General features: G+C 38.7%; 1 pseudogene; it reads left to right on the forward strand.

Moving 5' to 3' along the window:
- The first annotated feature begins 20,131 nt into the window (after positions 1-20,131).
- LOC101038008 (calponin-2 pseudogene) lies at positions 20,132-25,886 on the forward strand (annotated as a pseudogene).
- The last annotated feature ends 46,203 nt before the right edge of the window (positions 25,887-72,089 follow it).

Consider the following 72,089-nt stretch of genomic DNA (forward strand, 5'->3'; position numbering starts at 1 on the left):
TTATATCTCCAGTGCCTGGAACCTATGGCCAGATCAGGGAGGCTGGGGTATTGGGAGAGATGACAAGTCACTTCCCAGAGACATTGTATTTTGAAGGGTAGAGGGGCCAAAAACACCCAGAGAGAAACAGTTGGGCATTCAGGGAGCTCTAAACCTGTCCTGCATCACCAGGGATTCCTGAGATTCTTGGAGAAAGCCAGAACATACAGCACAGGGCAGACGATTCTCAGTTATCTCTCACCTTAACTGTGTAACTAGTTCTATAAAAGGTATTTTAGATGGTTGCTCAAGGCTCATCTTCATATGTGGCTAGAAAATTTATGAGGGCTTTTCTAAGTTTTCTTTATTTGCATTTTGTTCTTTCATGATTCATTATCATGTATAAATTAACTGCATGATTTAATTGATTGTCAAAATGCAAAAGTGCTAAATTTTATGTAGAAATAATTACTGACACAGGCAAACACTTGTTACTTTAGAACAAACAGCCAGTAGCTAATTTTGCTCACAATTACCTAATTGTAGGTTTAGCAACTTTTGAATTTGTTTTGTATTAAAAAGAGATTCCATTTTTTAAAATTACATTTTCTTTTCTAAATTTTAAAGAAGAGTACGTATAAGCAAAAGGTTAAAACATGATTTTGTGAAACACAGAGCACAATACTATATAGAGTAAAACATAATTAGAATACTATTTAATGATGAAGTTTAGGACTGTGTTTATTGTTGCAGTTAACAGGTTCTATAGTACTGACAAATTTCAATGGGAGAAGATGGAAAACATTTATGAAAAGCAAAAAACAGAAAAAAAAGTGAAGTAAATGAATGCATTCTCCAATGATTTTATATATCATGAAGGCACAAATGAGGAAGGACCAAAACAAAGACAGGCTAGCAAAGGGAGCTAAGCAAAACTGTGGAACTGAAGTGCGAATTTGGAAGGCCTGGATGCAATGCTGAGGGAAATAAAACATCTTGATTCTCTGTGTTATAATTACACATTGAATGACATTCTGTCAGAAACCCAGTCAGTCCTTGGAAAACAGTATGGACACATGAGAGCACAGCCTTTGTCACAGCTACCTTCTTCCTGATCAAAATCTTCAAAGGAGGGGAATATCCTACACATAAAGCTACTTGTTATAGTTTTACATACCATATGAATGATTCTGGGAATGAATAGAGCATAGTAAAGTGGAAATTATAAAATAGATGACTTTATGGAGATTTTAACAAATGAGGACAATTAAAAGGATGCCTCATTCACAAAAACGTTTGTGGTGTTTTCAGAAAGCAGTTAAAAGCCAATTTACAAGTTTATGTCATTTTCCATGATGAATTTTCTACTTTGGTATAAGAGGAACAAGAGTTATTAAACATTTTGGTTGGAGAAAAGACATATTTTTGGCAGTTTTTTGGTCATGGTGATTTTGCTGCTTATGGTCAATAAACTTGTTAATCAGCATTCTTTCAGCAACATAGTTTGAAATATTTTGAATGAAATTAAACTAAATGTATTTGTTACTATTTTATTTTTAAGATAGCATACAGGTGATCCTTTTAAATTCTACTGTATCTCAGACAAATCATATATTTGGGGCACAGCTTACCTGCTAATGGTCCAAATTTTTTAAAAGCTATATATACATTATCTATATCTATTAGCAACTGAAAAGCAGCTATATCACTATCAATAAATTTGTGCTCTTGCATTATTTACTGAATATTTGTGAAGCTGAGTCCCTTTCTTCTCCACTAAATAATAATAATAATTGTTGTTGTTATTATTTGAGACAGTGTCTTGCTCTATCTCCCAGGCTAGAGTGCAGTGGCGTGATCTCAGCTTACTGCAACCTCCACCTCTTGGGTTCAAGCCATTGTCTCTCAGCCTCCTGAGTAGCTGGAATTACAGGCACCCACCACCATGCCCAGCTAATTTTTTTTATTTTTAGTAGAGATGGGGTTTCACCATGTTGACCAGGTTGCTCTTGAACTCCTGACCTCAAGTGATCCGCCCACCTTGGGCTCCCAAAGTAATGGGATTACAAGCGTGAGCCACTGCACCCGGCCTCCACTAAATTATTCTTTTTTTTTTATTGCATTTTAGGTTTTGGGGTACATGTGATGAACATGCAAGATTGTTGCATAGGTACACACATGGCAGTGTGGTTTGCTGCCTTCCGTCCCCTCACCTGTATCTGTCATTTCTCCCCATGCTATCTCTTCCCACCTCCCCACCCCCCCGGCCCCTCCCCCATTTCCCCCCAACGGACCCCAGTGTGTAGTGCTCCCCTCCCTGTGTCCATGTGTTCTCATTGTTCAACACCTGCCTATGAGCGAGAATATACGGTGTTTGATTTTCTGCTCTTGTGTCAGTTTGCTGAGAATGATGGTTTCCAGGTTCATTCATGTCCCTACAAAGGACGTGAACTCATCGTTTTTGATGGCTGTGTAATATTCCATGGTGTATATGTACCACATTTTCCCTATCCAGTCTATCATCGTTGGGCATTTGGGTTGGTTCCAGGTCTTTGCTATTGTAAACAGTGCTGCAATGAACATTCGTGTGCACGTGTCCTTGTAGTAGAATGATTTATAATCCTTTGGATATATACCCAGTAATGGGATTGCTGGGTCAAATGGGATTTCTATTTTTAGGTCCTTGAGGAATCGCCACACTGTCTTCCACAATGGTTGAATTAATTTACATTCCCACCAACAGTGTAAAAGTGTTCCTATTTCTTCACATCCTCTCCAGCATCTGTTGTTTCCTGATTTTTTAATGATCGCCATTCTTACTGGTGTGAGATGGTATCTCAATGTGGTTTTGATTTGCATTTCTCTGATGACCAGGGATGATGAGCATTTTTTCATATGTTTGTTGGCCTCCTGTATGTCTTCTTTTGTAAAGTATCTGTTCATATCCTTTGCCCATGTTTGAATGGGCTTGTTTTTTTCTTGTAGATCTGCTTTAGTTCTTTGTAAATTGTGGATATCAACCCCTTGTCAGATGGGTAGGCTGCAAAAATTTTTTCCCGTTCTGTTGGTTGCCGATTCACTCTACTGACTGTTTGTTTTGCTGTGCAGAAGCTGTGGAGTTTGATTAGGTCCCATTTGTCTATTTTGGCTTTTGTTGCCATTGCTTTTGGCGTTTTGGTCATGAAGTCCTTGCCTACACCTATGTCCTGAATAGTTTTGCCTAGATTTTCTTCTAAGGTTTTTATGGTATTAGGTCTGATATTTAAGTTTTTAATCCATCTGGAGTTAATTTTGGTGTAAGGTGTCAGGAAGGGGTCCTGTTTCTGCTTTCTGCACATGGCTAGCCAGTTTTCCCAACACCATTTATTAAACAGGGAGTCCTTTCCCCATTGCTTGTTTTTGTCAGGTTTGTCGAAGATCAGATGGTTGTGGGTATGTTGTATTTCCTCTGAGGCCTCTGTTCTGTTCCATTGGTCTATATCTCTGTTTTGGTACCAGTACCATGCTGTTTTGATTACTGTAGCCTTGTAGTATAGTTTGAAGTCCGGTAGTGTGATGCCTCCTGCTTTGTTCTTTTTGCTTAGAATTGACTTGGCTATGTGGGCTCTCTTTTTGTTCCATATGAAGTTTAAGGTGTTTTTTTCCAGTTCTGTGAAGAAGGTCATTGGTAGCTTGATGGGAATAGCATTGAATCTGTAAATTACTTTGGGCAGCATGGCCATTTTCACGATGTTGATTCTTCCTAACCATGAACATGGAATGTTTCTCCATCTGTTTGTACCCTCTCTTATTTCATTGAGCAATGGCTTGTAGTTCTCCTTGAAGAGGTCCTTTACGTTCCTTGTTAGTTGTATTCCTAGGTACTTTATTCTCTTTGTAGCAATTGTGAATCGCAGTTCGTTCTTGATTTGGCTCTCTTGAAGTCTGTTACTGGTGTATAGGAATGCTTGTGATTTTTGCACGTTGATTTTGTATCCTGAGACTTTGCTGAAGTTGTTTATCAGTTTCAGGAGATTTTGGGCTGAGATGATGGGATCTTCCAGATATACAATCATGTCATCTGCAAATAGAGACAATTTGATTTCCTCCTTTCCAATTTGGATACCCTTTATTTCTTTTTCTTGCCTGATTGCTCTGGCTAGAACTTCCAGTACTATATTGAATAGGAGTGGTGAGAGAGGGCATCCTTGTCTAGTGCCAGATTTCAAAGGGAATGCTTCCAGTTTTTGCCCATTCAGTATGATATTGGCTGTTGGTTTGTCGTAAATAGCTTTTATTGTTTTGAGATACGTTCCGTCAATACCTAGTTTATTGAGGGTTTTTAGCATAAACGGTTGTTGAATTTTGTCAAAAGCCTTCTCTGCATCAATTGAGATAATCATGTGGTTTTTGTCTTTGGTTCTGTTTATGTGGTGAATTACGTTTATGGACTTGCGTATGTTGAACCAGCCTTGCATCCCCGGGATGAATCCTACTTGATCATGGTGGATGAGCTTGTTGATATGCTGTTGCAATCTGCTTGCCAGTATTTTATTGAAGATTTTTGCATCTATGTTCATCATGGATATTGGCCTGAAATTTACTTTTCTTGTTGAGTCTCTGCCGGGTTTTGGTATCAGGATGATGTTTGTCTCGTAAAATGATTTGGGAAGGATTCCCTCTTTTTGGATTGTCTGGAATAGTTTCAGAAGGAATGGTATCAGCTCCTCTTTGTATGTCTGGTAGAATTCAGCTGTGACCCCATCTGGACCTGGGCTTTTTTTGGGTGGTAGGCTCTTTATTAATGCCTCGACTTCAGACCATGTTATTGGTCTATTCAGGGTTTCGGCTTCTTCCAGGTTTAGGCTTGGGAGGATGCAGGTGTCCAGGAATTTATCCATTTCTTCCAGGTTTACTAGTTTATGTGCATAGAGTTGTTTGTAATAATCTCTGATGATGGTTTGGATTTCTGTGGAATCTGTGGTGATATCCCCTTTATCGTTTTTTATTGCATCAATTTGGTTATTCTCTCTTTTCTTTTTTATTAATCTGGCTAGTGGTCTGTCTATTTTGTTGATCTTTTCAAAAAACCAGCTCCTGGATTTATTGATTTTTTGAAGAGTTTTTTGTGTCTCTATTCCCTTCAGTTCTGCTCTGATCTTAGTTATTTCCTGTCTTCTGCTAGGTTTTGCGTTTTTTTTTTTTTTTTATCTTACTCCTCTAGCTCTTTCAATTTTGATGATAGCATGTCAATTTTAGATCACTCCTTTCTTCTCATGTGGGCACTCATTGCTATATATTTTCCTCTAGAGACTGCTTTAAATGTGTCCCAGAGATTCTGGTATGTTGTGTCTTCGTTCTCATTGGTTTCGAAGAACATCTTTATTTCTGCCTTCATTTCATTGTTTATCCAGTCAACATTCAAGAGCAAGTTGTTCAGTTTCCATGAAGCTGTGCGGTTCTGAGTTAGTTTCTGCATTCTGAGTTCTAACTCAATTGCACTGTGGTCTGAGAGACTGTTTTTTATTATTTCTGTTCTTTTGCATTTGCTGAGGAGTGATTTATTGCCAATTATGTGGTCAATTTTAGAGTAGGTGTGATGTGGTGCTGAGAAGAATGTATATTCTGTGGATTTGGGGTGGAGAGTTCTGTAAATGTGTATTAGGTTTGCTTGTTCCAGGTCTGTATTCAGGTCCTGGATATCCTTGTTGATTTTCTGTCTGGTTGATCTGTCTAATATCGACAATGGGGTGTTAAAGTCTCCCACTATTATTGTGTGGGAGTCTAAGTCTCTTTGTAAGTCATTAAGAACTTGCCTTATGTATCTGGCTGCTCCTGTATTGGGTGTGTATATATTTAGGATCGTTAGCTCTTCTTGTTGCAGTGATCCTTTGACCATTATGTAATGTCCTTCTTTGTCTCTTTTGATCTTTGTTGCTTTAAAGTCTATTTTATCAGAGATGAGAATTGCAACTCCTGCCTTTTTTTGCTCTCCATTTGCTTGGTAGATCTTCCTCCATCCCTTTATTTTGAGCTTTTGTGTATCCTTGCATGTGAGATGGGTTTCCTGGATACAGCACACTGATGGGTTTTGGCTTTTTATCCAATTTGCCAGTCTGTGTCTTTTGATTGGGGCATTTAGTCCATTGGCATTTAGGGATAGTACTGTTATGTGTGAATTTGATGCTGTCATTTTGATGCTACCTGGCTGTTTTGTTGGTTAGTTGATGCAGATTCTTGATTGTGTTGATGCTCTTTTACCATTTGGTGTGTTTTTGGAGTGGCTGGTACTGGTTGTTCCTTTATATGTGTAGAGCCTCTTTCAGGAGTTCTTGTAGAGTAGGTTTGGTGGTGATGAAATCTCTGAGTGCTTGCTTGTTCACAAAGGATTTTATTTTTCCTTCACTTATGAAGCTTAGTTTGGCTGGATAGGAGATTCTGGGTTGAAAGTTCTTTTCTTTAAGGATGTTGAATATTGGCCCCCAATCTCTTCTGGCTTGTAGGGTTTCTGCTGAGAGATCTGCTGTGAGTCTAATGGGCTTCCCTTTGTGGGTAACCTGAGCTTTCTCTCTGGCTGCCCTTAGCATTTTCTCTTTCATTTCAACCCTGGTGAATCTGACGATTATGTGCCTTGGGGTTGCTCTTCTTGAGGAATATCTTTGTGGTGTTCTCTGTATTTCCTGGATTTGAATATTGGTCTGCCTTGCTAGGTTGGGGAAGTTTTCCTGGATAATATCCTGAAGAGTATTTTCCAGCTTGGATTCATTCTCTTCATCACATTCAGGTACACGTATCAGACGTAGATTAGGTCTTTTCACATAGTCCCACATTTCTTGAAGATTTTGTTCATTCCTTTTTACGCTTTTTTCTCTGTTCCTGCCTTCTCTTTTTATTTCATTGAGTTGATCTTCAACCTCTGATATCCTTTCTTCTGCTTGGTCAATTCGGCTGTTGAAGCTTGTGCATGCTTCACGAAGTTCTTGTGTTGCGTTTTTCAGCTCCATCAATTCACTTATACTCCTCCCTATGCTGTCCATTCTCATCAGCAGTTCGTCCAATCTTTTTTCAAGGTTCCTATTTTCTTTGCGTTCGGTTAAAACATGTTCTTTTAGCTCACTGTAGTTTCTTACTACCCACCTTCTGAAGTCTGATTCTGTCATTTCATCACCCTCCTTCTGCATCCGGTCTGGTTCCCTTGCTGGTGAGGAGTTGTGATCCCTTTTAGGAGGAGAGGTGTTCTGGTTTCGGGAGTTTTCATCCTTTTTCCGCTGGTTTCTTCCCATTTTTGTGGGTTTATCCACCTGTTGTCTGTCTCTGTCCCAGGGAGTTGGAGCTTTATGAGTTTCCGTTGCACTACTGCCTTTTTTGATTTTTCTTTCAGGTCTGACCCGCCCAGCTAGCAGCAGGCCTAGCCACTGCCTGCCCACAGGGGCTTTGCTGAGCTGCTGTGGGGAGCCCAGCTGCCCTGAGCTCTTCCCTGTAGTCCTTTGTATATGGGCATACTTAGAACTCTCTTGGCAATGGTGGCCCCGCCTCTGTTATGGCGGACTATCTCTGTTGTGGCGGGTTGCCTGGCAACGGCAGCCTGCCTCCATAGCGGTGGAGAGTCTCAGTAATGGCGGAAGCCCCTCCCCCACCGAGCCGGACCTTCCCGGTTCAGCTGTGCTTGGTTTGAAGGGCTCAACCCAGAGGGTTTCCAATTACTGTTTTTGTTTTCGTTGTTGTTGGGGGTGGAGGGGTGGGACCAACCAAGCCTGATCACCTGGCTCCCTGACTCAGAGTCTTTTCTTTTAAGTTGAACAACCCCGCGTTCTGGTCGCTTGTTGAAAAGGCGCCGGGATCTCCCGTGCTGCGACTCACGGAGTCGGCTCGAACTGCGGCACCAGCTCCTGGCGGATTTTTTGCCAGGAATCTCCTGGCCTGACTCGCTATTTCAGATGAATGGGCAACTCTGCCGTCTCAGGGCTCTGCTCACCAGCTAAGAGGGCTCCCAGACCAGTGGCTTTTGTACGGAGAACCGCAGCAACAGGGAGCGGTCACAGCAGCCGCGCGGGCGAAATCAGCCCCGCGGGGGCTAAAACAGCCGCACCGGCTGGGACTGCGACGCTGGCGACCCCTCTGCCTGGGTATCTCCTGGTCTGTGGGCAATAAGAGTTCGTCTGGAAATGCGGCGTCCACTCACCCTCTGCACTTTCACTGGGAGATGAAGTCCTGAGCTGTTCTTAGGCGGCCATCTTCCCAGCATTCCCGCTCCCACTAAATTATTCTTAACCAGAGGCATTAAGCTACTGTCATACTTCTCAGTTTACTTCTATAAAAACACTTTGAATATCTACTATACACAAAACAATATATTTTATCAGCAGCATTTCATCAGAAATACTTCAATGCAACATTTCAGAGCTATTTGATGAAAGAAGGTCATGGTTTGGGTTGGGGAAGTTGATGTTTACACATTAATCAAATGAAATGCACCAGTTTTTTTCTTTTCTGGTGGTTTTTTTTTTTTTTTTTTTTTTTTTTTTTTTCCTTTTTTGAGAGAGAGAGAGGCTCTCACTCTGTCGCACAGGGTGATATGCAATGGCATGATCATGGCTCACTGCAGCCTTGTCCTCCTAGGCTCAGGTGATCCTCCCACTTCAGCCTCCTAAGTAGCTGGGACTACAGGTTTGTGCCACCACGCCAGGCTAATTTTTGTACTTTTTGCAGAGGTGGGGTTTCTTCATGTTGCCCAGGCTGTTCTCAAACTCCTGGGCTCAAATGATTTGCCAGCTTCGGCCTCCCAAAGTGCTGAGATTACAGAGGCAAGCCACTGCCCCTGACCAAAATGTGCCATTCTTTAACTATTTTTTTTTCTACCTTCCAGTTTTGAGTCAGGATAAGCTTTATTTATTTATTTTTATTTTATTTTATTTTATTTTTGAAATGGAGTTTTACTCTTGTCACCTGGTCTGGAGTGCAATGGCATGATCTTGGCTCACCTCTGCCTCCTGGGTTCAAGTGATTCTTCTGCCTCATCCTCCTGAGTAGCTGGTATTACAGGCACTCACCACCATGGGCGGCTAATTTTTGTAATTTTAGTAGAAACAGGGTTTCACCATGTTGGCCAGTCTGGTCTTGAACTCCATACCTCAGGTAATCTGCCTACCTTGGCCTCCTAAAATGCTGGGATTACAGGTGTGAGCCACTGCTTCCGGCCTATTTATTCATTTTTAAAAGGGGGTCTCATTCTGCCTCCCAGGTTGGAGTGTAGTGGCACAATCACAGAAAGAAGCTTTTGTAAAAAGGAGGGAGCATGATTGCTTTCAGATTATTGATATAACTGTGTTCTTTCTGTGTCTGTATCTCAGCTTCATTTAAATTACACTCAAGCTTTACCTCCTCAATTAAACCCTGACTCATTATGCCTAGCCCTGATTTTTGCCCTTCTCTGGCTACCTTTAATATCAATCCTTTGCTGTCTATCTTTTTTGTATTGAATTATCTATTTGTGGTTATAAACATTCTCTAAGACTTACTTCTCCAGCCAGATTGTAATTTTGCAAGACATGGGGACAAGGCCTGCTATTTTTCAATGCTATCTTACTGTTGGGCATGCTGTGAGAATTTGCTTGATAATGCTGCAGTATAATCTGCAAATAAATTCTAGGCAATTGATGCACATATTAACTCCCCAAAAATTTGGAAAACCTATAATCAGTTGTTCAGAAATGTAGTCAAGTCTCAGAAATCCTAGAAGAGGCTAAGAGTTGTTCTATGACATTCAGAAGTTAAGTTTAAAGAGTATTTCAAAAGAGAGGCATTTTCGTTATTTCCATCCAATGAAATACTTTCGTTATTTCATTTACCAACACATATGAAGATGGGAAAACACTTACCAGATGTCTGTGCCAAGGAAAAGTTGGGAATAATATGCAAATAGGATGATACTCACCTGGAAGGATGAGGTAAATTTACCTTAGGACCAGGTCTCCTTGGTTGTGTTCACCTGTTTCTTGCTTACCCCACTTCCTTAAACTCATTCACATACATTACTTAGTAAATGTCACCTTCTAGTTCCCAAATGTGAAACTTCAGTCTTTCTCAACCTGATTTATCATTAATTCTGAATGTTAAAATTAAGAATCTGTAATGTTTTACCGTGGAGAAAACTCATGGCTGGTCAAGCCAAAACAAAAAATCTCCTGGGGAGCTTGACTTAGTGGTTCTCCCCTGAAGGAAAAGGATGAAGCCCTGCCTAATATCAACCTCAGGGAAAGCCTTCAAAACCAGGAAGAAGGATTTACAAATTCTTAAAACTGCTCTTTGTTTATACTTTAATTTTGAAGACTCAACAATTAGTTTAAATTCTGGTCAGTGCCTTAACCAGAGTATTTCCATATTGAAAGCATTAAGTGGAATGACTTCTGGCTGGAAAACACAAACAAATTTTAGTTATCTCAATCACTAAGAACCAGAGAGCAAGGCCCACTCTGCCTGGCAAACAAGGAATTAGCTTCTTGGCTTTTGGTGCTAGGAGAAAATAAGTTAATGAACTTGCTAATATTCACTGTCTTCTGAGTAATTTTGTGACTCCTGAAGCCCCACATCTATACTGTGAGGGGTGGAAACTCTCAGTGATATTGTTTCAGTATTTCTGAACCCCTCCAGTAACAAATTACTTAATGATCTACCAGACAATGAATATCCAATATTAACATGCATCTCAAAAGCTATAAGCTGCCCTGTGCACGCAAGCAATAAGGCCCTAAAAACAGTGCCTTAACAAAAATATTCAAGACAACAAAAATGTTCGAGCATGATTTCCTAAAACTTCCTGGCTTTACACTGAATGGGATGCAATCAGCTTTGCCTTACAAAAAAAATGGAGGTTTGTGTCCTGCACTTACCGGAATGCACTATTTATTTTCACCTAATACTTGAAAATGAGTTAATATGCAACATTGTACTGGGGGACTGGATAATGTTTAGCGTCAGGCACAAGAGTAGAAAATGATTCCTTTTGAATGTTTTCAAATTATATACTTTCCTACTGATGTGGTAAAATAAACTCTAATTTAGACGGCCCCTCTGGATAATGTTGCATGTTGGTTTGTTGTTGAACATCCACGTATCTCTTTCAACTCGAATTATTTGTTTATTTGAACTAGGCTTAGCTCTGATCAATGGTAAGATGTGAAGGGTTAATTTCAGCAGATGTTTGAAGCCAGCTCTGCCAAAGGTCTGCAGGGATCTTCTACATAAGAGCCCTGTGTAGGGTGAGGGGGAAGGGGCCAGATGTCAAGGTCATAGGCAAATCAGTGCCAGCTTCCAAGGAATGAAAGTAGAAGCAAATCAGAGACCTGGAAGGATCTCATTCTGGGAAATGAGAAAGAAAGATGTTATATGGGGAGTTACAAGGTTGGAATAGAACACAGAGGGAGAAGATGATGCAGGAAGGTAAAGACTGGGTAGCTGAAGGCAAAGAGATGCTAAAACGACAGTTTACAGAATGGAAGGGCCAGAGCAGGACTAGATCAAGCCTGGTGATTAATTAGTTGGTGACTTCTATAAGAATAAGGTGCAGGAAATAGAATGTGCGTACTATTTCTCTGCCAGTTATTGCTGCCCAGACACTGTCAACCTACCATTTTGGAAATGTGTCTCCTTAATCACAAAAAGAACTTAGGGAGAGAATATGCAAGGTTGAATTACCTCCTTCCATCCACATGACTAGATAGACAGCACCTACTGCCTATGATTCAGCAGCAATTTGATGTATGAAGGACCTTTTGAACATTCATTTCCATTCTCATCTCCTGTGGAACAACTCAAAAAGGACCCTTGCCCCTTTGTTCATTTCAAAATAGATTAATCTGCATCTGGGAGAAGTCTCTATCGAATGGGAACAGATGATCCATCAGTTGATTTGTGAGCTATTAAGGCAGCCAGTACCACATGAATATGAAGACTATTCAAATGAAAGTAACCTTTCTGTACAAAAAGGTCCCTACCAATTAAAACGTGAAAGTTGTCTTTGCCCCCATGTGGAATAGTATGGTTGTTAAGTAGGTGCTATTCCATTATGTTGAAGTTTAAATTGAATATTCAAAATATTTACATAATACCTCTTCAAACTAGATTGAAAATTTCAAAACCATATATATTTAAATTACATTCTCATTGTGTGAAATTAGGGGATATGGACAAAATGTTATTTTCGTTAGAGAGTAAGTGACCCTTTCATTAGAAGTTAGTAATTTCAAAGGATCAGTTAATCAACAGAGAGGTCTCTGGAGTTATCATTTGTGCTTTTTACCAATATTATGCCAGCATTGTATTGGCAACTGTGTGAAGAGTATACATTGTGCTTTTTGAAAACAGAGACTGATAGGAATTATTTTCCTTATAAATAATGCATGAGAAAGAAAACAAAGCCTTTTTCACTAATATTTTTCAAGTACTTTATTCTAATCATTTTGGAACAATTGAAGATACATCATCTTGTCTCTTTTATGATTATAAAAGCAATACATACTTATTGTAGAAAAACAAAAAGTTTGAAAAACAAGTTTAAAAATCTCATTAAGCAGAGATAATCATCAATACGGTCTTGGCATATTCCCTTTTATTTATATTTGTTTTACATGATTCAGACCATATTGTGCATACAATTTTATCATCTGATTTTAGAAGTTACCATTAGAATAAAGTTCTTCATGTTATTAAATAAAATTCTACAACCTGATTTTAATGGCTGCATAATAACAAGTTGTATGGAGATTCAACAATTTATGTTAAAATATCTCTACTATTATACATTTAGGTTGTTTCTGCATATTCTCTCAAATGCAGATTAATCTATTTTGAAATGAACAAAGGGGCAAGGGTCCTTTTTGAGTTGTTCCACAAGAGATGAGAATGGAAATGAATGCTCAAAGACCCTTCATACGTCAAATTGCTGCTGAATCGTAGGCAGTAGGTGCTGTTTGTCCAGCCATGTGGATGGAAGGAGGTAATTCAACCTTGCGTATTCTCTCCCTACATTCCTTTTGTGATTGAGAATGATGTGCTAACCATTTTTGTGCATAAAACTATTGCTTTAGAATAGTGTCAAAAAATGGCATGCATAATACTATTTCTTTAGAGTCAAAAAAATTGAATTATTAGGTCAAGAATAGTCTTACGGTCCTTAATACACATTGCCAAATAGTTTAACTGAAGATGGCTAAAACAATTACTTTTCAAATTAAAAAGCAGGTGATTTATCTCAGCTGTCATGCATTATCTGAAAATAATGACAATAATCTGTTTGCTATATTAAAAAAAATATATGTGCTATATTTAAAAAAAAAACAGTTAAGTGCCTTCTATAGCCAATCATTTCATTAGACATTGGAATTTAATTCATGGTACAAGTCCCTATGAGCTAACTATCTACAAAATTTTTGTGGAAAAGATGCAGTCCAGTGTAGTTTTTTAATAGAAAAGAGAGTAGAATTGAAAAAGAAATTGTCAAGAAAAACTTAGAAATATTTGTAATTTTATCTGAAAAGTTCTTACTTTTTACATGCAGTAGAACAGATCACAGTTTGGGAGGAAAGAGTCACAGATTAGTTACTAATTACTATGGAAACTCAGCTGGTCTTTGAATTTCTTTGGACTTCAAATTTCCAAATCTGTAAAATAAGACATTAGGTCAGATTTCTAAAATCCTACTTCACTTAAAAATACCATATTGGGTTATATTTTCATGTGGAATTATTCAGACATCATTATGATACAAAAAACACCATTATCTCATGCCTGCTAATTAACCAGAAATACAGTCTGGGAGACCTCAATTAGATATAGGAGACACACGTTTACATATGATGAACATGATATAGTAAGAAAATGATATTGACTCACCCAAAAATAACAGGGATATTACTATGCCCATCTTACAGTTTATTTTTACATTTTAAGGATTAGACTCTCCTTTTATCTGGATTCCAAATAATCACCCAGTTGACCATATCTGTGTTGGGCACTATGATATTTATAGAATCTGAAGATAAAATATTCCAACACAAACCCCTTAAAAATGATTTTTGCTGAATAAGTTGATTGATTACATAAGTTATCCATACGAATAATTTAGAATATACGAAGACAGGAGAAAACAAACATCATTTAATAAATTCTACAACTTTTTATATTAACATTTCCAATCAAGTCAGCACATTTTGTTATGAAATGAATTTAGGATCTACTACTTCAAAATAGACAGAATGTTCCCTTTTCCCTGATATTTTAATACTGAATTCAATATGTCATAATCACTGGCTTGAAAAATATCACCTTCACTTGACTTGTAATGTTTTCCTCGGAATCAATCATACACAAAAATTCTAAAGTAATGTTGAATTCTTCACTTTCAGCAATATGTAAGAATTACATCATCCTTCCCCCAAAGAAGCTTTTTTGTAGCTAATAAAATAGCTGAAATAGAAGAAACAGGACAGTATTAAAATCTAACTTTGAGAGTGTCTGTAAATGAGTACAAAAATAAGATTAGAGACCAAAAAGACCTCAGACTTTTCAGTTTCATAACCACATCAATTTTGACATATGTATTGATATATCCAAAGGTGGATATGGAGATCATTTTATTTTTATAACCAGAGAGTGCAGTGCTCTGAATACAGTCTAATTGGCATATTCTAAGGTACTGGATTTATTATTTGGATGCTGGGTCTCTCTATGGCTCTGGCAATTTTATTATTTATCTCAATTTTAAACAAATCAATTTCCATTTCTAGGTATTATTTTTCTGATTGTGCCATGAGGATAATAAAACGTGGCACTTTTCTACTTTAAAATATTACTTTTCACAATGACTAAATTCTTTCATTTTAGTTATTTTCTGACCAAGTTTTAAATGTAACTTAACTTTAAGAGGGGCCAAATTTACTTACACTGTACCTTTGGTTTTACATTTTAGTGCTAGACTAAAAGTCCCAGACTATCTGATATCAAATAGCCAATTAACTAACACTTATAAAAGTATCTCTATTAATAGAATTCTCAATGTCTCAGAGCATTGAAATATCTTGGTAAACATCTACTTACAACTCCTTTGAAAGAAGGGACTTCAGGAGCAAAGAGCATGGGACATGCCCCAGGTGACACAGGGATTTTTGGCTAAAACTAAGCTTCATGTCTACCGACTCACAACCTAGTTCACTTCTCATTGCACTATACTGACTTTCAGGGTATTTTTTTTTTAAACATTAGAAATCCCTATGATGGGATATTTTAAACTTTGATGAAGCCAGTCCATTAGAGTCACTTTTTACAGGAAACCAGAGACTTTTATTACTATTAACCAAAGATTTTATAGAACAACAGGTCTGGAACAGAAATGTAAGGATAAAAGTTTAAAAGTTAAATGTCTAGTAAAACCCCACAAGCACAGGCAACCAAGGCAAAAATGGACAAATGAGATCACATCAAGTTAAGAATATTTTGCACAGCAAGGGAAACAATCAACAAAGTGAAGATACAACCTGCATAATGGGAGAATATATTTGCAAACTACCCCTCTGAGAACAAGGGATTAATAGAATAGATAAGGAGCTCAAACAACTATAGGAAAATAATCTCATTATCCAACAAAAAATAGGCAAAATATTTTAATAAACATTTCTCAAAAGAAGACATACAAATGGCAAACAGGCACATGAAAAGGTATTCAGCATCACTGATCATCAGAAAAATGCAAATCAGAACTATAATGAGATGTCTTCTCACCCCAGCTAGAATGGCTTATCCAGAAGACAGGGAACAACAAATGTTGGTGCAGATGTAGAGAGAAGAGAACCCTCATACACTGTTGGTGGGAATGTAAGTTAGTACAACCACTATGGAGAACAGTTTGGAGGTTCCTCAAAAAACTAAAACTAGAGCTACCATATGATCCACCAATTCCACTGCAATTTCATGGACAGTGGGCCAAGAATTATGAGATATTTAAGGAAAGCTGCTTACTTGAAACACAAGACCAAAAGCAAACATAGTAACCAACAAAAAAGGAAAGTTGAATGAAATAGAGACACAGCAGGGAACAAAAGAAAACTTCCAAGAAATCTACAAATAATTTTATCAGAGACACAGGACAATATTCACGTATAAATTTGGACAAGGAGATCATAAAAAGGGGCATTTAGAATCCAAGAATAATATCTTGGACATTCAAAATAGGAAGGGAGACAGGGAGAGCCAAGATAGCCAACTAGATACAGCCAGGAAGAGTTTCTTTCACTGAGAGAGACCAAACCATCAATTAGACCAGCACACTTCAAACAAATCTTCCAAAAGAAGGCATTGAGAGTGGACCAAGGGAAGAGGCAGACCCCCAGCTGAAAGAGAAGGAAGCTGGGAACCCTGCACAGGGTTACCAAGAAGCAGTATTTAGTTCCTGGCCCTGAGGAGCTCTTAGGGAAGGGGTGAGTGAAATGGGCATGGAGTATCCCACTCTTGCCATGAACCCCTGAGATTCTTGCTGTGGGAGAAGGGTGCAGGCTGGGGTGGGAGTTGTGCCAGGCCAGGACAAGGTAGGCATCTTGGGAGGGAGGAGTCAAGGGGAACACAAGGAGGAGTGTGGGTGCTTCACTCACCTTCAAAGGGCTTCTGAACCTGGTTGAGAGGGGGCCTTTTTCTTCCTTGCCTCTTTGGTGTTGGTGGGTGGTTGTCCCTTGACAACTGGGTTAGAGACTTGTGCTTTCCTGGCCATCTTCACCACATCAGTGTCTCTCAACTATCTTCTCCAGGTCACCTGGCCTCTCTATATATAACCTTCCCAGGACAGTAACGACCTACATCCCTGAGCCTTGATTGGTCAGCAAGCCACTAAACAGCCAATGATAGGCCTGGGGCAAGGGGCTTAGACATTACAGAACACCATCAGGAGATTGTCACAGGGTAGTGGAGAGCAGGGGGAGGGACCAGGTATTGGGAAAAGGAGGGGACAAGGGGAGGAGTGAAGAGTCTTATGAGGAGGCCAGGCTGGTTGAAACAAAAGGGGGCATTTCTTTAGTGCCGCTAAAAAGCTTTCCCAAACTGACCTGGCACCCTCCTCATCTTCTCATGTCACTTCTGGTGAATCACTTGGCAAGGTTAAGGTGCGTCTTCCAAAGCCTTTCTCCATTGTCAACCCATTCAGTGGTATATTCTGTTTTCTTCGACCTTTCACCATTACCTAGTTGTTTCATGTCTTACCTACAATCTATTCATGGTAAACTTTACACTAATACATCCTGGTCATATTTAAGTGTATGTAGAGACGTCAATCATCCAATTCCCACCTACCAATAGTCTACACACACTGAAAACCATTAACTTCTTGGCTTACTGCCAAGAACCTTTTTTATTCCATGTATTTTTTTTCTAGTGTCCATGAGGCTCTCTGCAGTTTTCTGTTCTCCAGTCTCAAATCACTGCCTTCACACTATGAAGACTTCAGTGAAGGGCTGTACATGGTGGTTCATGCTTATAATCCTAGCACTTTGGGAGATTGAGACAGGAGGATGGCTTGAGCCAAGGAATTCAAGACCAGCCTTGGCAACATAGCAAGACCCTATCTCTACAAAACATAAATTAGTTGGTCATGGTAGTGCATGCCTGTAGTGCTCGCTACTCGAGAGACTGAGATGGAAGGATCATTTGAACTCAGGAGGTTGAGGCTGCAGTGAGCCATGAACATGCCACTGCACTTTGGCCTAAGTGGCAGAGCAAGACCCTGTGAAAGAAAAGAGAAGAAAAGAGAGGGAGGGGGAGAGAGAGAGAGAGAGAGAGAGAGAGAGAGAGAGAGAGAGAGATTCAAGAAAGAAAAGAAAGAAAGAAAAGAAAGAGAGAGAGGCTTCCTTGAATAGACTTGCTCTTCTGGGTATCCTATTCTTGTTTCAACTTTGCTTGTCATAATAATATTCAGGCTTCAGGCTTGAGTTTTAACAGTGTTAGGGGGATGAGGCAGATGTATACTTGTGCTGGGTTTTTGCATGCAGAAAATCACAACCTCAAACTGACGGATGCATCCAGGAAGGAGCTTGGCTTAACCAGAGGCATGCACACTTAGTGGGAAAAGTTCTCAAAATGTGCCATCATCCACTTTTCTTACCTTGTTTTACTGCTTTCGCTTAACATTCTACTTCCCTTTCTTCTCCTGAGGCCTTCTGAAGAAATAGAGTTTACCTTAAGGGGAAACACTCACAGAATTATTTTTCATGAAAGGTTATAACAAGCTTCCAACTTCTTGGAGGAGACACTGTGTGATCAATTTCAGTCCATTTATCTCCCTAGGTACAAGTTCTCTCATTCAAGTTTTTGTCCCTGGAAGAAAGGGAGGATAGAGTTAACCACATGCCAAAGTGACTGTGTTAATATCATACAAAATCTGATATAATTAAGGGAAGATTATATTAATATAATATAATTAATATAATATAGTTATATGTCAATATAAGGATAATGATATATAATATAATAAAAAGGTAATCTAGACATGATGTTTCCCAACCCCCAATCTAACAACAGAAGGTAACCCATTCCTACCTAGGATTAAAGGGGAGCCCAACCAACAACAGTAGGAAGGTTAGCAGCATCAGCAAGGGGGATAATCCAAAACTCCTTTGACAATTTGTGGCTAAGAGAACTGTTCTTCTTCACCATTGTGTGTGAGATACACCCTCTCCCTAGAGAATCTAGGAGGACCAGAGCAAAAGGCAAGGGTGGCCCTGCCAATAAATGTTCCAGGAAATGGTCTCTGTCTCCCTAGGCCCAAAAACTGTTTCCTCTACCAAAAACACCAGGTGATCCAGCAGTACTGACAAGGACATACTAATACAATAAGCAAAATCAGAGAAATACTCCAATAAGTAATTACAAGTTTTCATGAAACAAATAAAAAAATAGAAAAACTTAGCAAAGAAATAGAAGTTATATAAAATGACCAAGGAAAAACTATAGAAATTAAAAATAAAACAACATAAATAAAAACCTTGCTGGATAGGCTTAATAATAGAGTGGAGATAACAGAATATAAAATCAGTGAACTTAAAAACAGATCGATTGTATTTCCTCAATCTAAATAATAAAGAGAAAATAAGCTGAAAAAAAAATTAACAGAACCTTAGAGAAAACAACAAAAGATCTAAGATTCTATCACAAGAATTCCAGAAGAAGAGAAAAAGTGGGACTAAAAGAATACCCAAAGAAATATTGGGTGAAAACTCAAAAGTGACAAAAGACATAAACCTACAGATTCAAAAACCTATGGAGAACTCCAACAAGATAAAGCTAAAAAAAAAAAATCATGCCAATACAGATCATAAAACTCAAAGAAATGCATGCCAATACACCACATAGACAGTTCTGAAAGAAATTTGAGAGAATAATTAGTGATAGTATGTGTATGTTAGTCAGTTCGCACACTGCTATAAAAAAAAAAAAAGCAACTACCTGAGACTGGATAATTTATGAAGAAAAGAGGTTTAATTGACCCACAGTTCTGCAGGCTGTACAGAAAGCATGTCTAGGAGACCTCAGGAAACTTACACTCATGGTGGAAGGTGGAGGGGAAATAAGCATGTCTTACCATGGTTGGAGCAGGAGAGATAAAGTGAAGGGAAAGTGCTACACAGTTTTGAGCAGTGAGGTCTCATAAGAAGTCACTCATTATTACAAGAACAGCAAAGGTCAAATCCACCCCCATGATTCAATCACCTTTCACCTGGTCCCTCCCCTAACATTGGGAATTACAGTTCCACTTGAGATTTGAGTGGGGACACAGACCCAAACCATATCATTCTTCTCCTGGTCCCTCCAAAATCTTATATCCTTCTCACATTTCAAAACACAATCATGCATCCTCTACAGTCTCCCAAAGTCTTAACTCATTCCATCATTAACTCAAAAGTCCAAGTCCAAAATCTTATCAGAGACAAGGCAAGTCCCTTCTGTCTATGAACCAGTAAAATAAAAAACAAGTTAGTTATTTTCAAGATACAATGAGGGTACAGGCATTGGGGTAAATTCTCCCATTGCCAAAGGGATAAATTGGCCAAAACAAAGACGCGACAGGCCCCATGCAAGTCCAAAACCCAAAAAGGTAGTTATTAAACCTTAAAGCTCCAAAATAATCTGTTTTGACTCCATGTCTCACATTCAGGCCACACTGATGCAAGGAATGGACTTCCAAGGTTTTGGGAAGCTCCACCCTTGTGGCTCTGCAGAGCTCAGCTCCCATGGCTGCTCTCAAGAGCTGGCATTAGTGCCTGAGGCTTTTCCAGGTGCATGGTGCAAGCTGTTGGTGGATCTACAACTCTGGGATCTGGAGGATGGTATCTCTCTTCTCACAACTCCACTTTGCAGTGGCCCAGTTGGGACTCTGTGAGGAGGCTCCAACTCCACATCTCTTCTCCACACTGCCCTAGTAGAGGTTCTCCATGAGGTTCTGCCTCTGCAGGAGACTTCTGCTTTGACATCCAGGTGTTTCCATACATCCTCTGAAATGTAGCTAGAGGCTCCCAAACCTCAATCCTTGCCTTCTGTGCACCCACAGGCCCAAAACCACATCGAAGCTGGCAACATTGGGAATTAAAAATCAACATGAGATTTTGGTGGGGACACAAAACCAAATCATATCAGATAGATAGATGTGAAATGAAACAAATGAAAAGCATGATGGTTATTACTGCCAGGAAAAAACCTAAGTGCAATAAGAAAGAAAACATAATCATTATATATTACGTGGCCTAACTGTGAGTAATATTTACATAGCCATAATAATTTAACTACAATGTAAATTCTAAGTACAAAGTCTTAGGGCTAGATACCAGTCTTCTAAGCATAGGGCTTCTGGGCTGTGCAGGTTCTTGGCATTTTGCATTATGATGTTTTGTCTTTTTTCTTCATTCTTCTGTTTCCTGAACATTTCCAAGTGAGTCCCTTTTGAAAAATTCCAATGTTTTTTGGATGAACTAAAAGAAAAGTGGAGATGGCAGGAAGTTAGGGGAAAATAAGTCATGAGCAAAAGAAACTATGACAATGTAGGTATCTGATGATCAAAAAATGTCCCAGTATGGAGTGCAAAGACACTTAAAAATTTCCCTAAAGTTTTCCATTTTAGCCATTGAGATTGGGAAATTTACCACTTTTTCTCATGCCATGTACACAACTAAGACTCACTTGGATTGTTTATGTTTTTCCCACTCTAAAACTTCAACTCTTACTGGAAGAAGCTTGGCTAGGAGTCAAGTTCTTGGTTCAAATCTTGATTTTGCTATTAATTTTCTCTGTGACCTTGAACACATCACTCTTTCTGGAACTCAGTTTCCCCAACTGCAAATTAAGAATAAAAATGTCTGTCTTGCTTTCTTCACAAAGGCACTCATGCATTCATTCAGTGCCTATATATATTTGCTAGCTATTCTCCATGGTAGCCTCTAAAACTGTTGCCAAGTATCCAAGAGTAAACAAGGTACAATCTCTGCCTTTAGAACAGGCGTCCCCAAACTTTTTACACAGGAGGCCAGTTCACTGTCCCTCAGACCGTTGGAGGGCCGCCACATACTGTGCTCCTCTTACTGACGACCAATGAAAGAGGTGCCCCTTCCTGAAGTGCGGCGGAGGGCCGGATAAATGGCCTCAGGGGGCCGCATGCCACTGCGGGCCGTAGTTTGGGGACGCCTGCTTTAGAAAGTTCACTGTGTATTTTGGCTTTTGTTGCCATTGCTTTTGGCATTTTGGTCATGAAGTCCTTGCCTACACCTATGTCCTGAATGGTTTTGCATAGATTTTCTTCTAAGGTTTTTATGGTATTAGGTCTGATGTTTAAGTCTTTAATCCATCTGGAGTTAATTTTGGTGTAAGGTGTCAGGAAGGGGTCCTGTTTCTGCTTTCTGCACATGGCTAGCCAGTTTTCCCAACACCATTTATTAAACAGGGAGTCCTTTCCCCATTGCTTGTTTTTGTCAGGTTTGTCGAAGATCAGATGGTTGTGGGTATGTTGTATTTCCTCTGAGGCCTCTGTTCTGTTCCATTGGTCTATATCTCTGTTTTGGTACCAGTACCATGCTGTTTTGATTACTGTAGCCTTGTAGTATAGTTTGAAGTCCGGTAGTGTGATGCCTCCCGCTTTGTTCTTTTTGCTTAGAATTGACTTGGCTATGCGGGCTCTCTTTTGGTTCCATATGAAGTTTAAGGTGTTTTTTTCCAGTTCTGTGAAGAAGGTCATTGGTAGCTTGATGGGAATAGCATTGAATCTGTAAATTACTTTGGGCAGTATGGCCATTTTCACGATGTTGATTCTTCCTAACCATGAACATGGGACCTAATCAAACTCCACAGCTTCTGCACGGCAAAAGAAACAGTCAGTAGAGTGAATCGGCAACCAACAGAATGGGAAAAAATTTTTGCAGTCTACCCATCTGACAAGGGGCTGATATCCAGAATTTACAAAGAACTAAAGCAGATCTACAAGAAAAAAACAAACAAGCCCATTCAAAAATGGGCAAAGGATATGAACAGATACTTTACAAAAGAAGACATACAGGAGGCCAACAAACATATGAAAAAATGCTCATCATCACTGGTCATCAGAGAAATGCAAATCAAAACCACATTGAGATACCATCTCACACCAGTTAGAATGGCGATCATTAAAAAATCGGGAAACAACAGATGCTGGAGAGGATGTGGAGAAATAGGAACACTTTTACACTGTTGGTGGGAATGTAAATTAATTCAACCATTGTGGAAGACAGTGTGGCGATTCCTCAAGGACCTAAAAATAGAAATCCCATTTGACCCAGCAATCCCATTACTGGGTATATATCCAAAGGATTATAAATCATTCTACTACAAGGACACGTGCACACGAATGTTCATTGCAGCACTGTTTACAATAGCAAAGACCTGGAACCAACCCAAATGCCCAACGATGATAGACTGGATAGGGAAAATGTGGTACATATACACCATGGAATATTATGCAGCCATCAAAAACGATGAGTTCACGTCCTTTATAGGGACATGGATGAACCTGGAAACCATCATTCTCAGCAAACTGACACAAGAGCAGAAAATCAAACACTGTATATTCTCGCTCATAGGCGGGTGTTGAACAATGAGAACACATGGACACAGGGAGGGGAGCACTACACACTGGGGTCTGTTGGGGGGAAATGGGGGAGGGGCGGGGGTGGGGAGGTGGGAAGAGATAGCATGGGGAGAAATGACAGATACAGGTGAGGGGACGGAAGGCAGCAAAGTACACTGCCATGTGTGTACCTATGCAACAATCTTGCATGTTCATCACATGTACCCCAAAACCTAAAATGCAATAAAAAAAAAAAAAAAAAAAAAAAAAAAGAAAGTTCACTGTGGAGGCCAGGTGCAGTGGCTGATGCCTGTAATTCCAGCACTTTGGGAGGCTGAGAAAGCAGATCACTTGCAGTCAGGAGTTTGAGATTAGCCTGGTCAACATGGTGAAACCCCATCTCTACTAAAAATATAAAAATTGGTCGGGCTTGGTGGCATGCTACTCAGGAGGCTGAGGTAGGAGAATCACTTGAACCAGGGACGGGGAGGTAGCAGTGAGCCAAGATCATGCCACTGCACTCCAGCCTGGGCAACAGAGTAAGGCCTTGTATCAAAAGAAAAGAAAAAAAAAAAAGAAAAGAAAAGAAAAGAAAGTTCAATGTAGAGATATATAACATGAGAATGACAATACTGTAACATATACATGTCCAGGAGCTAGGTAAGTAAGTCCAAAGAAAGGCACCTCACTCAACTTGGGAGTAGTTCAGGCCAGGGTGTTAAGGATCCAATAAAGATCTGAACTATAAGCTTCTAGAAGGCAGGTACTGTGTCTTTTTAATCAAAATTATGACTATTTTCATTCTAGATGCTCATTGAACAGGCATTAAAATACCATAAATCATCCAAGATACGTAAGTGTATATCCAAGAAGAAATTGGACATGAATTGACATCTAGTTTTATTCCAAGAAAATACATTGCTTATGCTTCACGGCTTCTCTCAAAAGGAGTAGCATGTTTTCCTTGACTGCTTGTCTTGCTATAAAGGAATACACGAGGCTGAGTAATTTATAAAGAAAATATAGTTTTTTTTTTTGGCTCACAGTTCTGCAGGCTGCACAAGAAACATGGTGACGGCATCTGTGTCTGGTGAGGGCCTCAGAATTCTTCTAATCATGATGGGAGGATAAATGGAGCCAGTGTGTTTAGATCACATGGTGAGAGAGGAAGCAAGAAGAGAAAAAGGGCCAGGCATGGTGGTTCATGCCTGTGATCCCAACACTTTGGGAGGCCAAGGCAGGTGGACCATTTGAGTTCAGGAATTCAAGACCAGCCTAGCCAAAATGGTGAAACCCCATCTCTACAAAACACAAAAATTAGCCAGGTGTAGTGGTGGGTACCTGTAATCCCAGCTACTCAGGAGGCTGAGGCAGGAGAATCATTTGAACCTGGGAGGCAGAGGTTGCAGTGAGCCAAGATCACGCCACTGCACTCTAGCCAGGGTGACAGAGTAAGACTCTGTCTAAAAAAAAAAAAAAAAAAAAAACGAGAGAGAGAGAAAGGAAGAGGTGCCAGTCTCTTTTTAACATCCAGTGCAATACCTGGAGGACGGTACCAAGACATTCATGAAGGATCCATCTTCCATGACCCAAACACCTCCCATTAGGCTCCACCTCCATCATAGGGGATCAAATTTCAACATAAGCGTTGGAGGGTCAAACAGCCAAACTATAGCACATGTTTCTTCCTTGAAACTAGGTTTTGTAAGTATCCCTGCCAATGTTTCACAGTGGGTATTGCTACAAAATAGGGCTCCTTCTGCCACAAAAGCTTGACCAACTTTAACAAAAATCTGGCCTACTCTAAGAAAATATGTTTGGCCACATTCTGCAGTTTTGATTTTGAGCATGAGACCATTAATGTTTTGTAACCCAAACAAGGCTTCAGCTAAGTGAATGGTGCAAATTAAACAGTGGCAGAGCCCAGAGCGTCCCAACCCCATACCTACCTGGCTGTCCTTTACCCTCCTGCCAGTCACTCCTGCCAGCCACAAGCTCCATGCAATTCAACAAGGGATCCTTGTACAGCTTTTGGCCAAGGTCAAGAACTGGCTCCTGTCCAAATGCAACGCTCAGGAGGCTGAGCTCCCCAGCTGGATTGAGGGATTCATGGGCCTCTCTATTGACCCCAACTTCCAGAAGGATCTGAAGGACGGGTTTATCTCATGCACACTCACGAACAAGCTCTAACAGCCTCAGTCCCCAAGATCAACCACTCCATCCAGAACTGGCACCAGCTAGAAAACCTCTCCAACTTCATCAAGACCATGGTTAGCTGTGGCATAAACCCTGGGGACCTGTTTAAGGCCAACAACCTGTTTGAGAGTGTGAACATGACACATATGAAGGTGTCTCTTTTAGCCCTGGCAGGGAAGGCCACGATGAAGGGGCTACAGAATGGCGTGGACATTAGCATCAAATACTCGGAGAAGCAAGAGCAGAACTTGGACGATGCCACCATAAAGGCTGACCAGTACATCATTGGGCTGCAGACAGGTACCAACAAATGTGTGAGCCAGTCCAGCATGATAGCTTACAGCATGAAGGGGCATCTCTATGACCCCAAGAACCATATCTTCCCTCCATGGACCAACTGACCATCATTCTCCAGAGGGGTACAAACAAGTATGCCAGCCAGGTGGGCATGACAGCTCCTGGGACCTGGAGACACATCTATGACAACAAGTTAGGAACCGACAAGTGTGACAACTCCATGTCCTTGCAAATGGGCTACCCACAGGGTGCCAACCAGAGCAGCCAGGTCTTTGGCCTGGGTCAACAGATATATGATCCCAAGTACTGCCTGTGAGGCCCAGTGGCTACTTCCCAGGCCCAAGGGAGGCCCCCTGGAATCCCCCCTCCTACCAGAAGGAGGCCAGCTACTGAGGCTCCCAAGCATGCTGTCTCCCGACATCATCACTCTCTCTGGGTTTAGGGGTTTTTCTGTGTTTTCATCTCTTTTTTTAATGTGTTCAGTGCTGCTAACTGAGGGTCTATGGGCAGATGCATGGGATTACACAGCAAGCTTTTTTTTTCCCCCTCCTGTCTTGGTTCCTTTACAGGATTAAGCCACCTGGATGGGGGGGAAGGGGTCAGGGCCATATCTGGATGCTTGTGGAATTGGAGTCCCTGGAAGAGACATTCAGGTTGTGAGCCAAGCTGTGTGGGGAAAAGAGACCTGGGCAGGGAGAGAAATAGGCCCTAACATGTTTCTGGTTGCCTCTCCTCTTCCCATTTGTTGGCTGATCAGTTTGTGGTTTTTGTACCCACAGAAGTTTCAAGAAGTTTTCATGAAAGAAAATTTTTTTTTCCAGGAAATGGGGGAGAAATTGGGAGAGGGCCAGGCCATAGTCCTAAAATATTTTAGGCTCGTGAGGGACTGGGTTTTCCTAGGACCCTCAGACCAACAACCCTGACCCTGTCCAGGGGCCTGGTAGGGAAACTGAAGCCCACACAAGACATGGAGTTCTGAGTCGTTGGGGCTAAGCCTTACCCACTCCCCATGCTTACTCCCCTACTGTGGCCCTCAATAGGTTTTAAGGAGCCCCCAGCTCTCCTTTTCCCCTTCCAGTCCTGACCAGCTGTACTGCTCATCTCCCCCTACCACATGCCCCACAAAGTACTGCACAGGGACCTTCACCCAGGGAATCTGCACCATGAAATACTGTGAAACATTGACTATGGACCAAACACAATAAAAACCTCTGCTTTTAGGAAGAAAAAAACAGTGGCTACTCCTTCTATTCTATTATCCTTGCTTCTTGCCTTTTTTTTTTGTCTCTGAAGATTAGTATTTTTACAAGAGGGATGATAGTGGCAACCTCTGCACTCAGAGATGAAGAAGTTGCTAAGTAGAGGAGGTTAGGCATGGTGGTTCATGTCTACAATGTCAACACCTTAGGAGGCTGAGGTGGAAGGATTGCTTGAACCCCGGAGTTAGAGATCAGCCTGGGCAACATAGTGGACCATATCTCAACAAAAATATAAATAAAAATAATAGCCAGTCATGGTAATACATGCCTGTTGTCTCAGCTACTCAGGAAGCTGCAACAGGAGGGTCATTTGAGTCCAGGAATTCAAAGCTGCAGTGAGCTGTGATCATGCCACTGCACTCCAGCCTGAGTGACAGAACAAGATTCTGTCTCTAAAAGATAAAAGAAAAGAAATGGTTGCCAGATAGAAAGATAAGAAGGCACTTCAAGGCAATCTCACATATTGTCTCCGCTTCATTTCCAAACTGAGAGCCTTATTGAAAGCACATTCCTGAAAGATATTTAGAAGCAAATACCCTTGATTTCCTTTGAATGCATTTGTAAGTAGTTCTCTCTTGATACTAGGTGCAGGTATCTTATATAGGGGTGTCGAGTTACACTCAATTTACCCCTTTAATCTTCCTCTTCCACCTTGATATAAGTCAGCAATCCACCCTTTGAACCTCTCAGGAAAGAAATGCCACCAGCTGGCAGGTAGGGAAGCAGAATCACCCCTAACTTAGAGGAGTATTTTCTCTAGTTGTTGGTCAGAAAAAGAAGGCTGATCTGTACTTCTAGCATTTTTCTCTGGAAAGAGGAAGATGTGTTGAACGCAATAGTTCTTATAGCCACCTTGTGGGAAATACTACCATTTTCAGTAAAGGTAAACTTTTCAAGATATGACGAAAGTTATCTTACATTAACTGAGAGTTCATATAGTTCAACTTGCTCATTTGACAGATGGGGAAACTGAGGACCAAAGCATAGAATGATTTGGTCTTGAAATCCTGACCTCAAGTGATCCATCCACCTCAGCCTCCCAAAGTACTGGGATTATAGGTATGAACCACCATGCTTAGCCAGACTTATTATTATTTGATATGCTTATTTTTGAACTATCCATGAAATCCCATGCCAAGAGACATGTGTTCTACTATTGAAACACAGAAATCATTGCTGACACATGAAGTTACCAATGATACATGTATGCATGGAAGCTTTTTTCATAACAGCCAAAGACTACAAACGGTCTAATGCAGTTTAATGGGTAGATGGTTAAACTGTGGAACATCCATACCATGAAACACTACTTAACAATAGAAAGGAAGGAATTATTGGTAGGTGAAACAAACTTGATGGATCTCCAAAAAATTCTGCTGAGTGAAAAAAATGCCAATTACAAAATCTTTTCATATTGTATGATTCAATTTATATAACATTCTTGAAATGACAAAGGTATAGAAATGGTGATTGCCAGGGGTTCAGGATGTGGGGTGGGGGGTGGCATAAGAATTGGAAGGAAACAATAGGAATTATTGTGGTGATGCAGCTATTCTGTTTCTTGACCTTTTCAATATCAATGTCCTGCTTGTGATATATACTATAGTTCTGCAAAATGATTCTATTGAGAAAAACTGAGTAAAGTGTACAAGGAAGATCTCTGTATTATTTCTTACAGTGGCATGTGAATCTACAGTTATCTTAAAATAAAAAGTTTAGTTTAAAAAGTTATACTGCTCATTTTCATTTATATTTAAGTTCAAAAATAGACCAAAGTTATTTATGATGTTAGGAGTCATGACAATGGTCACCTTTGAGGAAGAAACTGGGTCAGTGATAGGAAACAAAACTAAATAGTGCTTTGGCTGGTCCAGGTGTTACAGGAAAGGGGTCCTGATCCAGACCCCAAAAGAGTGCTTTTGGGTCTTGCATAAGAAAGAATTTAGAGTGAGTCTGCAGTGCAAAGTAAAAGCAAGTTTATTAAGAAAGTAAAGAAATAAAAGAATGGCTATTTTGTAGACAGAGCAACCCTGAGGGCTGCTGATTGCCTATTTTTATGGTTATTTCTTGATGATATGCTAAACAAGGGGTGGATTACTCATACCTCCCGTTTTTAGACCATATAGGGTAACTTCTTGACATTGCCCTGCATTTATAAACTGTCATGGTGCTGGTGGGCATGTAGCAGTGAGGACGACCAGAGGTCACTCTTGCTGCCATTTTGGTTTTGGTGGGTTTTGCCTGGCTCCTTTACTGTAACACATTTAATCAGCAAGGCCTTTATGATCTGTATTTTTCTCTGTCTTCCTATCTCAACCTGTGACTTAGAATGCCTTAACCATCTGGGAATGCTGTCCAATAGGTTTCAGCCTCATTTTACTCAGCTCCTGTTTAAGATGGCGTTGCTCTGCTTCACATACCTCTGACACAAGTGCAGTGGTGTTACACAACAAGTTACAGGCTTCTTTGCTCCTTCTTCACTCTTGCTGTTTCACTTGACTAGCCTAAAAAAATTAAAAATTAAAATAAGTAGTGCTTCTGGGGTGATAGTTAATCTATTTTTCATCATAGGTTCAGGATACACATGATCACTTTCTGAAACTTTCTTTGAGTTGTATCTTATGATTTGTGCATTCTTCTAAGTATGTTATAGCTGATATAGTTGAATACATTTAAATATCATATCTTATACAGAAGCAAAGAATCTCCAAATCAATACATCAGATACTGTGAAAGAAAAATAAAAACATGGGACCCCAACTGACTATGCCAAAAGAAAAAAAAAATTAAGCTGAAAGCTGAGTCATGCAAGAAACTGCCTTTCCTTTTGTTTCTCTGCAGATAGCTGCAAAAAAAAGTTTAAATATCCCCACAGGCAGCTACTATAGGTTCATCTTGTCTTATGTAAAGTGCCAATTTACTGAGTGAGTGATAAATAAATAATCGACAATTTTTCTACTTTCTCCTTTTTCTCTTGCAACATGTGCATTCAGTTATGTGACCATGCCATATATCTTTCCCCTCCAGCCTGCTTTTCCCCCTTTAAATAGTGAAACCCTCAAAATTATCTTTGGAGAAAGGCACAGACCTGTCTCTCGAGTGTGTCTTTAACGTTGGCAACATAAACTTCTAAATTCACAGAGATCTATCTGAGATGCATTCTCATTTACAAATTGGTGACCAATGGATAGGACTGTCAGTGGAGGTGGCCCTGGCCTTTGATAAATTTATGAGTACTTGGTACCAACATGGTTTATTGCTCAAACTGTTAGCAGTGGGAAATCTTATGGATCTGCAGCAAATTTGATTCTTGCCTCCTCAGAGGAGAGAGCTTGGGCAAGGGGTATAAGGCACAGTGAGAGACTGAGGCAAGTTTTAGGGCAGGAGTGAATGTTTATTAAAAAGTTTTAGAGCAGGAATGAAAGGAAGTATACTTGGAAGAGGGCCAAGCAGGCAACTTAAGAGATCCAAGTGTCCCATCTGACCCTTGACTTCCTGTTTTTATATATTGGTATGGTTTTGTTTATTTGTCCTTTATTTATTTATTTATTTATTTATTTATTGGGGGGCAGGCTGTCTGCCTGGGCAGTGCCTTTCCAGCACTTGGAAGAGGTCGCATGCACAGTGTGTTTATTGAAGTTGTGCACATGCTCACTTGAAGCATTTTTCCCTTACCAGTCAAGTGTTCCTAGAGGAAGGTCATATACCAGTTAAATTCTGCAATTTTTTCTTCTGATTGCACATGCTTGAGCCTGCTCACCCAGCTCCTGAGATCTTATTGGGAAGCTGCGGATAACCAGTTGCAGGTGTTTCTTTCTATTGGGAGACTGTCTTTCCCTGGTGCCAGCTGTGACCAATTATTAATTTAGAGCCACAATTTTAACAATTGCCTAACCATCACCTGATAGTTGTCTGTCATTCCTGGGGTGGGAGGTTTTATGAATCTACAAAATCTGCTTCTATCTGTATGTCTAATATGTCTATGTCATGTATATAATGTATCACTACCAAAAATGTATAAAATATCTCTAAAGAAAAAAATTAAAACAAGCAATTTATCAGGAAAATAGAAACTTTAGGCTCAAATGCTTTTTTAAGTTCATGTGACTTAAGTAAGTCCTTAGTAAGTAAGATGATTTTAAACTTATTGGTAAAATAAAATTAGAAACGTCTTCAGAATTGTTAAAATACATTATTATTTAGATTTATTGGTCAAGTAGTCTAATACTTAATCTCTGCTGGATAGTATAAGCTGTGAAAATTTGGCATGAGGGTTATAAAGATTGCAGCCCAAAAGAGAATTATCTTTATTTGTATAATTTTTAAGGCATTGACTATTATTTAGTTTAATGAAAATAGCTAAATCTTGAGTTATTGGCAAAATAACCAATTTATTTAACCTTAAGTTTCTTACTTACGTAAATGCCTGAAATTCACAAGCTATAAAAATAGTTAACAGGAAAATAACCTTAAATGATGACTGTCACAGTTTTCATAAGTAGTCTAGCTAAACTATTTTAAAAACATAATTAATAAGTGTAATGGAATACATGCTTATAGATAAATTTGTCATATCTAGAATCTAAAGTTATATTGTACTAAATAATAGATACTCTTTAAATGTCTGAGTCATTTCCAATTTAAAAAAAATTATAGCAAAACATTTTTCTTTAAAGTGTTCTTATTTAAAGAAAAATAATTTTTGTCCAAATTCAAAAGTTATGAAACAGGATAAAAGGAAACAGTAAATAGGAGAGATGTAAAGAAAGTTACAGGTCCAAAGCCGTATTTTTGGTAAGAAATATTAAGAGGAAAATTATTTTATATGAAAAATAATCTTGTATGATAAATTTTTGTCCTCAAATAAAATGACTGGTTATTTAAGAAAGAAGGATATCTAGGATAAAACAGGACATCCAAGCATGTTGCAAGTGGTTTGTGTTAAGTCATAGTAAGATTTGTAAAAGGAGAATTTAAAGGAAATTGTTTATAATAGTCTTTCTAGAGATTGGACTTTGATATGTAAAAACACTAATACACTAAAGAATTTGTTAGAACACCAACATTTGAAGGTACCAACTTAATAAAAATACAAGACATTTTAATTTTTTTAGCTCAAAAGTTGAACTTTCATTGCATCTCACTAGTTTCAGCTTTCTTTTCCCTTTAGGAAGGTCTGAGATAACAACTCTCTCCTTAAACTTTTTAGTCAGCTCCTGTAACATTCTTCATCATGTTCTTTTTTTTTTTTTTTTTTTTTTTTTTTTTTTTTTTTTTTTTAGATGGAGTCTCACTCTGTCTTCCAGCTTGGAGTGCAGTGGCATGATCTCAGCTCACTGCAACTTCTGCCTCCTGGGTTCAAGTAATTCTCCTGCCTCAGCCTCCTGAGCAGCTGGGACTACAGGCATGTGCGACCATGCCTGGCTAAGTTTTTGTATTTTTAGTAGAGATGGAGTTTCACTGTGTTAGCCAGGATGGTCTTAAACTCCTGACATCGTGATCTGCCTGCCTCGGCCTCCCACAGTGCTGGGATTACAGGCGTGAGCCACTGTGCCTGGCCGGAATGCAGAACTTTTAATAACAAAATCTTCAAGGAACCAGGAAGGACAATGTAGCTGTCCTGGTTCTCCATGAGTTCATGCTTAACACTGGACTTATGTCTTCTTGAATGCCAGTTGTTTCTCCAATTTTGGTACATAGCACTGATAACAGATGGGTTGTCACAGGTAATTTGCCTTAAACCATGGAGTTCAATCAAATTGAGTATCTAAACAATTTTAGGACTGGCTAATTTAGCATGAATATCTGCCAAAGTGTTTTCTTGGTATTCAATTAATTTTTGTTCTACTTGGGTTGCAGTTATATAAACCAGCCAGCCTTTATATTAAAGTTTCAGGAATTCTTAACCAGTCCAAATGATATGATTCTAACGTTGCCAGAAACCTATATTCAAGAGTGCTTTTCCAGGTGTTTTCCATCCTTTCCTGAACTTTTTAAAAGGTACCATATCCTAGGATTTTGTGTGCTTGTGAAGTTTTCAGAAACTACATCAGCATTAAGCAATTAACTGTAGAAACAACTGTAAACAGTCATAAAGACACAATTGACAAGGAAATTTGGTTATTTCTGTGGTCTACAACTTAACATAACTGTAATTATAATTGATAACACATACTTAGTCATATTTGAATTCTAGAAATCCCACACAATTTTGGAACATATATTAATATTATTCACTAAAATATAACCTGGCTGGGCACAGTGGCTCATACCTGTAATCTCAGCACTTTAGGGGGCTGAAGTGGGCAGATCACCTGAGGATGAGAGTTTGAGACCAGCCTGGCCAGCATGGTGAAACCCCATCTCTACTAAAAATACAAAAAAACAAAAAAGTAGCTGTGAATGGTGGTGCACACCTGTAATCCCAGATACTCAGAAGGCTGAGGCACAAGAATCTCTTGAACCTGGAGGTTGCAGTGAGCTGAAATTGTGCCACTGCACTCTAGCCTGGGTGACAGGGCAAGACTCTCTCTCTCTCAAATCTGAACTGCTACAGAAAAACTGAATAATACCCCTTTAAATTTAGCCAATTTAAATTTTACACAGAACTTTTTATGATTATTTTTTCACAACTCTTCCACAACTTGTTCAAACCTTCCGCTTTATCCTATCTAATTTAAAACAATACTTTAACCCTCTAAATCAGGTAAAAATTTACATTTCTATGCCTTCTTATAATTTTTTACTAAAAGCACATTTCACTTTCCTCACACACCTTGCATGTAAAAACTGTTCCATAGTCTCAATTACATGTTACAATATTAACTCTCAGTAATTTTTATTTTTGGTGAAAAATGTGGTAAGTGATTTTAATTATGTACTAGGCGTGAAGCCTAGGATACTAGACAGAGTACAGATAAAGTTTGACTTTTTCCAGCATAGCCAGGGGGTTTGGCTAACTCCACATGTTGCCAGGCCTTACCTAGAATCTAATGGCTCCAAAGCAGGCAAGTTAAACAATTTTCGAAAGTCAAAGAAGCAGTTTATTACCTTAAAGCATTTAGCAAACCTAGTATCTAACCTACCTAGTTTAGATCAAATATCTTTATTTTGAAGACATTTTATTTTACCAATAATCTTTAAAATTTTTTGTTTATGAAAGATTACTAAATTTACTTGAACTAGAAGGCATTAGTTTTAATTTTTGTGACAAAATATTTGATTTAAGCACTTATTTTAAGTCAATTAATTAGAGCTTCTTTATATAAAAACTACACACACAACACATATAAATACATAGAAGATCCAGTAGTTGTAATATTTTTCATTTGCCAGTTTTTAAGTTTCTTAATTGGATTACTGGCTTCCGGCTAGAGTTCTTTGAGGAGCAGAGCTAGGAAAACATGCAGCTTTTAGGATCTAATAAGCAGGCACAGATGGAAGGCAGAAACAGATTCCCAAAATTAAGGATGCCATTTTTATATCACATCCTGAATCCCCAAAATGTGGGAAATGCTATGGGAGAAGGTAGTGCAATGCTTTTATAATGTGTTTTATTGCAAGGCAACCCCAATCCAAACAGCCCATTTTGTAATCAGCCCATTCCCCATGGGATTTTCACCTCTCAGTTGGGAGGGGGATTTTTCCATACCTTTCAGGTGGCCAAGAGCATACTTACCTGATTCAAGCATACAAATAGCCAAGTATCCCTCCATAACTGCCCTTAGCCATCCATTAAAGTATATTTCCTGCTTAGTTAGTAAGGCACCAAGATAAAAGTTCTCCCATCATGCAAAGTAATTTCTGATACACCCCAAACGTCAAAAATGTCAGATAACACAATGCAAAGCAGAACAGAGCCTTAGATTTGAGAGGGATCTATCCACTTTCAATTTCTGTGGTTCCATGAAGAAACAGAGCATTTTTCCCAAAATGAGGTCTGTGGCACCTCCTCTTTTTTCCAGAGTCCCGGGATGTTAGAGCTTGAATATCCACTTTTAAGTAAGCTGACTTTTAACCACAGCACTGGAGAAAAATGTCCTTATAAATCTCTTATTTCTCAACAACGAAGTACCCCAGATTTGGTACAGCTTAAGACTAGCCTCACGAATCCTTTTTCTCATTAATTAAAACTTTGCAAGAGATAGTGATTTTTACCATCCCTACAACTGATTTGCACAGAGAGAGAGAAAAGGGAAGGGAGAACAGGATTGCTTGCAGCAGGGTGGGGAAGGTAAGCTCCGGGAGGCCAGAAAGACCCACCCACTGCAACAACACTGAATCAAAAGTCCAGGCAGCCGCTTGTCAGTCGCAAAGGGATCTTTTCCAGAAGTGCCATCAGTTCTCAAGTTTCTCCCTTCCGGGAGGAAAAAGCTCCTCGTGTTCTGTAATTCTGTATATGCCTAATCCTGTCACCTACAGCCATCAGCAAATAGTGCAAGGCAGATTTATCCAAAGAGAATAGCAGTTAACACCCTATAGTGCCAAATCCATTGTTAACCAAGAGGTCTTTACTGAGGGGAGGGCTTTTAACCCAATCCCATCCTTTACCCAGGTAAAATGTACCCCATTACTTACCCAAAGTTGACCAATTGGTGGTCCAATCTATTTCCTTTGGATTGGGATAGTAACTAAGCTAAAAATCTAGCAGATTTGATTTTTGTAATCAGTCACTTGAGCTTTTTATTTGCCTTTTGTAAAGTCTTTAAATAAAAATATTAAAATTTTTATAAGCTTCTGCATATCAATAGCCATCAATAGCTTTCATTTTAAAGTGCATTTCAGTGCAGTGTTATTCATTTGGAACATTCCACTGTAAGCTATCGTTAGTAAGATTTTGCCATTTCTTTAATACTTTACTGCTTCCTGGGTATAACACTTATGCATGTATAAGCCACAAGGAACTCAGTTTAGAAATTAGGGATCCCAGTTTTACCTTACATATTGGCTTTGCTCTCAGGTTCCCTTGATCAACTTAGCCAATGAATTGTTCCTACCTAGGTGCATAAGAAAAATGAAACAAAGTGGTAGAACATGAAAACCCCTGTGAATTTCCAAAAGCCAAATTTTATATCCCCTGTATTATTGCCGTTTACTTCCAGTTTCTTTCTGATCCAGTTAGATGTAAGAGGCCTCTAACCAGATTCAGTCTGATCTCAGACTCAGACCAGTTTTTGTCGCAACTTACATACCCAGTTGCGATCAGAAATTTGGAGAGCTCAAAACACAAATCAGTGGAGCTTCAGAACCCTAAAAAGAAATTACCACAATCCTCAGCTGCTCTAAGAGTTCAATTGACACAAGGGTCCAGCGGGCATCTCACTTGGTCACGCAGCACTACTGGGGGCCATTAGAAGCTCTACTTTGGATTCCACTTCTCCCATTATCTGATAAAAGAAAAACTTCAGCCAGATTAAATTTAAAGGAGTTTAACTGAGCAATGAATGAAGCGTAGATCTGGCAGCCTTCCAAGCCAGGCTCAGAGACTCCAGTGTAACCACGTGGTGGAAGAAGACTTATGGACAGAAAAAGGAAAGTGACATATAGAAAATGGAAACAAGATACAGAAACAGCTGGATTGGTTACAAGTTGGTGTTTGCCTTATTTGAACATGGTTTGAACAGTTGGCTACATTTCATTGGCCAAAACTTGGTGATTGGCACAAGTGTAGACTGCGGTCTGTTTACATCTCCTCTTGTTATAGTTCATGATATACAGAAAAACCTTTAGGCTGAACTTAAAATACATAAGGAGGCAGCTTTAGGCTAAACTTGATTTAACACTAATTAATTCAAGTACTTTTCTTAGTTTTGACTTGCAGTTTATCTAAATGGACTCACCATAGAGAAAAGCAATTATGCTGCAGAAAGTTTTTATTTTGCCTTTTGGTAACCGGCCTAACAAACAGATTTTATATTTGATTGAAATAATTCCCATAACTTTGTCATTAAGATTTCATTTGCTTAGGAAAACTGAGATTAAAAGTTAAAGTTATTATATCTGCCGGGCGCGGTGGCTCAAGCCTGTAATCCCAGCACTTTGGGAGGCCGAGGCGGGTGGATCATGAGGTCGAGAGATCGAGACCATCCTGGTCAACATGGTGAAACCCCGTATCTACTAAAAGTGCAAAAAATTAGCTGGGCATGGTGGCACGTGCCTGTAATCCCAGCTACTCAGGAGGCTGAGGCAGGAGAATTGCCAGAGCCCAGGAGGCGGAGGTTGTGGTGAGTCAAGATCGCGCCATTGCACTCCAGCCTGGGTAACAAGGGCGAAACTCCGTCTCAAAAAAAAAAAAAAAAAAAAAAAAAGTTATTATATCTTTGTGTCTTCCTGTATGTGCTTTTACAGTACTTGTGACATTGAGTTCTAGGGCTTTGTCTCCTGGGTCTCAAAGGAACACCAAGACCTGTTAAATCTTAAACACTAATAGCAATTAAAGCCTCATCTTCAAGTACAGATCAAAATAAACTGCCTTCCTGAGACATGGGGCAAGAAATTAAAGCTATTTAACTTCTCAAGGCCCAGGGAGTATCACGGAAGACATGAGCATGTGAGATTGTAAGGGTTGATTTTGAGAGATAAAATAAGTTCAGTTTCTCTATAAATTAATCATGAAAGTCAAAGACACATTGATGTGAGACCTGCATCTAGGCCCCTATGTCAGATGAACAAGATTTTCTTGGAGCATTAACCCAGGTTTTTCAAAAAATATATGAAAGATTGTAAGAAGTTTTATAGAAATTATAGCTTATGTTCAAAATGATTAAAATCTAATAGATTTGTTTATAATATTTGAGAGACAGATTTAATTGGTCTCATGCTCTTTATTAGGGATTATTGTTAGGGAAAGTCTCCCAGAAAATAAAAGGTTTTCCTCTTTTTTTTTTTTTTTTTTTTTTTTTTTTTTGGAGATTGAGTCTCTCTCTGTCACCCAGGCTGGAGTGCAGTGACACTATTTTGGCTCACTGTCACCTCCACTTTCTGGGTTCAAGTGACTCTTCTGCCTTCTTCTCCTGAGTAACTGGGATTACAGGCGTATACCGTCACGTCTGGCTAATTTTTGTATTTTTAGTAGTGACAGTTTCACCATGTTGGCCAGGCTGGTCTCAAACACTTGACCTCAAGTGATCCACCTGCCTCAGCCTCCCAAAATGCTGGGATTAGAGACGTGAGCACTGTGCCTGGCCTGAAATCTTTGAGTACTCACTATGGCTGCCTAAATGACTTTTTTTTAAAACCATGACCTGTGATCCTGTTTTGTGATATCAAATGTTTTAAACTTTCTGTATTTGACACTTTCCAAAACAAAATTCCAGATAATTTAGTAATTAATTTTTTGATATTAGGTCCTCTGAAGTCCAAAAGAGACATATTCAGCTTATTTGGTAAAATAAAACTATACAGGAAGCATTGTCAAATATGAAATGGTGTCTAACCTTCTTTGGATTATATTTATATAAATGTGTTATTAATATTTGTTCCATAATTGTATGAGATTCCTGTGAGTCTGATGTCTTAGTATATGTTATCAGTAATAATAATGATTATTATGTAGAATTGTTTTACGCCATAGAAGTGTCCAAATTTTCTTGTCAATTGTGTCTTTAACCATGGCTGCCCTAGGACTTTCGTCATTTGGAATTGTGTTTTTATTTTGATCCTTTTATAGAGTGGTTTATAATCAGTGTTAGAACTCTGAGGTGCACTCTTAAATATAGATTTCTCATAACTTTAGAAATTGAACTATTGGAATAGAGAGAAAATCTTCGAGGACTCTCAAGGAGAGCTGATATATTCATGAGATTTACTGATCCAATATTGAGCAGAATGGGAGCTATTCGCATGGACTGAACTAATAAAAGACTACAATAATCTTTTATGACTTTTTGTTTAAAACATTTGCTGATTCATTTTGTTTTATTTTTCAGTGTCAAGAAAACTTTCTCCTCTTTTAAGCTATTTACAGCTTTTTTTTTTTTTTTTTTTTTTTTTGAGACGGAGTTTCGCCCTTGTTACCCAGGCTGGAGTGCAATGGCGCGATCTCGGCTCACCGCAACCTCCGCCTCCTGGGCTCAGGCAATTCTCCTGCCTCAGCCTCCTGCTACAGCTTTTAACAATTGAGTAAAGTATACCCTTCTGAGCAAAATTTAAAACATAATTCATTTTTCTCAATTTCTCCAAAATGTGCAAACTATTTTATTCTTAATTTATGACAATATAGGGGTTTTTTGTTTGTTTGTTTTTTCTTTTTGAGACGAAGTCTCTCTCCATCGCCAGGCTGGAGTGCAATGGAGTGATCTCGGCTCACTGCACCCTCCGCCTCTGGGGTTCAAGCGATTCTCCTGCCTCAGCTTTCTGAGTAGCTGGAACTACAGATATGTGCCACCACATCCAGCTAATATTTTGTATTTTTAGTAGAGATGAAGTTTCACCATATTGGCCAGGATGCTTTTGATCTCTTGGCCTTGTGACCCACCCGCCTCGGCCTCCCAATGTGCTGGGATATAGGCATGAGTAAGTTGAATAAGAATTTGTTTTCTTTTATAACAATTATAATGGAGACACTGGTTATTTTACCGAGGCTTTGACTGGAATGACATTTTCAGACTGCCTTGAGAAAATGTGGCTGACCTATGGAGCCAATAAAAGTCCCTTGGGAAAACGTGCCCTGTATCTTGTTCTTTCAAGGGTCCTGACCTGTAGTAAGTAAAAGGGATAACTTTCCGATAGGCCCAAGAACCACAAGTTGTCTTGGGACTGGAAAAGGGAGGTATTCACCTAGCTCACACAGATATTTGCAGGAACAGATAAATCCTTGGCTGGGCTTAAGGTTCTTAAAGAAGCCTAATTTTAGATTCCTTATGAAAATTGTTCCAGCAAGATCAACTAAAAAGAAGAGAGTGAGAATGGCTATACTGAAAATGATTATTCTTGCTGCACATCATGCAAATAATCAAGCCAAGTCTAATAGGACTAAAACTTATTTTACAAATAAATTGATCCTACAATGATTTTTTTTCTTTTTTTTTTTTTTTTTTTTTTTTTTTTTTGAGACGGAGTTTCGCTCTTGTTACCCAGGCTGGAGTGCAATGGTGCGATCTCGGCTCACCGCAACCTCCGCCTCCTGGGTTCAAGCAATTCTCCTGCCTCAGCCTCCTGAGTAGCTGGGATTACAGGCACATGCCACCATGCCCATCTAATTTTTTGTATTTTTAGTAGAGACGAGGTTTCACCATGTTGACCAGGATGGTCTCGATCTCTTGACCTCGTGATCCACCTGCCTCAGCCTCCCAAAGTACTGGGATTACAGGCGTGAACCACCATGCCCGGCCTTACTATGATTTTGTCTTTAATAAAATTGATGATTTGGAGAGAGAAAAATTATGTTTCAAAATAAACTACAGTACACCTGTTATTAGATTCTAGTCTTGTCTAATGTTTTTCCATTTTTATTATTTTCTGCTATACGGACTGGATTCTAAAATTTTTCCTGACTGCAAGTCTCAATGTTTTAATTTTTTTCTTCTTTCTTTTCCTTTTCTTCTCACATTTGTCCTGATTTGAAATCACTAAAAATTAAGCTGTACTTTTCTTAAATCCCTGTAAACTGAAGCTAGACAACTTAAACTTCAGAAGAAAATAACAATAATCTATTTATGTATAAAGCACTTTCATACCTGCCTACTGATGTATGGACTTTAATATGGCCTATATCCATTTTCCAGGATTGTTCTCCTTTTTTATTTGTTTGTTGTTTCCCTTATCTTTTCCTCCCCCTATTTTTTCTTTGTAGGATTTGAGACTTCATAACCTGTTAAAAATGAGTTTTCCTAACAACATAGACCTATTTGTCTAAAAATAAACTGTCGTATCTACAAGAGATCAGACAAAACCCAAGACCACAGACTCATTTTCTTCTAAAATGCTTTGTCTGAGAGATTTTAAGAAGAAAAGGGGAGAGAAATGTAAAAGGAAAATAAAAACTTGGGACCCCCAATTCACTATGCTAAAAGGGAAAAAAATAAGCTGAAAGCTGAGTCATGCAAGAAGCTGCATTTCCTTTTGTTCCTAAGCAAATAGCTATAGATAAAAGGTTAAATATTTCCACAGGTAGCTACTGTAGGTTCACTTTATTTTACGTAAAGTGCTGATTTACAGAGCACGAGATGAATACATAATTGACCATTCCCCTACTTGCTCCTTTTCTCTTGCAATATGTGGATTCAGTAATGTGACCATACCCTACCTCTTTCCCCTCCAGCCTGCTTTCCCCATTAAATATCGAAGCCCTCAAAATCATATTTGGAGAAAGGCACAGACATATCACCCAAGGGGGTCCTTAACCTTGACAAAATAAATTGATTGAGACCTGTCTCACAAACTTTTTGGTTTACAATACAATATGAAAAGTATTCTGTAATCTTTATGCATGGAAAACTATCTACTCATACTGGAAAATAAAATGTTACCTAACTTATATTTTAATTAGAAAAATAATTGCAACCACCTCAACATTAAAGAAGTAAAAACTTCTCACAAATAACAGATTAAAAAAGGCAATAAATGAAATATTAAAGACTATAAAATAATGAAAAACAATACAGTGAATATCAAGCCTATGAAATGTATCTAAAGTATTCAGAGGTAAATAGATACGTTTAATATTTGTATCATTTAGAAAGTGAAAAAAATGCCAATATATTGGAAAAGAAATATTAAAGCCTGAGGACCATTCATGGGAGTGATGGGGTGATAGCAGTATTATCAGATAATGAGTTAGTATGATATATATTATAAGCATTGGCCTTAAAACCAGGTGACTTGCATCCATATTTCAACCCTACCACATTCATAGCAGTATGAACTTGGACAAGATGTTGAACTTGGATATTTAATTTTCTCATCTGGAAAATATCGGCTTAGCAATTATTTTCCATAAAGGGCCAGAGAGTAAATATTTTAGACTTTGTGAGCTACATTAAATCATCTCTGTCACAACTACTCAACTCTGCCATCAAAGCACAAAAGCAGCCATCAACAATACGTAAATAGCAAGTGTGGCTATGTTCCATGTGTCCCAGTAAAACCTTACAAAAACAGGCAACTGGAAGCAGGATTTGGTCCCAGGCCGGCTGTGGTTATTTGGCTCCTAAATCACAATGTTTTCATAATTGCATAAAATAAAGTCTGTAAAATACTCTGCAGGTAAAATTAGGGTAGTATAGAGAATACATACCACACACACACACACACACACACACACACACACACACACACACATAATCATTGCATTCCCAGACTAAATCCCACTTGTCACGCTATACAACCCTTTTAATATGTTGTCAGATTTGGTTTGCTATCATTTTGTTGAGGATTTTTCTGTCAATATTCATTAGGAATTTTGGTGTATCGTTTTATTTCCTTGTGATGATTTTATCTGGTTTTGGTATCAGGGTAATCCTGGCTTCATAGAATGTGTTGGGAAGTGTTCTCTCCTCTTCTATTTTTTGGAAATTTAAGAAGGATTGGTGTTAATTCTCCTTTAAACATTTGGTAGAATTCAGTCATGAAGTCATGCGTACCTGGCCTATTCATTGTGGGGGGTTATTTGAATTATTAAGTTCAGTACGTTTACTTTTTGTGTGCTTATTTAGACTTCCTATCAGTTTTGGTATTTTGTATCTTTCTAAGAATTTTTCTATCTCTTCTTGGTTATCTACTTGATTTTTTAATTTGTTGGTATATTCACAGTATTCCTTTAGTATCCTTTTTAGTTCTTTACAATTGGCAGTGATGTCCCTTCTTTCATTCATGATTTTTAGTAATTTGACTCTTCTCACATTTTTTTCTTTGTCTACCTAAAGATTTGTCAGTTTTACTGATCTTTTCTTAGAACCTGCTTCTTTGAATATGTTCTTGCTCCCTTCCTCTCTCCCTTTCTCCCTCTCTTTCTTCCTCTCCCTACCTCCTCCTTGCCTCTGATAATGAGAGACTCAGATTTCTCAGATACTCTTGCCTGGAGCAAAGCTTCTGCAATGTGGAACTGGGTGAGGGGATAAGAAATGCTGGCAGTCTGCCCCTGGGGTTGGGAACAGAACCTTAGTCAGGAAATTGGCTATATTGGGATCCCTCTGTTCTGAGCTACGGCTGGAATGAGTAGAGCTTCCATCATTCTAAGCTGGGGGCCAGATGAGGGAGCTGGTTGCTGCTCTTACTGAGATTTAGTAAATTTTTTTGAGTAAATGTTTCTACATTTGTTGAATACTCTCTGAATTACCGGAGACTTTAAATTGTTGTATTCCTTAGTAATGTTGACCATAAATGGTCAATTCACTAGGAAGAGGGTTCACAAATCTCTCCAGTCTGGCATTCTTTTGATACCCAGATGTATTCCCCTTGTTCTGGGTGCTCTCTGGACTTGTCCAGGTCTCTGTACACACTCTTTTCCTGTTTGTGTCATGGAGACATGTGCTAAGAGAGCCACAAGCTTGTTCCCATAAGCTTGATTCCTATTCCAATTTGGTTACGTTTCCTTCCGTCTTTATCTAGATGATCAGCCTTTTACTTCCATTCTTATTGCTTCTGATGCTGTCCTGTGTATTTTCTAAGGTGGAATCTGCCCTACCCCTAAAGGCTCCTACTGGCATAACTTGGAACAAGCTGAAGAGGGAGTGTTGTAAGGTGCAACTCCTTCTTGTTCCAAGTGAATGCATGTAAAGGAACTCCAACTACTATCTACTTAATCATTGCTGTTTTAAAAACAATGATCATTTATTATCTAGAAAGTAAGAAATTTAAAATCTGATAAGAAAATGTTTTCAACATCTTTTCCTTATGTAAAATAATGACAAATTGTGAAAGGTGCTATCAAAGAAGAGTATAGGGTTCTATGAAACGGAGTAAGAAGGGAACCTCATCTAGTTTGGAAAGGTCAGAGAAGATCAAATTATCTCTGATTAAGTCGTATTTAACAAGTTGAAACCTAAAGGATAGAGTAGGAGTTACCCAAAGTATTGGTTGAGGGTGGTGGGGTAGCAAATGGAATAGCATGAGTGAAGGTCCTGGGACAGGAAAGAACTTGGAGTATTACAAGGAAAAGACAAGACTTATGTGGCTGAAGTGGCACAAGTGAAGAGGAAGTTGGAGAAAAATGAGCCTGGAGGGTGAACAGAAGCCAGATCACGAAGGCTCGAGAACAACCCCTTTTAAGCCTGCTTTGAATGTACTTAAGTGGAACCTAGACTCCTGAAGACACTATGAATGCTTATGAATTTATTGTTCAACCCTCTTCCCATTCATCTTAGATGCTCTGGGGCCACCTAGAGGCCAAAACACAGTGCCCAGTGGGGCAATTAAGGCTAAGAAAAACAGAGAGTGTTCCCTACTGTGGAGACAGAGTATTAAGAGTTTCATGGGACATTGACCTTGGCTGGCAGCTCTCTAGAAGCTAAGGCACAAAGGGAAATTTACTGGGTTTTGTGGCATTTGTTCTCTGGCAACAAAAATATTAAAGCAAAAGCTGACTGAGCAGCAGCCAAGGCCAATGAGTCCTGAAACTCAGTTAAACTGAGAAGTCTTCACTTAGGACCTGCATGAGAGTGTACTATGACTTCAGCAAGTGCTGCCTCAAATGCATGTCAACTCTGCTTCTGCTCATGGCATCATCAAGCCTGGGAGACTGGACTATAACCTGCAGAAAGAGGGAGGCATTTCTGCCAGTTGGGAAGATAGCCAGGTTCAGACAGTCTGTTCTCTGATGTCTGAGTTTAATTCAAGAGAATAAATAAGCACAACTTGATAAAGAGGGAGTTAATGTGTTTACTAGCTTGCGTCTCTCCACTGGACAATCTGAATACATTTGTAACAGGACTGCATTGCATGTACTTTCCAATTGAAGCCCTTGAGAAGTTCTGATAATGTGGTACACAGTTGGTAACCCAAACCACTTGGTGAATAAATGAGTCTGATTTCTTCATCCCTGTATGAGAAGATAATCACCTTATTTTTATCCTCCAAGGATTGATGGCAGAGCTTGTTAGAGGCGGTAACTTCAAACCCCGGACAAAGTCAGCTGGATGTCTGCAAAAATGGAAATCTTAAGTCTTTGTTAGAAAATGTTCTGGAATTCTTGGGATCCTGACTGAAAAGGCAGACATGGCTTGTAGAGCATTAAAACTGATGTTACAAAAGCTATATACCACATGAACACAGCAGCAAATGGCCAAAGATATCTGTATCTAAGTGGCTAAGAGCTTCCCCTTAGTAGGATAGCTAATTTTGACACAGATTGGAATCTGGGAGAAGCAGACATATCAGCCTTGGTGATGAATGGGGCTGCCTTTCCAGTGCACATATGTATCCCTGGAACAGAATGGGTTTAGGCAGGAGGTAGGCAGGAAGAGGCAGGCATCTTTCAGGTTGGCTGACATCACGGGCTCAAGGTATTCTCATTGATGTAGTAAGGAAGGAGTCTCAACAGCTTTCTTAAAGAATTATCTGTAACAGATCATTGGTTAACATATTAGACAGTGGGCCAGAGGCCTGAAATCTGGGAGATAGCTTTGTAGTTGTAAGTGCCCTTCAACCTCTGAGTTATGATTGCTGGTGTGAAGTTTACAGAATTTGAGGGTAAGAACGAGCTGAAGAAAAATCTGAAGAAGAGCCTGAGGAAACAGAATCACAGTCTATCTTGGAAAAAAAAAACATGCCTGGTACCATCCTCTTTTTGTACAGATGGACCTCAAAGCCAAGAGAGGGAGCAAGGGACATACTGAAGTCACACAACCACTGAATGGCAAAGCCAGGGCTACGATGCATCTATTCTCCTTCTCGGGCCATCACTTGAACATAGATAGGTTTAAGTCTTTCCTGAATAAATACAGGTCACTTGATCAAAGACTAAAGAGAAGTCTGGGGGTATGCATGGAGAATTATTTGACTAGGCTGTAACAGGATGGTGTACAAAAACCAGGAAGATCAGTAGGCAGAAGCCTGGGGATACCAACATTTAAAGCAGGCATCCCCAAACTTTTTACACAGGGGGCCAGTTCACTGTCCCTCAGACCGTTGGAGGGCTGCCACATACTGTGCTCCTCTCACTGACCACCAATGAAAGAGGTGCCCCTTCCTGAAGTGCGGTGGGGGGCCGGATAAATGGCCTCAGGGGGTCGCATGAGGCCCACGGGCCGTAGTTTGGGGACGCCTGATTTAAAGGAAAGGCCAGGGAAGAGTTCATCAGACTGTGCACTCTGAGGGCAGGTACTGGCTCCTACTTACTATTGCTACCTCAACACTTAGTATGTAACCTTGCACATAGTAGGTTCTCTAAAAATATTTATTGGATGGACATAGAAGAGTCCACAAAGAAACTAGAGAAAAGGACATACAAATTTGAGGAAAGCTGGGTGTGATGGCTTATATCTGTAATCCTGGCGCTTTGGGAGACTGAAGTGAGTGGATCACTTGAGCCCAGGAGTCTGAAACCAGCCTGGGCACCATGGCTGAAACCCTGTCTCTACAAAAAATGCAAAGAGTAGCCAGGCATAGTAGTGCACACTTGTAGTCCCAGCTACTCAGCGGGGCTGAGGTGAGAGGATCACCTGCACCCTGGAGGTTGAGGCTGCAGTGAGCCGAGATCGTGCTATTACACTCCAGCCTTGGTAATAGAATAAGACCCTGTCTTGAAAGAAAAGAAAGAAAGAAAGAAAGAAAGAAAGAAAGAAAGAAAGAAAGAAAGAAAGAAAGAAAGAAAGAAAGAGAAAGAAAGAGAGAGAGAGAAAGAAAGAAAGAGAAAGAAAGAAGAAAGAAATAAAGATAAAGAGAAAAGAAAAGAAAAAAAAAAAAACAAAAAAAAAACAAAAAACAGTGAGACAAACCAGGATGGTGCACTGGCACATAAGTCAAGAGAATAGAGAGCTTCAAAAAGGAGATAGAGAACAACTGTTAAATGCAACAAAGGGGCCAAATAAATGAATGTGTTACATGTTGATGGAATTCTCCAATTCAGTGGGCTCCTAAATCTTCCTCTCTAGTGAAAATATTTTCCTTTTGAGCACCAAACTTGAATATCTGAGTCATTACTGGCCATCTTTACTTTGACATCCATGCACAATGTCCTATGTCCCCAAATGAACGTATCTTTCTCCCAAACCTGGTCGTACTCTTCTGTTATTTTAGTAAATGGCAATACTGACTATAATTAACAACCTAGAAACCTAAGAGTAATTCTAGACTAGTCCCACTTTCTCAGCTACACAGTCAACCAATCACCTCACACTGTTTTTTCTACTTCCTTAAGGCTCTCAAATCTGTCCACTGTGATCAACTTTCTCTGTTACTACCCTACATCTCTCATGGGAAACTGGAATAACCTACTAACTGGTCTCAATCCACTTTTGCTCCCTTACAGACTTTTATCCAAAATCAGCCAGGCAGATTTTTTTTTTTTTTACATTTATAATTGTTTTTGAGGCAAAGAGTCTCACTATGTAACCCAGGCTATTTTTGAATTCTTGGGATCAAGCAATCCTCCTGCCTTAGCCTCCCAAATAGCTGGGATTACAGGCATGTGCCACTATGACCGAAGTTTTAATTAAAACTTATTTTCCATTTACATTCAGAAAAATTCACTCTTCTGGTGTCCAGTTTGATGAGTTTTAACAATGTACAGTTATACAATCACTATCACAATTGAGACACTGAACAGTTCCATCACTACTACAAAAATCTTCTCCCATGCTACTTCTTTGTAGTCAAAACTCCTCACCACACATATAGTCCCTTGCAACCACTGATCTGTTCTTCATCCTACTGGCTTGCCATTTCTAGGATGTCACAGGAATGAAATCACAGAGTATGTAGTCTTGTCAGATGGACTTCTTTCACTCAGGATGATGCAGTTGCGATGCATCAATGTTGTTGTGGGTGTCAATAGTTTGTTCTTTTTATTACTGAGAAGTATTCCATTGGATGGATAGGTCACAGTTTATCCATTTCTAAATTAAGGGATGTTCGGGTCGTTTCCAGTTTTTATTGGACAATTATGAATAAAGCTGCTATAAACATTGACTACAAGTTTTTGTATGAATATGTGTTTTCATTTCACTTGAGATAGGATTGGTAGGTCACATGAGAAGTGTGTGTTTCTATTAAAAATACTGGCAAAGTATCTTACAAAATTACGGTACCATTTTGCACTCCCACCAGCACTGGATGAGGTTTCCAGTAGCTCCACAGCCTCACCAGCACTTGGTTTGTCAGTTCTTTCCTCTTTTCTTTATTTTTTAATGTTCTAATAGATATGTAGTAGTATCTCGTTATGGTTTCAAAGTGCATTTCCAAAACAACTAATGACGCTAAATATCTTTTCAGTGCTTATTTGTCTTATGTGTATATGTTCCATATATCCTTTTTGTTTCATCATGTATCTTCTTTGGTGAAATATCTGTTCAAATATTTTATCCATTTTCTTAATTAGATCATTTGCTCTTATTGTTGAGTTTTGAGAGTTCTTCATGTATTCTAAATACAGTTCCTTTGTTATATATCTGATTACAAATCATTTCTTTCTCCCAGTCTATAGCTTGTACTTTTATTCTTTTAATAGTATTTTCTTTTGCAGAGGAAATGTCTTTAAATTATATGAAGCCAATATATATTTTTTTCTTTTATAAATCAAGCTTTTGGCATATCTAAAACCTTTTTGCCTAAACAAAGGCCACATGGATTTTTTTCCCTATGTTTTTTAATTTAGAATTTTATAGTTTTATGCTTTTCACTATATCTATGATCCATTTTGAGCTAATTTATGATGAGATTTGAGGTATAAGTCAAAGTTCTTTTTTTGCATATGGATGTCTAATTGTTTAAGTACTACTTGTTGAAAAGACTTGTTTCTCCATTGAATTGCCATTGAAATTTTGTCAAAAATCAATTATTCATAGGTGTGTGGGTCCATTTATAGGTTCCCTATTTTGTTTCTGTTGATCTATGGGTCAGTTCTTCCACGAACATCACACTGGTTTGTTTACTTTAGCTTTATATTAAGTATTACAAGCAGGTAGTATGACTTTTCCAAATTTGTTCTTTTCCAAAATTTCCTTTTTATTTGATTTCCTATGTCTTTCTATACAAATCATAAAATCAATGTGTTGATAACTACACAAAAAAACACTATTATTTTGATAGGGCTGTATCCATAGATTAATTTTCAGATAATTGACATTTTAATGACAGTGAGTCTTCCAATCCATGACTATCGTATGTATTTCCATTTTCTTAGGTCTTTAGGTATTAGAAATAGTCAAACCCACAGAAACAGAGAATAGAATGATGGTTACAGGGGCTGGGAGGAGGAGGAAATGGGGTATTGTTGTTCAATAGGTATGAAGTTTCAATTATGCAGAATAAGTTCTAGAGATCTGCTGCAAAGCATAGTGCCTTTTGTGCACTTCACAATTTTTAAGATAGATCTCATGCTAGCAAATCTTACCACATTAATTAAAAAGACGCAATGGAACACAGAAAACTTTTAGAGGTGATAAATATGTTTATTACCTTGATTGTGGCTATGGTTTCATGGGTTTATGCATGTGTTCAAATTCATCAAACTGCATACACTAAACGTGCAGTTTTTTTATATCAATTGTACTTTAGTAAAGCTAATAAAAATGTACATTTTCAAATATTAATTGCTGATATATAGAAATACAATTATTTTCTGTATATAGACCTTTTACACTGTGACCTTGCACTGTGACTCAAACTGAGTACGTGTAAGATTTCATTGGATATATTTTAGATATTGTTGGATTTTTTTTTACTTCAATGGAGATGCTGTCTACTAATAGAGACAGTTTCATTTCTTCTTTTACAGTGTGTATGCATTTTATTTCTTTTCCCTTATTGCACTTGTTATGATTTTAGGTATGATATTGAATACGAGTGGTGAAAGCAGACATCTTTACTGTATTCTCGATCTAGAGGGAAAGCATTCAATCTTTCACCATGAGGTATGATATTAGCTTTAGGATTTTTATAGGTGCTCTTTATCAGGATGTAAGAATTACTTTCTATTCCTGGTTTGCAAAGATTTTTTTAAAATCATAAATGGGTATTGGATTTTGTCAAATACTTTTTCTGTACCAACTGATATGACTGTGTGATTCTGTTCTTTAGTATGTTATATTGGCTGACTCTTGAATGTTGAAGCAGCCTTGTATTTCCAGGATAAACCTCACTTGGTCATGATGCATTATCCTTTTAATATATTGTTGAATTGAATCTGCTAGCATTTTGGTGAGAACTTTTACATTTATGTTCATAAGAAATACTGGTCCATAGATTTTCTTTATTGTAATGACTGTCTAGTTTTGGTAATAAGGTTAGTACTGACGATAAAATGAGTATGGAAGAATTTCTACCTCTTCTGTTTTCTGAAGAATTTATGTGATGGAATGAGCATTACTTCTCCTTTAAATGTTTGGGAGAATTTGCTAGTGAGACTATCTGGACTTGACATTTTATTTTGTGGAAGGTTTTAAACTATGAATTCAATTTAATACAAATATGACTTTTTAGGTTGCCTGTTTCTTCTTAAGTGATTTCTAAAAGTTTGTATCTTTCAGAGAATTTGTTCATTTTATCTAAGCTGTCATAGAGTTGTCCATGTTATTTCTTAATTATCCCTTTAATGTCTTTAGCATCTATGGTGATAGCCTCCTTTTCATTCAAGATATCAGTAATTTGTGTCTTCTCTCCATTGGTCTGGCAATAAGTTTGTAAATTTTATTGATGCTTATAAAGAAATGGCTTTTTGGTCAGATGTTGTGATGCATGCCTGCAATCCCAGCATTTTGGAAACTGGGATTGCAGGCATGTTTGGGTTGTTTCCAGTTTTTATTGGACAATTATGAATTAAGCTGCTATAAACATTGGCTACAAGTTTTTGTATGAATATGTGTTTTGAATATGAACAGGAGTTTGGGGCCAGCCTGGGTAACATAGTGATATGCCATCTATACAAAAATGTTTTTAAAAAATTAGCTTGGCATGGTGACATGCATCTGTAGTCCTAGCTACTCAGGAGGCTAAGGCAGGAGGACTGCTTGAGCCGAGGAGTTCAAGGTTGCAGTTAGTCATGATCAAACCACTGTACTCCAGCCTGAGTGACAGAGTGAGAACCTGTCACTAAAAAAGAAAAATAGAAAGAGTATTTTATTTCACTGATTTTTTTCCCTAATAGTATTGTTTTCAATTTCATTGATTTCTGCTCTTTAATATTTCCTTACTCTGGCATTCTGTTTGCTTTGGATTTACTTTGCTGTTACAGTTCTAGTTTCATAAGGTAGAAAATTATATCATTGATTTCAGATTTCTCTTATTTTTTCCAACATAAGCATTACATATTATTAAATTCTCCTCAAAGCACCAGGGGTAAGCCACTTCTGCTGCCCTGCCCTTAGCAGCCAACTATTCAATCACAAATTTCCTTGACAACAAAGTGGGCTAATCAGTGTTGGGTCTGTAGCTTCCAAACACCATTATTTCAGTCCTTGGGGGTACTGTCATCACCTTTTAGTAGAATGAGATTTTTGGACCTTTGAAGGCCCTTTAGTTGCCTACAGCATAGGGCAGGATGCAAGAAATATCACTATGAGGTAGGCAGCTTAGAAGTGATATACTTGTCTCCCTTTTTAGAGAGGTGACACTATCATCCCACATATATCACACCATCTAGATTCCGGTAATCTATAAACTGATATTGCTTACCTACCCCTTCCCCTGCAAATACATGCAAAAACATCAGGCCTTTTACTTTCTTACTAGTGAGAGAGTGATAATAAGGAAATTTTGTCTTCAGTGCTCAGTGCTAACCTAGTCCTTATCCCTCAGTGTATGGTTGACTGTGGACTTGTGCTTCTGGCCCTGACCCTGCAACACTCACATCCTTCCCTTCCCACACACCATCTCTTCCCTCCTTCCTTCCTCCCCACCATCCTAGAACATGCAGACACTCACATCATTTTACAACAGGTTCACTTTATTTTCATCACCATGGGGGCATACCCTGTGGGCTGTAGAATGTATTCTAGACCCTGCTGGCTATTTCTCTGGGGTCAGATCTCTGGAGACCTTTCCGATAGATCTGAGGTCTCTGAACTTGCCCTGAAATTACTGGCTGTCCAGAGAGATGCTGGAGATTGTGGAGGTCTCGTGGCTAACTTGGTCCTGCTGTGGCACATTTTGAGTGAGTTTCATGTTCACCTGGTCACAGTGGCTGGATAGTGTTGGCCCTCTCCCTTCCTCAGGTTTTCTTGAAGTGGTGGTCTTTTTGGGAGTGGCTTTTTTTCCTGAAACTTTCTCGAAGGGTCCCTTTTCCCTTCCACGTTGTCTTAGGGACCTGGAAGGACAACAGGATGATCACAGAAGGGCACTGGTCTTGGGAAGGAGGATGAAGGAGGGGTGGGAACAGGGGCTTCATAGACAAAGGGTTCAGGCTAGGGTGGGGATTGTGCCATGAGAGGACAGGGTTAGGCACCTTGGGAGAGAGGAGTCAAAGAGAAGATGAAGAGGAGCCTGGGTAGGTCACTCACCTTCAGAGGGCTTCTGGACCTTTGTTGAGAGCGGGCCTTCCTCTTCCTCCTCCTCCTCCTCCTCTTCTTCTTCTTCCTCCTCCTCCTTCTCCTCCTCCTTCTTCTTCTTCTTCTCCTCTGTCTCTCTCTCTCTTTCTCTCTCTCTCTAATGAGTCCTTCTAAAGAAATAGATCTTACCTCAAGGGGAAACACTCATAGAATTATTTTTCATGAATAGTTATAACAAGCTTCCAGCTTCTTGGAGGAGACATTTTGTGATCAATTTCACTCCCTCCCTATATAGAGGGCATCTCATTCAGATTTCTGTCCCTAGAAGAAAGGAATAATAGAGTTAGCCACAGGCCAGAGTGGCTGTATTAATATCATACAAAGTAGATTTCAGAGGAAAAACCATCAAGAACAAATAAGGCATTTCATAGTAAAGTTGTCAATCAAGAGAACAAAATATTCTAAACTTTTATGCCCCCCATAAGAGAGCTTCAAAATATATGAAATAAACAATGATAGCACTACAAGGAGAAATAGACGAGTCCATAATCACAGTCAGAGATTTCAATACCCTTCTCTCAAAAAGTGAAAAAACAAGTAGATAGAAAATCAGTAAAGACATAGAAAATTTGAACTATACTAGCCATTAAATTGACCTAATTTACATTTACAGAATAATCCCAATAACAGCAGAATTTGCACTATTTTCAAATGCATATGAGATATTTTTCAAGATATACAATATCGTGGGTCATAAGTAAAATCTCAATCAACTTAAAATCTAAGTCATGCGAAGTTTGTTCTCTGACCACAATAAAATTAAATTTGAAATCAATAAGGGAAACATTATCTGGGAAAAAACTCAAATATTTAGAAAACTAAATAATATACTCCTAAGTAATTTATGGGGCAAAGAAGAAATCAAAGGAAAATGATCATATATTTTAAGTAGAATGAAAATGAGAACACAACATAGCAAGTATGTGATGACACCAAAGCAGTACTTACAGGGAAATTTATATTACTAAATGCTTGTATTTGAAAAGAATGTCTCAAATCAACAGCCTTAGCTTTTCCTATAAGAACCTAGAAAAAGAAGAGCCCATGAAACCCAAAGAAAGTATAAAAAGGGAAATAAAGATCAAAGCAACATCAATGAAACAGAAAAACAGTAGAGATAATCAATGAAAACAAAAGGGGATTCTTTGGGAAGAACAATACAATTGATAAACTTCTAACAAGAGAGATGAGAAAAAGATAAAAGATACAAATTAGCCAATAGCAGAAATGAGAATGGTGATAACACTACAGATTCTACAGATAATTATAAGAAAATAATATGAACAACGTGTGCATCAATAAATTTGACAACTTAGAGAACATGAACAAACTCCTGAAAGACACAAAGTACCAAAGCTCACTCAAGAAGAAACATATAACCCAAATAACCCTATAACCATTAATGAAATTGAACTTGCAGTTTAAAATATTCCCAGAAAGAAAATTTCAAGGCCAGATGGCTTCACTCCTCAATTCTACCAAATGTTTATGGAAGAACTGAGAGCAGTCCTTTAGAAACTCTTCCAAAAAGATAAATAAATAAAAATAAATAAAAGAATAAACACTTTCCAAAGTTATTCTTTGAGGGTAGTATCTTCCTAAAACCAAAACCAAAGACATCACAGGAGAGAAAAACTGTAAACCAATAGCCCTTATGACTAAAGGCTCAGATATTCTCAACAAAATACTAGCACACTGAATCCAGCAAACTGTTAAAAGGATTATACCCTGTGACTAAGTGCAGTTTATCTCAGAAGTACAAGATTTGTTCAATATCTAAAAATCAATTAATATAATACCCCATATTAATTGTTTAAAGGGAATAATATATAATCATTTCAGTGACAAAATCCAAATATTTTCATGATGCACTCAACAAATCAGGAATAGAAGGAAAGTGTTCCTCACCTTGATGATGGCCGTGTACAAAACACTATAGCTAACATCATACTTAAAGGGGAAAGACTGAATGCTTTCTCCTAATTATGCTGAGTGAAAGAAACCAGAACAAAAATTGTACACATTGTATGATTTTATCTACATAATAGGAAAGACTGAATGCTTTCTCCTTAAGATCGGGAGTAAGATAAGAATGTCAGGGCGGTCACGGTGGCTCAGGCCTGTAATCCCAGCACTTTGGGAGGCTGAGGTGGGCGGATCACCTGAGGTCAGGAGTTCAAGACCAGCATGACCTACATGTAGAAACGCCATCTCTACTAAAAGTACAAAATTAGCTGGGCATGGTGGGGAACGTCTGTAATCCCAGCTATTCAGGAGGCTGAGGAAGGGGCATCGGTTGGACCCAGGAGCCGGAGTTTGCAGTAAGCCGAGATCGTGCCATTGCATTCCAGCCTGGGCAACAAGAGTGAAACTATAAAAAAAAAAAAAAAAAAAAAAAAAAAAAAAAAAAAAAAAAAAAAAAGCCTGCTTTCACCACTTCTATTCAACAGGATTATAAGGCAAGAAACAAATTAAAGACACCCAAATTGGAAAGAAAGAAGTAAAATTGCCTTTATTTGCAGATGACACACTACTAAAACTAGTACATTTAGCAATGCTGCAGAAGACAAAATCAGTATATAAAAATCAATTTTATTTATATTGGTATCAATGACAATTCAAATGGCAGAATTAAAAATCCACAATAGCCTCTAAAACGATATACCTAGACAAAAGTTTAACAAAATAGTGAAGGCTCTATGCATTGAAAAGTATAAAATGTTGCTGACATAAATTTAAAAAGTGTTAAGTAAGTGGAAGACTCAATATTGTTAAGATGCCAAGTCTTCTGAAATTGGTCTACAGATTCAATACCATCCCAATCATTATACCATTAGTGTTTTTTAAAAAATTGACAATATAATCCTAAAATTCAAATGAAAATACAAAAGACCAGAACAACTTTAGAAAAAAAAATAACTTACAGGATGAACAGGGCCTCATCTGAGCTTATTATTATAAAGCCACAATCAAAGCAATGTGGCACCAGCATGAAGATCAGTGGAACAGAATGGAAAGTCCAGAAATACACTGATACATATTGTGATGCTTAATTGTATGTGTAAACTTGACTGTGCTAAGGAATACCCAGATAGCTGGTAAAACATTATTTCTGCATGTGTCTGTGAGGGTATTTCCAGGAGAGATTAGCATTTTAATCAGTAGACTGAGTAAAGATCTATCCTCAGCAATGTGGGTGGGTATCATCCACTCTTTTGAGGGCCTAAAATAGAGCCAAAGATAGAGAAAAGGAGAATTTGATGTTTCTACTTGAGTTGGGCCATTCATCTTCTCTTGCCCTTGGATATTAGTATTTCTGATTCTTGGACCTTCAGATTTGAACTGAGACTTACATCATTGAGCCCCCGGCCCCTGGTTCTCAGGCTTTTGGACTCAGACTGGGACTTAGATCATTGGCTCCCTTGGTTCTCAGGCCTTTAAACTTGAGCTAGAATTGCAGCACTCACCCTCCTGAGCCTGCAGCTTGCAGATGGCAGAACATGGAACTTCTCAGCCTACATGATTGTGTGAGCCAATCCCTCATAATAAATATTTTTATATCTCTCTATAGCCTACTGGTTCTGATTCTATGGGGAACCCTGAGTGATACACATATACAGACAAATGAATTTTGAAAAAAGTGCAAAGAAAATTCAGTGGAAAAAGAGGTCTTTTCAACAAATTCTACTAGAACACTCAGATATGGATATGCATAAAATACCCTAAACCTCTGATTACCCATACCTTACATTACATGCAAACATTAAATAGATAACAGACCTAAATGCAAAACCTAAAAATACAAAACTCCTAGAAGAAACTAAAGGAGAAAACCACTGGGACCTTAGTTTAGACAAAGAGTCGTTAGATATGACACCAAAGCCCAATTCACAACAGATCAAATTGGTAAACTGGGCTTCATCTAAGTTAAAAACATTTACTCTTGGCTGGGCGTGGTGGCTCACACCTGTAATCCCAGCACTTTGGGAGGCCACGGCAGGTGGATCATGAAGTCAGGAACTCGAGACCAGCCTGGCCAACATGCCAAAACTAAGAATACAAAAATTAGCCAAGCGTGGTGGTGGGTGCCTGTAATCCCAGCTACTTGGGAGGCTGAGGCGGGAGAATTGCTTGAACCTGAGAATCGGAGGTTGAATAAATGAATGAATCTCAAAATAATTATGCTGAGTGAAAGAAACCAGAACAAAAATTATACATATTGTATGATTTTATCTACATAATAGTCTAAAAAAAGCAAACTAATTGATAGCGACAGAAAGCATGTAGTGGTTACCTGAGAACTGGGGGTGGGAAGGGGAAGGAGTGAAGGATGACCAAGGGGCACAAGGAAAATTTGAGAAGGATATGTTCACTATCTTTATTGTGATGATGGTTTCCTGGATGTGTCAAGAATTATCAAATTGTACACTTTAAATATGTGCAGTTTACTGTATGTCAACTATACCTCAACAAAGCTATTAATGATAATAATGAATGTAATAATAAATTATAATCTTTGGTGAGACCAGATCATCCCTTCTAAGTTTAGCCCTAACCAAGGTCCACTGGGGAAAATGGGCTACTGGTCAGGCTGACAAAGACCAGAGGAAAACTCTTTCCTTTACTGAGCACTTAATTTGTCCCTGGCATAGTGCTGGGTGCTTTCATAGGCATTACTTCATGTAAGGTTCATAGCAAATGTATGCAAAAAGAAGAAGAGTCAGTGACTTGCTTAAGGTCGAATAGCCTTTGAAAAGTGAAAAGCTCTTAACCACGCTGCAGAAGGCCTTCACTTCTAGTCAATGCCGACAATGCAGTCAGTGTGTAAAAAGCAAAGCCAGTTGGGTGCAGTGGCTCGCACCTGTGATCTCAGCACTTTGGGAGGCCAAGGCAGGTGGATTATCTGAGGTCAGGAGTTTGAGACCAATATGGCCAACATGGCAAAACCCCATCTTTACTAAAAATACAAAAATTAGCCAAGCATGGTGGTGGGTGCCTGTAATCCCAGCTACTCAGGAGGCTGAGGCAGAAGAATCACTTGAACCCAGGAGGCAGATGTTGCAGTGAGCTGAGATCATGCCACTGCACTCCAGCCTGGAAGACAAGAGCGAAAGTCTGTCTCAAAAAAAAAAAAAAAAAAAAAAAAAAGAAAAAGAAAAAAGAAAAAAAAGAAAAAAAAAAGCACAGCCTTCTCATATGCCAATGATTTGCTTGCTTGGCAGGGCCTAGAGCAGAACATTTAATGAAGGGCATGGTTTCGGACATGATTTTAAATATTGTTCACTTCGTATCAACACTGGAAAAATTAAGCCACTTTTGTTTTAGTCATTTTGAGAATATTACCAATTACACTGATATGAACATACAGCTCATGTAAAGCTATTTGGGTTCTCAAATAGCTACAGAATCTTTTTCACCAGTGGCTAATGAGTCTTCCTAAAAATATGTCCTTCCTCTAAATCCTGACCCAGTTTCCTACTACTCACAAAAGAAATCCCCAAACCGCACATTCATGTTAAATTCAAACTATGAAGTTAGAGTTATTTCTTACTAGTACCTTCTCTACTTGGTGAACACATAGTTTTTAAAGTCTTCCTTATAATTATCTTTTTATAATTCTCACAAAAGAACAAGAATGAGAATCCCCATTTAGCTAGTTCATATTCACTAGAATAGGATTGCTATAATCAAAAAAGACTGACAGTAAAAAGTGTTGTAAGGACATGAAGACTTGCAACCTTCATACATTGAGTGTGGCAAAGTAAAATGTTGCAGTTGCTTTGGAAAACAGTTTGGCAGTTCTTCAAAAACTTAAATGCAGAATTACCAAATGATCCAGCAATGTCTACACAATAACGTGTACCTGAATGTTTACAGCAGCATTATTAATAATTGCCAAAAGAGGGAAATAACCCAAATAGCCATCAATTGATAAACAGATAAACAAAATGTAGTATATCCATAAAGTGGAATAGTATTTGGCCATAAAAAGTAATGACACAATAATATATATATTACAACCTAAAAACACTTTGCTAAGTGAAAGAAGCCAGGCACATAGAGTCACATATTTTATAATTCCATTTCTACAAAAAGTCCAGAATAGGCAAATTCATAGAGGTAGAAAGTAGATTAGTGATTGCCAGGAGCTGCAGAGATGGGAGTGGGAATGAGGAGTGACTGACAATGGATACAGATTTCCTTTTGGATTGATGAAAATACTCTAAAATTGATTAGGGGGATGGTTGCACAACTGTGAATATGCTGTCAACACTGAATCATATACTTCAAAAGGGTAGATTTTGTGGTATGCGAATTATAATTCAATTTTTAAAAAAGAATCCTCATTTAGCAGATGAAAAAACTGAGGACAGGAGAGGTTTACTGTCCTGCCTAGATTTTCTGCTTCTAGCGTTGTCAGCTATTCTGAATTCCAAAATGTTTGGAGAGAACTTAGGTTAAATTCTCCTTTTCTACCTGGGCTGTTTCTTGACTGTCCCAGAGCTCACCATGCTATTTCTTGAGCACAGACTGTGCTCAGCACTGTATCAGGAACTCCAGATGTATGACCCCACATCTCCTCCCTATGAGACAGGATTATTATTTTTCTTCTCTCATTTTGAATGAGACTCAGAACTTAAGAGACTCGCCCAGGGTCACACAATAGTAACAGGTAAGGAGCCTAGAGTTGAGTCTAGATGGTTTCAGTCTGGGCTCATTGCTATTGTCATTGCATTATTTCCTCTTCCCTGATCTTCTACTTCCCCACCCCACAAACACACATCTTTATCCCACTCATCAGAACGCCTTTTTCCTCTCTTACACATCTCCACAGCAGACTCACTCTTTCTATAAGACTCACTTGTTTCTCAACTGTAACTGGAGGAACAGACTCCAATGGCATGGTGGAGACACTGGGTAATTCAGACGTACAGTCTGATCCCTCAGCACCAGCGGGGGATTGGTTCCAGGATTCCCACAGATACCAAAATCTATGGATGCTCAAGTACCTAATACAAAATGGATAGTATTTGCATATAACCTATGCACATCCTTCTGTATATTATTATTTATTTATTTATTTGAGACAGACTCTCACTTGGTAGCCCAGTCTGGAGTGCACTGGCACTATCCCAGCTCACTGCAACCTCTGCCTCCCAGGTTCAATTGATTCTCCTGCCTCAGCCACCTTAATAGCTGGGATTACAGGTGTGCACCATCACATCCAGCTAATTTTTGTATTTTAAGTAGAGACAGGTTTCACCATGCTGGCCAGGGTAGTCTTGAACTCCTGGCCTCAAGTGATCCACCTGCCTCAGCCTCCCAAAGTGCTGCAATTACAGGCATGAGGCACCATGCTCAGCCCCTCTTGTATACTTTAAATCAAGCGTGTCTAACTTGTGGTCCAGAATGGCTTTGAATACAGCCCAACAAAAATTCGTAAACTTCCTTAAAACATTAAGGTTTTTTTTTTGTGATTTTTTATTTTTACCTCAACAGCTATAATTATTAGTGTTAGCGTATTTTATGTGTGGCCCAAGACAATTCTTCTTCTTCCAATGTGGCCCAGGGAAGCCAAAAGTTGGACACCCCTGCTTTAAATCATCTGTAGATTATTTATAATACCCAATACAATGTAAAGCTATATAAATAGTTGATATATTTTATTATTTATAAATATGCCCTTTTTTTTTAACTTTTTAAAGACAAGATCTCACTCTGTTGCCCTGGCTGGAGTGCAGTTGTGTAATCACAGACCTTCTAGGCTTAAGAGATCCTCCCACCTCAGCCTACTGAGTAGCTGGGACCATAGGCATGCACCATTATTATACTCAGCTAATTTATTATTATTATTTTATAGAGACAGGGTCTCCCTATGTGGCCCAGTCTGATCTCAAACTCCTGGGGTCCTCCCACCTCAGCCTCCTAATTGGCTGGGATTACAGCCATAATCCACTGCGTCTGACCAATTTGTCTCATTTTTATTGTTGTATTGTTATTTTTTTGTTTTTAAAAATAACAACCAATCCATGGTTGATTGAATTCATAGACATAGAACCCATGGATACGGAGAGCCCACTGTATTGACTTTTCTAAAAATCAGCCTAATATATTTTGACATTTCCAGTTCCCAGCTTGAAACAAAAGAGAGAAAACAGTTCTCCTTGCATTGGATGCACTTCAGAAATGACTACTGTCAAAACATACTATTTCCCTGAAGAACAAACTTGCTGCCCCATTTAAAGGAGAGCCCTGGCTATCCAGCTGTTTAAGCTCAGAAACTTGGACATGGCTAGAAGCCATCACACTATGGAGCATTGGATGCAGGAAAGGTAGTTTTTCAAAGGCCTCCCAGCAGAGTTCAGGGTATGGTTAGGGTGAAAGTCCAGTGGGTAAGGCCCTGGTGCAAGTGTGCAGGGTGAAGCCTTTTCTGATCCCCGTATGTGGAAGTCACCCCTAACTCCTTTAAATCATTTTCCCTGCCTCCCAAATGAGACAGACTTCTACTATCATATATAGGATGATTCTGAGTATATTCCCACATAGTCATCCTTCTCCCTAACCAGACATAAGGTCCTAGAGGGCAGAGCCCATGTTTTGCTATGGCAAAGCATGTACTGTGGCAGACACAATTCCCAGCATACAGTAGGTCTTTATCACATGTGTGACTGTTCATTGGATTTTAGATTAAATAAAAAAGAAACCAGATATTTTTAGCCCTGGAAGAAAAAAAAATCTTATCACTTTATAATACTCAATTTAACTTTGCAGAGTTTCCTTTTTATTATGAAAATACATGAATATATTTCCCAAACTGAGTCATCCTGAGAAATGTTGCTGCAACATTTCATGAAAGTAAAGGGAGACCATGGTATTGGAACAAGGGAGGGAAATGAGGAACTTTGCTCTGACCTCTCCTTTCAAGGGATGACTGTTTAAAATGGGAAGTGAGGGGCAGCAGAGAGCCTCTACATATGACTCATGAGCATGTGAGAGTCTGGGGAGCTGGTGGGGAATTTTGCCTGACATCTGAAGGTTGGCACAAAAAGGCACAGGCCAGTGGGAAATTGGTGTGAGGGCATTAGGGTGGGTGGAGGCAGGCTCTCAGCCACTTTGTGCCAGGACAGGGTAATGGTTGAAGACACTAAAATGTAAGGCAAGTTATGAAGACAAAGGCAAGTCCTGCAGGGTGAGGATGAGACCAGAAGCCAGACCAACTAGCAGCAGAGCACATGAAGAGCCTAACCTGAGATCGCTCCAGTTTTCCTAAGTAACAAGGTGAGTCCCAGTATCTGGGAAGCAGTGACTTCAACTAGGAGGAGAGGAAGACTGTCCTTCAGAAAGAACGAAACTTAGCACTGTCAGTGAGGCCCCTGAGTCTTCACCCAGAGTCCTCTTGATTGTGCACTTAATCATCATGACAACACTGGAACTGAGATGTTATCATCCTTCTTTTACTGAAGCTCAGACAAGTAGAGTAGCTTGTTCATGATTCAGCCCAAGATCTGTCTGACTACAAAGCCAAGGCCCATTGGTTCCTCTGTACCTCATAAGTAGAGGTTATCATGTGTCAGAGATGTGGAAGGAAGATTCAGACTCACATGGAATGTTGCTGTATATAACCTACAAGGTCATCAATCCAAACCGAAGTTTTTGAGTCTTTAAAAAGGCAGAGAAGATCAGTTGATTGAGGTGCTCCAATCCCAGGGATGGTGGGAGCTAGAAATCAAAGTGCTGTACCTGGGATTCTTGGAGCCTATCTGCATTTTTTTTTTTAGATGGAGTTTCGCTCTTGTTGCCCAGGCTGAAGTTCAGTAGCATGATTTAGGCTCACTGCAACCTCCGCCTCCCAGGTTCAAGCAATTCTCCTGCCTCAGCCTCCCAAGGAGCTTGGATCATAGGCGTGTGTCCCATGCCTGGCTGATATTTTTATTTTTAGTCGAGACAGGGTTTCTCCATGTTGGTCAGGCTGGTCTCGAACTCCCAACATCAGGTGATCTATCTGCCTTGGCCTCCCAAAGCGCTGGGATTACAGGCGTGAGCCACCACGCCCGGCCGCCTGCCTGCCTTTTAAGGCTGATATGGCAGCACACCATTGACAACACACAATGCACCCAATACCTTGCTAGTGATACAAGTATTTGTTGAATTCAATGAAAGAAAGTAATAGCATCAATAGTAACATCACTTTGCATTCATATTTTTCAAAGTAAAAATAAATATCAAGTTGGTTTGAGCCTCAGACCATTTCAAGACACATAGAAGGAAAAGAATTTAGTTTTTAAAATAGGTTATAAAGTTCAAAACAGAACAAAGCTCAAGTGAGTTTGACATAAAAATAGATAACATTTTAGATTTTGTTCCATAAAAAGAATAATCAGATCAATACTTCAGTAAGCAGTTTCAGCTGTACTGAGAAAAAATAACCAACACGGATTTTTGAAGTGGCGAGTGTAACTGGACTGTCATCTCTCTGATTGTGTTTGTATCTGACATCAACTTTCCTTATCATGAAAGTCACTTTTAAGATGAAGAAGGTGGAATATATTCCCTTCTTTTCTCAGTAATTTTATTAATAGTTCTTGAAAGAATAGCATTGATTAAAAGAAATTAGAAGGGAAGGACAGTTATAAGTCCAAACTGTAGTTATGTAACTCCAAAGAAAATATTCATTTATCATCACCAAAGTCAATATAATTCCAGGAAGTAAAACACCATTGCTTATTTTTGTAGTCAAAATTGCTAATATTACAGGCCAACCTTGACAACTTTGTAGCAATTTGACAATTTAAAAACCCGAGCAGTAACCCAGGTTTTAAAAAGAAAAACCTTTCATCTTTACCTCTCCTCTTGAAGCAGATGAGAATCTCACTAAGATCCTGTAAATGTAATAATGTTAGTGCTTAGGAGATAGATGGATAAGCATGTCTTTGAACAGCAGGGGTAACTCACCAGGCATGAGATTTCTGTTTCCATAACTTATTCACTTACAGTGAGATTCCCAGCTCAACACTCAACCCCACAAAATGAAACCGTCTATGGATAGCCAATCAATGAAAAGCATCAAAATGGGCCCTTCAAACTGAATAAACCTCACTTTAGTAAGGCCCAGGTACATGAAGCCAAACCATCTGGATAAAACGTAGGTAATTTATTCTGATATCTGGATGACTTGTCCATGTGCCAAAACTGGATGTTGTTCCAAATCCCAGTGACCAGGCCATGCTCGCTGGGTACCAAGACATGAGGGCATCATACATCATGTCAAGACCCACAAAAATAGATCTCTGCTGATGTTAGAGGCATATTCACCAGATTCTGAGTGCTGGCAATCGAATTTCCAAGCATGTTTTGATGCCTGCATCTTCTTGATTTCTAACTGCCACAATGTGACAGTGAATTCAAGGCACAGGTGGAGAATGAGAAAGTTAAGGCATGCTGCTTTAATATAATATGTTCAATGATGTTTCTCCATAGTAACAAATGCAACTGAGGAAATTGAGGGAAGTCCGACATTTTCTTGTTTGACTTTAATACTGACTAGTCAAAATGATGGCAAGGTTAATGTATCCAGAGAGAGGAAATCCCAGAGACATTTTAAAAGTACTGACACTGTGTCAGTCTTTAAGTTGTTAGTATTCTTAAGAACTATAGAGTTTGGTTGAGAACAAATGAAATACTGAATAACAACATAAAACAGTGGGAGAATTGCAACTTAACTATCTTTACCTCATGGCCTAAGTTCTGCTGAAAAAAAAACAAAAACAAAAATCAATTATCTCTGTAGAAGCCAAGATCCAGGAAGAAGAGACTTGCTCAAGTCAGTAGTTGAACTGGAACTGGAACTTCCTGGGTGCTAACTCAGACCTTTGTAAGCCATGCTGCATCCCTAAGTCAGCAAGGAGTACACCCCTCTTAATAAGGGTACATGAATTCTAGTGCATATCTCATACAAATTTATAGAGCCATCAATGTCTGCAATAAAAAGCTCAGCTAGATTTCCATTTAATGAAAATATTAAAAACACCGTTTGAGAGAACATTGTTTATTTGCAATATCTCTTCCTGTTAAGCTTGATTTAGTGTTAAAGCAGAGAAATCTAATCTCATATAAATCTCAACAGTAAATAATTCAGGTTTTAAATCAGATAAGATATGAATTCAACTTCCAGATTTGTGTTCTTTTCTCTAATTGACAATGCAAGCTTTTGCTGCCATTTATGCAGGGAATTGTGTCTCACCTGTAATCAAATGAACTCTTTGAGTTAAATACTTATCAGTTCCCTTTTGCTTTGAAGTTTTCCTTAAGCAATCAGGATCCACAAGTTTCTCGAATTCAAGCAGACATTCATATTTGTTTACTGGTTTTTTTTTTTATTTCTATGTGGAAATGGAATGAATCTATAGAGTTTTGACATTCATATTTATGACTGAACTTTATATATTAAACTTCTAAACATTTCAAAACAATGTTAGATATTTGGATGCCACATGCCACGCATTCCAAACCTGTCTAATTTCCCATGGGCTAAGGCAGAAAGTAGAATTTCAATCATTTGTTCATCCTGAATTCTGACTTTCCACGTCAGCAAACATTTTCTGATTGCCATTCTGAGCACGTCACTGTGGTAGACCCAGAGATGAGATATGGAGTTTAAGGTGAGGGTGGGGGAGCATGGATAGGAACAGACATGACGAAGACCTTGTCTTTTTCCTAGCATCGCTTATGATCTAGATGGAACATTAAGGCAGAAACATATGTACCACTCAGGAAGGGCAGTGAAAGGAGTGTTTCAGGGCAAAGTCTTGCGGTGACTTCCTAGAAAATTTCAACAGGCATAACTAGGAAGTTTGGGAGGGAGGGAGCATTGCACGTAGAAGGAACAGCAGCAGCAGTGGTACAGAGTTGGGAAAGAGCAGATGAGGCTGGGGACTGAATGGAAACAAGCCCATAAACTTTGATTGACCGTGTTTGGTAGGGCTCACGTATGCAGCAAAATCATATGGTTGGCTAATTGGAGACATGAATTTCAATGTTCTTGTGCCATTAAGATAAGCTAGAGGCAGCTCTGGAGTCTAAGGCTGATTTCTGTTATTATAATCCATCTAATGATAATGGCGTAGGGACTATTGTCTAGTTAGGCCCCACTGGAAGTTTCTGTCAAGGGCAATAATGAGAACTGGGAGCTCCAAGGACCTGGGGCAGATGTAGAGCCTTCCTCTGTGCCTGACAAGGTGCCATAATTTTTTTTTTTTTTTTTTTTTTTTTTTTTTTTTTTTTTTTTAGCTTGGAACTTTGTAAATTCAAGGGAGAGCAGGAGAAAAGAGGCCAAAGCAGTATGCTTCCTTTCGATGGGCCCCATAAGAGGTCTGAGAGAATTTTCAAACTGAAGCCTCTATAATAACAGGGACTAATTTCAGCATATGCAAAGATAGAATCTGGATGTCTGTGGCTGGAAGCTATAATACCCTAAAGCTGCTATCTAAATAAAAGCCCAGAGGTAAACTGGAACAAACTATTTAGAAAAATCAAGAAAAGTCTGTTTGGCTAAATTTTTACAATAGGCACATTTAAAAATCCTTCCAGAATTTTCCATTTTTCACTGGGTCACAGCTCAAAGCTGCCCTCTGTTACACATAGAAAAGAGCTGCCAACTATGAGAAAGAAAAGAATAACCCAAGAATCATTCATAAGGACTTCAATTATACCTATACTCCCAAACACTTTGTATGACTGCTTTAATCCACATGCTCTTTCCTCACCAAGACCATCAGAGTCTGGGATAATTTCATATTGTACATTTAACAATAGTAGCCAGGATTGGTGACCACTTTCAAGTACTAGAGGGATTTTACTGCTGTGTAAGACACGTAGGAACAGAAACCAATGCAAAAAAGGCAATTGGTCTATCCTACTATGAACACTGCCTCATGTTCATTGACTTAACTCCAGCAACCTGAAGAATAGGCTATATAATATTTCAACTCAGAAGTATAATTTACATATGATAAATTCATCCTTTTCAGTGTATAGCTCTGAGATCTGATGAACACATAATTGTGTAACTACCATTACAATCAAGATATGGAACAGTTCAAACAGTCCTAAAAGTACTCTCATGCCCCTTTGTAGTCAAACCTTTCCAGTATCCCCATGCTTTGACAATTGTTGGTCTGTTTTCTGTCCCTTTAGTTTTTATTCTTGCAGATTGTTATGTATATTAAACTATACAGTACATAGACATTTGTATCTGGCTTGATATAGCATAATGCATTTGAGAATCATCAATGTGATTGTATCAGTAGTTCATTCCTTTATAGTTTGGTAGAGCATTCCATTGTATGAAAGTACCAGAATGTGTTTATCCTTTCATCTGGTGAATACCACTTGTGTCATTTCTAGTTGTGAAAATTATATATAAAGTCTTTACAAACATTCACATACAGGGTTTTGTGTGAACATAACTTTTAAGCTCTCTTTAGCAAATACCTAGAAGTGAGATTGTCGGGTTGTATAGGTACTGCAGATTGAACTATACAAAAAACTGCCAAAATGTTTTTCAAAGTGGTGGTACCATTTTGCATTCCCACCAGCAATACATGAGATTTCCAGTTGCTCTGCTTCCTTTTCAGGATGTAGAATTACAGCTTATTAATCACTAGCATAGGTCTGTATCTCATTGTGGCTTTAATTTGCAATTTCCTAATGAGTAATGGTGATGAACACATCATTTCATGTGCTCATTTGCCATCCAAGTATCTTCTTTGATGAAATGCCTCGTCAAATATTTTTGAATATTTTATTGCAGTGTTTGTTTTCTTATTATTCGGCTTTGAGAGCTTTAAAAAATATATTATGGTTACAAATCCTTTATCAGGTATGTGTCTTGAAATATTTTCTCCAAGTCCATAGTTTGTCTTTTCATTCTCTTAATAGTATGTTTCAGACAGTTTTAAGTTCTGTTGAGATACAATTTATCCATTTTTTTTAAAAGTATTATGATTTTGGTGTCGTATGTAAGACATTTTTGCCTAACTCAGGGTCTCAAAGATTTTAGCTTATGTTCTATATTAGTCAATTTTCATGCTGCTTATAAAGACATACCTGAGATTGGGTAATTTACAAAGGCAAGAGTTTTATTGGAGAACTCACAGTTACACATGGCTGGAAAAAGCTCACAATCATGGCAGAAGGTAAAAGGCACATCTCATATGGCAGCAGATAAGAGAAGAAAGGTTGTGCAGGAAAACTCCCCCTTATAATAACCATCAGATCTCATGAGACTTAATCACTATCACAAAAACAGCACGTGAAAGACCTTCCCACATGATTCAATTACCTCCCATCTGGAAGGAATACAATACTCGGGAATTCAAGATGAGATTTAGGTGGGGACACAGCCAAACCATACCATGTTCTCTTCTTATAGCTGCTACATTTAGGTCTATAATCCATTTTGTCTTAATTTTTGTGTATGTTTTGAGGTTGAAGTGAATATTTATTCACATGAATATTCAGTGGTTTCAGCACCAAGTGTTAAATTCGTTATTATTTTCCATTACATTGTCCTTGAACCACTTTTGAAAATAAATTTGTTATATGTGTGTGTCCATTATTGACTCTATCTTGTTCCACTGATCAATGCTCTCTTTTACAAATGCTATATAGTCTTGATTAGTGCAGCTTTATTGTAAGTCATAAAACCAGTTAGTGTGATTCTACCAAATTAGTTATTTCTCAAAAAATGTGTGAGTGTTCTAGAGCCTTTGCCCTTTCATATACATTTTAGTATCTGTTTGTTAATTCCTTTTTTTAAAAAAAGGACACAATCCTTCTGAAATTTGTATCAGGATTGTGTTGAATCTATATATAAATTGAGGTAGAATGAACATCTTAACAATATTGAATCTTCCAATTAATGAACAAAGTATATCTCTTTATTTATTTAGATGTTTTATTTATTTCTCAATATTTTATAGTTTTCACCATATTTTGCATATATTTTGTTAGATTTATATATAAATATTTCTTGTTTTTGAATGTTGTTATAAATCATACTATTTTTGTTAACTTGTTTTCAATTGTTTATTGCTAGTCTATACATAAGCAATTCATTTTGTATCTTGACCTTTTATCTTACAACTTTGTTAAATTTGTTCTAGGTTTTTTTTTTTTCTGAATTTTAAGTTCAGGGGTGCAAGTGCAGGTTTATGACACAGGTAAACTTGTGTCATAGGGATTTGTTGTATAGATTATTTCATCACTAAGGTATTAAGCATAGTACCCATTAGTTATTTTTCCTGATCCTCTTCCTTTTCCTACCCTCTAAAACACCCCAGTGTGTGTTGTTCCCCTCTACATGTCCATGTGTTTTCATCATTTAACTCCCATTTATAAGTCAGAACATGTGTTATTTGGTTTTCTGTTCCTCCAAGGATAATGGCCTCCAGCTCCATGTCCCTGCAAAAGAAATAATCTCTTTCTTCTTATGGCTGCATAGTACTCTATGGTGTGTATGTACCACATTTCTTTATCTAGTCTATCACTGGTAGGCATTTAGATTGATTTCATGTTTTTGCTATTGTGAATAGTGCTGCAGTGAACATACATGTGAATGTGTCTTTATAATACAATGATTTATATTCCTTTGGATATATACCTAGTAATGGGATAGCTGGGTCTAATGGTACAATGAGATACCATCTAACCAGTCAGAATAGCTGTTGTTACAAAGTCAAAAAATTACATGCTGGCTAGGTTACAGAGAAAAAGGAATGTTTATACACTGTTGGTGAGAGTGTAAATTAGTTCAGCCACTGTGGAAGACAGTGTGGCAATTCCTCAGAGACCTAAAGACAGAAATATCATTTGATCTAGTAAGTTTTTTAACAGACATTTTAAGGGGTTTTCTATGTAGATAATAATGTCATCTATTAATAGTGACAGTTTTACTTCTTTTTCCAATATGAAATGACCTTTAATAAATACAGGACTGTTTATTCTATCTTCATCTTCTTATCTCTTGGTGCCCCAGGAAAAAGTCTTTGAATCTCTTTTCTACTTTCACTACATTTGTAATCTCATCCAGTCTCATGGGCTTAAATACTACCTACCCACTACTAATTCTCAATCACCTCCAGCCAAGATTTATTTTCCATTCTCCAGACTTATCTAACTGCTGACATGGTATCTCCACTTGGAGATCAAGTAGATATCTCAAACTAAACAAGTCTACAACCAAATTATTAATCTTTTACTTTAATCTGCCTTACCCATGGCCTTCCCTTTCTCATTGGATGGCAATTCTATTCTCCCAGTTGGTTAGGCCAAAAACATTGGCATCAAACGTGTCACTTCTCTCACATGACAACGATCTGTCAGCAAATCCAGACAGTTTTACTTTCAGAATATATCCAGAATCTTACCACTTTTTACCAACTTCAGTGCTCTCACCCTGTTCCAAGCCACCTTCATCTCTTACCTGGACTATGGCATTCACTTTCTAAAGGGTCTCACTGCTTCAGCCCTTGATCCATATAGTATACTCTCAATGCTGCAGCCAAATACATCATTCTAACATGTTAATTCAGATCATGTCATTCCTTTGCTCCCCATTTCACTCAAATGAAAAGGCCTAAGTCCTTCAAATGTCCTGTAAAGTTATATTACTTTATCCCTTTTCAAGTTACCTGTTTAATCCTCTTCTACCACTTTACCTTGCTTTCTCTGTTCTAGCCACACTAGTATCCCTGCTGTTCCTCAAACATGTGAGTCTCACTTTTGCCTCAGGACCTTTGCATTGAAGGTGCTCTTTTCCCCCAGAATTTCATAAGAGTAACTCCCTCACCTCTTTCAATTCTTTGTTTAAATGTCACTTTTTCAATAGGACCTATCCTGACCATCCTATTTAATATAGGATCCTGTCCCAACTTCATCACATCCCCCCTCACCACATACATTGTACTCTCAATTTATCTTGCCCTGTTCTACTTTTCCATTTTTATAAGCACTATGGCCTTTTAACATATGATCACAAAATTCATGTATGTATCAGGTTTTGGGGTTTGGGAGGGCTTTTCTTGAGATAGGGTCTCACTCTGTTACTGAAGCTAAAGTGCAGTGGTACTATCATAGATTATATCACCTTTGAACACTTCCAACTTCCTGTGATCTTCCTACCTTAGCCTCCCGAGTAGTTGGGACAACAGGCATGCACCACCATGCCTGGCTAATTTTTCTGTATATTTTATAGGGACGGGGTTTCACCATGTTGCCCTGGCTGGGCTCAAACTCCTGAACTCAAGTGATCTGCCCATCCTGGCCTCCCAAAGTGCTGGGATTATAGGCATGAACCACCATACCCGGCCAGGATCACTTTTGATATCTGTCTTCTCTTGTTAGAATGTAAGTTTCATGAGGCCAGGACCTTTGCTTTATTCACTGATATATCTCAATTACCTAGAACACTACCTGGCACAAAATAGGTACTCAACAAATATTTGCTGAATAATTGAACGAGCTCCTGCAAGAACATTCCTTTGTGTGAAGCTTCCTAATGTCAGATTCCCAGATGGTCTTTATAACGGCTCTTATGAGCTGTGGCAGCCTGAGTGCCATAGGAGGAGGAACTGTGTTATTTGGAGAGTGGGGAAAAGGCACTGCCACAAATCCACTGTTTCAAAGCCTGTAAGAGAATATCATAAAGGTCTCTGAGTCAGAGTGGCAGGCCCAGGGACATCTGGCTGATTTACATCAAGGTCTAGCCCTGCTGCTGCCAACAATGACTCTCTTTAATACCAGTGACATTTTTGTACTGCAACATCAAATGTGTTCCAAATAGTAATTGTAAAATAAGAAAACTGCTCAGCATATGCAGAGCCTCCAAGATGGGGGAAATATGTACCATACTGAGCCAGCAAGCCCAGAACTAGAAAATAACCAAAAAAAAGCCTATTTAGGATGAGCTAGTTCTGCTGATATCTTAGCTGTAATGGCCAAAAAAAGGTGGGGGGACTTTGCATCATACTGAATAAACTCTCCTGATCATCTGTCTGTTAATTCAAAAGCATTCTTCTTAAGAATTGGCTCATGTGGTTGGTGCTGTTTTCTGGTGAGTATTGGGACTTGTGTGTGAGATGGAGCCTCATTTTGTTGCCCAGGCTGGAGTGCAGTGGCGTGATCTCAGCTCACTGCAACCTCTGCCTCCCAGGTTCAAGTGATCCTCCCACCTCAGCCTCCCAAGTAGCTGGAAGTACAGGTTCACATCATCACGCCTGGCAATTTTTTTTTTTTTTTTTTTTTTTTAGTAGAGATGGGGGTTTCACCATGTTGGCCAGGCTGGTCTCAAACTCCTGACCTCAGGTGATCTGCCCATCTCACCCTACCAAAGTGCTGGGATTACAGGTATGAGCCACTGCGCCTGGCCTACTGGGATATTCTTGAAATTGCCTACTGCCCCAAAAGTACAGAGCCTACAACACATAATATATGATAGTGAGCATTAGTTGAGTGAACAAATGAAACTCCAGTATCATCAGATTTAGAGTATGAAGTGGAAATATCATTGGATTTCAAGAGACAGGTCTGAATTTGAGTCCAAATACCACTATTTATTAGCCT

This window comes from Saimiri boliviensis, chromosome X (genome assembly GCF_048565385.1).
Source record: "Saimiri boliviensis isolate mSaiBol1 chromosome X, mSaiBol1.pri, whole genome shotgun sequence".
Classification (NCBI taxonomy): Eukaryota; Metazoa; Chordata; class Mammalia; order Primates; family Cebidae; genus Saimiri; species Saimiri boliviensis.